Here is a 63,538-nt window from a genome sequence, read left to right on the forward strand (position 1 = left end):
GTGAACAGCAGCGAGGGCGGCCATGTGTCCCCGGCTCGGGGCGCGGGCGGCGCGTCGAGGAAGGTGCCCGGCAGTGCGGGCGGCCGTGCATCAGGCTGGCGGGGCGGGGTGGCTATGCGTCGAGCTGGAGAAGCATTGTGCTTGAGAAGCCGTGCAGAGCATCTGGATGAGGCCTGGGCATGGGCGAAGACTAAAATTGGGTGTGCCACTAGCCCCGCGGAAGCACGGAGCCCCTACGGGCGTCGTTGGTGGCACCGGGGATGCATAAGCGCCGGCCTCCGTGGAAGGGGGGAGGCGGGAGGCGGAGGCCGCAGGGACGGGCGTGGGCCGTCCGCGCGCCGGCGCGGGGCGGGGGCCGGCCGCCGGACGCGCTCCGTGGCACTGGGCGGTGGTGGCCTAGCCTGGAGTCGACGCGGATGGGAGCGGGGACCAGCAGCCGGGCGGCGGTGAGGGCCGGGGGCGGGGATTGGGGGCGCCGTCGAGGTGGGTGGCCGGGTGGGCGCTCGGTCCTCCGGGGTAGCCGGGGGCGGCGGGTAGGAATCGGGGATGGGGATGGGGATGGGGATGGGAGCGGGCGAGCGGCTCCGAGCGGTTTGGATATTAGGCCGTTCCCACACCATAAATCCCGTAAACATAAAACAAAAACATCACATCGAATTTTCGACACATGTATTGAGTACTAAATGAAATCTATTTACAAAACTTTTTTCATAGATGGGCTGTAAATCGCGAGACGAATCTAATGAGCCTACTTAATCCATGATTTGCAACAAAGATACTACAGTAACCATCCGCTAATTATTAATTAATCATGGATTAATTAGCATCATTAGATTCGTCTTGCGATTTACAATCCATCTGTGCAAAAAGTTTTGTAAATAAATTTCATTTAGTACTTCAAATTAGTAAGATTCTAACGCAAAAAAATTTTGCGCCGAAACTAAACACGGCCTTAGGATCTGTTTGGTTGTTCGACTAGATCTAGCCCGGCTAAAATTCTAAGTTTAGCTAGACCAAGTCTGGGCTAGGAGATGCAAGAGTCCATATTTGGTTGCATGACTTGAGTTAGCCTGATCAGGGTATGCGTATGTTTGATTGACTGAATATAGTTATAGAATCACCTTGGACTAAAGCGAAGGTGGAGTTACCGCACCTCTGCCGTATCTACTCCTATTCTCTCCGCTCATCAAATTCGTCAAGCGGCCATTGCTCGCAATTATCACCGCACACGTCTCATGAATTTCAGGCACGCAGTGATTCTAAAGCATATCAATTTCAGGATAACCAAAAAGAAGGAAAAAAGAAAATAGAACACCGATTCCCAATTCCACTAATCGAAAAATAGAGTGCAACCTCAGTTTCCACCAATCGAATTGCATCGATCCAAATAAGAACAGAGCAAAAAGGAGACAGCAGACTAGAGGAGGCAACGATGCAAGAAGCCAAATCGAATATCTGTGCAGCGGCCGTCGGCGGAGAGGGGAAGAGCCGAGAAGGAGCATGAAGATTATGGAGGGGACAGAGGGACTGCTGCGGTCTGTGGGGAGCTGCCCAGCCACGTGGGGGAGCCGCCCCTGGCTACGGGTGGCCTGAACTGTCCGGCCGTGCGGGAGTGCGCCGCAGCTCCGGCTGCCCGCGGGGGAGCACCGCCGCCCCGGCCGCACAGGGGAGCGTCGCCGCCCCGACCACGCGGGGTGGCACCGCCGGCCGCTGCTCCGGCAGCCCGCGGGGGAGCGCCGCTGCCCCGTCCGCGCGGGAGTGCGCCGCCGGCCCCTGCTCCGGCGGCCCGCAGGGGAGCGCCGCCGCCCGGGTCGCGCGGGAGTGCACTGCCGGCCCCTGCTCCGGCGGCCCGCTGGGGAGCGGTGCCGCCCCGGCTACGCGGGGTGGCTCCGCCGACTGCGGGAGTGCACCGCCGGCCTGTGGGGTGGCTGCTCGAACGTGAGGAAAGGAGGTGAGCGGTGGAAGGAGGGAGTGATTCGATACACAGTGTTGAGTAGGGACGGCTTGGCTAGCTCCGCGGAAGCGGCTAATTCTTGCGTTTCCACATAGCCAAGCCAGCGACCCATCGCTGCGCAGCCAGGGACAGGCTAGGGGGTCTATACAGGAATCCAAACGCGAGCTGGGTGGCCACCGCTAGCCTGGTTGGGATTTGGCCACCCAACCAAATAGCCCCTTAGGGTTTCTATTTGGGCCGGCTTGGGTTATTGGTCAGCTGGGCTAAATTTGGTATAAGCTCGGCTCTTCAGTTAATCAAGCAAAGAACTGAAATAACTGAGAAAAATTTGGTTCCTCAAAACGCAAAATTAAAGTAGAACCAAATTTTATAGCTTCTAGTTTTTTCGGTTTCAATTCTCTGTTACTTTGGTTAGATGTTCAACAGCAACAACACTTCAGACAGATGTTCCAGTCAATCTTCCTTCTCCCTCAGAAGGTAAGAAAATTTGAATCCTTTATGACTTCACTTTATCTGAATGCTATCATATTTTTGCCTCACAATCAAGATACCCCTGAACACCAATCCGAAGAAGAAGAAAATCTTCAAAACATACCTCCTCCTCCATCACCCAACATTCAGGTATGATTCTGTTTACTCAGTAAGTATCTAAATCTTTCCATAATTCTGAATCTGGTATTATTTCCTTTTGATTTCATCAGATATAGCATTCACCTCCAACTCCCAGGAAATCCAGGGCGGACTCTCCATTGATACAGGTACGATTTCAGAACTTGCTCATGAATATATTCTGTATATTTCTGACAATCATCCTTCAGCTTACCGACCATGCACTATCTGAATTACTTGGCCAGCCAAACACTGCAATCCCGAGCTCTTCATCGCAACCTCTCGTCCCTACTGGCTCTAATCTGGAAGAAATACACTTGAAGCAGGTAAACAACCTTTCTTTCTGTTGGCCGACCCCATTACTCTTTCATTTCCATCGGCCATCTTAACTTTATCTTCCTTTCAGGCACAGGAGTCCCCGGACAACCGTCTGTTCTCCTTTCAAATCGGAGCCACTTCTCAGGAAGAAGGAGAAGAAACATCATCGGCCGATTCAGCTGTATTATCAGATGAAATCAAGGCCAAACTCCAAGAATCCCTCCAATTCCTAAATCAAGACATCGGCCAACTGATCAAGAATGCACAGTCGATCCGCACCATTTTAGAACAACTGGAGGGCAAGCTTCCAGAATCAATTGAAGAAGCATTAACTCCTGCAGTCTTCATTGAGTGTCATCGTGCACAATTCAACAAGGCCCAGAAACAACTTGCCGATCGTCTTCAGCAGGAAAAAGTCATCAAACAAAGGGACGACTTCAAAGCTTTAGCAGAATCGGCTGTTGGTGAAATCAAATCCCTGAATGACACCCAGGCTAGCATCTTGAGGAACAAAGCTAAATTGGAAGCTGAACGTGATCGTCTTCTGCAAGAACTTAATTGGGTAAACCAAGCAATAGACATCGCAGATCACGATCTTTCTCAGATTCCACCGGCCATCGCCAAACTCCAAGAAGACAAGCAGAAATATGCTCGTCAAGCATATCAACTCCATAAGAGTCTGCAGCCGATTTCTAGCTCATCGGCGGATAATAATCAAGTGATCGCAAATATTGATCAAATTCGCCTGCGTGCGATAAAAGTAATCCGAGAAGATCTAGGATTACTGTAAAGGCACTCCATGTATTGTAATCTCCAGGAATTGCAAACCAATTTCAGAAACTCTGTCTTTGTGATTTATTGCTCTAAGGGTGACTCATATCGTGTCGGCCATATTACAACCGATGCATCCAACTTGCGAATCGGCTTTCATGTATTTTTTGCACTAAAGGCAATACTTCCTAGTATTGGCTATAACTTACAAAATCCGGCCGACACTACAATCGGCCATACCCCTCTTTGATCAAGACTCATCCGAAGAATATCCTGACTTCATCGATGTAACTTCATAATTAGCCATCCGAAAGAAATCCTTCTCACATGCTTGACCAGAAAGACAATTCATCCGATCATAACTCACTATATGGGCTTCAGCCGATGCCACGCTGAATGACGAATCGGCCTATACTATTTCAACAGTATCATCAACCCACTGAATCAAACATTGATGCATAGCAGATGGAATGCAACAATTGGCATGTATCCAATCCCGATCCAACAGCAAACTATATGAACCTTTGCCATTAATAACGAAGAAAGTGGTGGGAAGGGTTTTACTGCCAATGGTGAGATCGACGCATAATGCCCCCAAAGCAGGAGACACGACTCCTTCGAAATCCTTGAGCATCATATCAGTCTTCGTCAGATCATCTTGATTCTTCCGAAGTTTGCGAAGCATAACATAGGGCATTATATTCACAGTTGCACCTCCACCAACCAACATCTTTGTAACAGGCTTGCCATCAACGAATCCCTTCAGGAACAGTGCCTTAAGATGCTGCCTCTTATCATCTTCTGGCTTCTCAAACGTTGCTGGCAATGGTTCCAAATTTAACTGTGCCATGGCTTCCTCTAATTCTGGTTCGTGATCTTCATCACCTGGTGCCATAAACTCCTTTGGCATTATGAAAACCATATTAATTGTCACAGCCGATGATCCAGAATCTTAATCACTATCGGCCCTGGGCTTAGCACGCCAAACTTGTGACCTAATCCCTTTCTTGTTCAGAATCTATTGTTCTTCCTCAATGATCTCCTGCTGGCATAACCTCTGAACACGTCGCTTCTGAGACCTGGTCAAACCCCCTGGGCACCATTGAGATTGATACGTGCGATCAGGCTCACGTTCTGGATCTCTCCGCATCGGCTGATCATCTTGCACCCTGTCATCGGCCACCTGTTCTAGCCGATCGTGTACATGCACTCTTCTCCCAGCAGGATCGCGTAGCATTGTTCTGCCCCCAATCGATCATGCACTGATACCCTTTTTCCTAGCCGATCATGCACAGGAGTGCGCTCACGCCGATAGGGCTCATGACGTGACCTTTCATATGATCGGCGGCCTTGACCATTGCATTCGGGACAATCATATGCCGATGGCAATGTCAACCATCCTTCCCAGCAGCAGACAAAGAAAGGACACCTCCAATGATCTTGCTCACGTCGTTCCTCTTCTTCTCTACGCTGCCACCTTTCACGATCACGCTGAAACTTGTTCAACAGCATTTGAGACGTTACACGTCTACGTGGTGCCAATGAACATTCAACATCCTTCATCGGACCTTTTTCTTTGACCTCATCGGCCGCTATCTGCGCTTTAGGATCAACAGCTCTAGATTTCTTGGCCGATGATGATGTAAGAATCTTAGCTTGAGAAGAATCTTCATCTCTGGCCACATCAATCATGTTCGTGGCGAAAGGATGTCCGTCGATCTTCATCGTCTTCTTGGGAGCCTCAAATTTCAATCTCCCTTGTTCGAAAACTATCTGAATCTGCTTTTGGAAGGCCTTGCACTCATTTGTATCATGCGATGTGGCGTTGTGCCACTTGCAGTACTTCATATTCTTGAGCTCGTCCTCCGATGGAATCTTGTGGTATGGCTTCAACATGATCAATCCTTCCGACAATAACAAGTCAAAGATCTTGTCAGCTTTGGTGATGTCAAATGCATACGACTCGGGCCCTTTCTTTCCAAATGGACACGTCACCGGCTTCTTGCTGTTTTGTATCCACTCAGCCAATGTGACCGTTTCTTGCTCCTCTTCAGACTCATCATTAGCAGAATATTCCACATAGTTAATTTTCTTCTGAAAATACTTTTTGGACTCGTAGGATCGAGTCTCTCCTGTCATCCGACTCGCGATCTGGCTAATACTTTCAAACTCTTGCGATGCATCGGCCAACTGCTGATCAGACAGAACCAAACTGTAACATCGGTTCTTGACATCTCTGAACCTTTGGATAAACGCAGCAACCGATTCATTGTTTCTTTGTCTCAAGCTGATCAAATCAGTCAACTTTAACTATTCTTTGAACGAATATGCGTGTTTGAAAGAGAGAGAGAGTGTGTGTGAGAGAGAGAGAGTGTGTATGTATGTTAGAGGGGGAGAGAGAGAGAGTGTGTGTGTGTTTGTGTGTGAGTGGGACAGAGAAAGAGAGAGAGTTAGTGTGTGTGTGAGTCAGTGTGAGTGTGTATGAGTGAGTGTGTGTGTGTGTGTGAGTGTGTGTGTGTGTGTGTGTGTGTGTGTGTGTGTGTGTGTGCGTGTGTGTGAGCGAGAGACTGGGCATCGGTGAGGAGACAGCGAGAGAGCGTCGGGGACAAGGAGACAACGAGAGTTAGCGAGAGACCGATCGCTGTTAAGAAGTCGTTAAGAAGGAGAGAGCGTCGTGTCTGATTTCATAATTAAGAATGAAGAATTCATAATATATAAATACATGCATGAGTTACAGAAATACACGAGTTACATGATAAATACATGAGTTACATGATAAATACATGAGTTACAGAAATACACGAGTTACATGATAAATACATGAGTTACATGCACGATGCACGATGCAAGTATCGCGTGAGCGCAAGAATCGCTAAAATCAGAGTCAAAATGTGAAAGATATGGCTAAAACAAGATTCTAGGGACTTATTTGCAAGAAAAATCTAGAAAGGGCCTCTCTGGAATTTCTTTTGAACTAGAAAGGACTGCGGGTTAATTTTGAAGAAACTCAGGGTCTCTTTAGCAAAAGCACTGGGGCGGCTCTGGTTCGGCTCGGATCTAACAGATGCACGATGCAAGGATCGCGTGAGCGCAAGAATCGTTAAAATCGGAGTCAAAATGTGAAAGATATGGCTAAAACAAGATTCTAGGGACTTATTTGCAAGAAAAATCTATAAAGGGCCTCTCTGGAATTTCTTTTGAACTAGGAAGGACTGCGGGTTAATTTTGAAGAAACTCAGGGTCTCTTTAGCAAAAGCGCCAGGGCGGCTCTGGTTCGGCTCGGATCTAACAGATCCGATCCGTTGGATCTCGATGTAATGGCTGAAACAGGCTTGGTTCAGCTCGGATCTAACAGATTCTCTGATATCAGGTTTGTTGCTGATAAGTGGTAGTCTTTTGCTATATTTTTTGTTGTAACAATTGTTCGGAGTGGCCTCCTAACAAATTATAAGCATGTCATAACCTTTATATCTTTTCATATTAAATTGGTGTTATTTTATCGGATTGTAATATTAGCCCGTAGCAACGTACGTGCACGAATCTAGTAATTAAAAAAGCACTTTCGAATTGATCTCACCTCCTTGTCACCTTTGCGTGCTTCCAGCCTAGGTGCAAATCTGCAATGCAGCCCGAGTTTTTTTTCGAAAGGACGGCAAGAGTTTTGCCGAATTTTTATTAGAAGGAGAAAAAGACTTTACAATACAAAGACACCCAACTCACCATTATCGCACCCCACTCGAAACAGACTCCACGCGAAATAGACGCACCACACACCACTCAGAGAAAACAGCAAAAACTAAAGAAAAAGAAAACCACTAGGAGGTTGGGATGAATCCGTTGACTACTCCTACCGCCTGTTGAAACTGTTAGACGTCTTCCTTGATTAGATAAGTAATCTCTGTCACGGTCTTTTGTTCCTTCCAGAACGTTCGTCTGTTGCGCTCCTTCTAAATGTTCCACCAGAAATAAATAATGAATCCGTCAAAAAAGGGTTTACTCTCTTTCACGATCATCGCTCGACATTTCTTCCACCATCTGTAGATAGAACTCACCGAACCGCTGGTCGGTAGTTGGTGCAAATTTAGCCAATTAACCAGCTCAACCCAAACTGCACAAAGTGAAAGGGCAGTCTTTACAAAGATGTTTTGGTGTCTCTAGTGTTGTGTTGCAAAGTTTACACAAAGGGTCATGGGGCCATCCTCTTTTTTCCAAGTTGTTTGCTGTTAATATCTTTCTGTGCAGCAGAATCCATGCAAAGAATTTATATTTTGGTTCCGCCTTTGCCTTCCAAATTGGGGTAATGGATTGTCTTCTTGCATGCCCAACAAACTGGATGCGATATGCACTCTTAGTTGTATAATTCCCATCTGACGTCCATCTCCAAATAATCTCATCATCAATATCTAGATTGCGTTCAAGTAAACTGATTTGCTCCCACAGATTTTGCATACTCCCTAAACTCGGCACCCGTAGGTAAGGGGCATACCTGATCAATCCAAAAATTATTGTTCAAAGCTTGTTGAACAGTAAAAATTTTCCTCCTTGATTTTCTAAAAAGACTTGGTGCCAAATTTTTTGGCGCTGCTCCGTTGTAAGGATCGATGGACCAAGAGGGGGGTGAATTGGGCCTTTTTCAATTTCTAAAACAAAGTAAAGCAACCTTAACCTATGCAAAGCTAGTAGGGCACCAATTCACCAACCGGATAACTAAGCTACCTACACAAGCTAAGAGAGATAAAAACAAAGTAAAGCCTAGCAAGGTAGAGCTAAGTTATGATCTCTAAGTCAAGCACATGAGTAAATTGCAAGAAAGAAAATGCTTGAATAAAGAGAGTGAACAAGAGACGACCGGATTTTTTTCCCATGGTATCGATGTGTTGGCACACACCCCTAATCCACGTTGTGACACTCTCCAAGAGTCTTGTCACCTCCCAAGTCACCGAGACGAGGGCGCTCACTAAGAGTCTCCGTTCACCATCCCGGCGTGGTGGAGATCAAGCCACGTACAATCTTCTTCTCCGGGCTCCCACAATCCTTGGCAAGCTCCGCGAGAAAACACCTCGATCACCAAGATCGCCTAGGTGATGCCAATCACCAAGAGTAACAAGCTAAGGCCTTCACTTGAGCAAGAACCGATCACCAAGAACGGATGCACACTAGCTTCTCTCTACTCAAGTCCTTAATCTTGCTTCTTGATTGATTGAATGCACAAGTATGTGAATGATGAAGCTCAAGGTGGCTCTTGACTATAGTATGAGTGTATGGATGTTGCCTGGTGTCAAGAGTGGGCGAAATGACCCATTTGAGGGGTATATATAGGCAGCTCACACAAATAGAGCCGTTGGAGAAAAGCTGCCAGAAAACTGCGTAGCGCCGGTTAATCCGACGTCCCTCCATTTGTCATCGTCGGTTTAACCGGTGAATGTAAACTGCCTCTTCTGAAAACTAGCCGTTACAACTTGGGCAGATTGACCGACGTATCATCGGTTTAACCGGTGAGTGTAGTTGTCCACTGATCAACTGAAAAACCAAGTCTCTGGACAACTGCACCGACGTTAACTCAAACCTATCGTCGGTTTAACCGGTGAGTACAACTTTTGAAATCCACTGAAAAACCATCTCACTGGTCAATTGCATCGACGTCTTGATTCAAACAGCGTCGGTTAATCCGGTGAATAGAACTTGAATTGCCCTGGAAAAACCAACTCTGGACTAATGCACCGACGTTAAATTCAAACACGTCGGTTTAACCGGTGTATTGAATTTGTCCAGATTCTGCTGACTTCGTTTAACCGACGTATAGAAAATTGAGAGCGTCGGTTAAACCGGTGTATAGACTTTTTCTGATTTTGTCTTTTCTGATTTGAGTCTTGAATGAAATCCAAATATTCTTGAGATATAGTTTGAGAACCACTTATTTGAACTTCTAGAAACCTGAGTGACCATAGTGTGCATCCATTTTCAAATGACCATGTCCATGCTCAAGTTACTAAGCCTTAACCCCTCTTAATAGTGTGATCACTACAAAACTATAAAACCTATACTAACCTAAGTGTCCTTCTCAACCTTGTGACACTTAGGACTAGAAAGATCCTTAACTTTGACATATATAAGTTGAAAACCGAGATCGCCTTTTAGAATGACCGAAATTGAGGGGCCTCTTTTGACATATGACCAAATGAGCGATAATGATCTATTAAGCTGCACAAACTCATTAGTCACAATAATTGTTGTCATTAATCACCGAAACATACCTTGAGGGCCTAGATGCTTACAATCTCCCCCTTTTTGGTGATTGATGACAACACAACCAAAAATAACGAGAGAGCGAGAAAGATAAAGCAAGATAAACACAAGCGAACTCGAAAAGAAGGACCAAAGAGCTCAAAGGCTCAAACGAAATCCATAGATATGTCTCAAAGCACGGCACACTCAACCGACAAATGTACATATCCATGAACTAACACCAAATGTGATACAAAGAATCAAAGTCCTGATAACTACGAGTTCTCTCTAGCTCTACCCTCCCCCAAACTCTGACTCCCCCTAACTCTCTCCCCCTTTGGCGTCAAAGCACCAAAAATGTGAGCTATTGGTCCGGCTGTCGTGGTACTGCAAGGAAGCGGTCCGGGTCATCATCGTCGTCGGACGGTGTACCCTCGGTGACAGACGGGAGCTGCTGGTCAGAACTGCCTGCTGGATCTGAAGTGACTGGGGGTGTAGCTGTGGTAGAGGCTCGCTTGCTGGCACTGCCTAGAAGAGGGTCCGTAGAAGTAGTAACCGGCTCAGCAGAAGATGTGTCAACATCTGAAGTAGTGAGTGCTGAAGCTGCCGGCTGTGACGGCTGCTGAAGCAAGGAACCCTCTCCTCCTCCCCCTGAAGGTAGTGTCTGTGGTACGACAGGGAGGGCGACTGACTGGACTGCTGAAGGAGACTCCTGGAAGAGTGAAGTCGCTGGCAGTGGAGAGAACAGTGGACGACCGGCAGACCCAAGTAATGCGGACATCGAGAACGTGGTCTCCGGTGTCGCTGAGGTAGCTGGAGCTGCAGTAGGGGCTGGAGCTGGTGTAACGGCAAGCTGAGGTGCTCCAACACCCTGAAGGCCTGGCTGTCCTGGCTGCTGCGGGGCGAGTCCGGTGTGAGAGTAAAGCTGTGAGATCATCCCGAACATCGCCATCATCCCTTGCTACATCTGCTGAAACTGAGCGTCTGTCCTCTGTGAAACTCTGTCGATAAGCCCGACAAAACGCTCCTCGGTCGCAGCCCGCTCTCGGGCGGCCTCTCTCTGTATAGCAGCAAGCTGAGCCTCATGGGCTCTCCTGGCCTCCTCCTGTGCAAGCCTGTCCTCTCTCTGCTGAGTCACGAGCTGCTGTAGTAGTGAGGTGAGCTCGGACGGCTGAGTCACCTGAGACTCAGAGACTGTAGTAGCTGCTGAAGTTGGAGGAGCTGGCTCTCCTGAACCTCCTGCCTCGTGATCGTGACTGGCTGGGGCAGCTGAAGGAAAGTACTCAACGTCGTCGGAGGAGTCTGACTCAAGCTCAGACCAGTGAATCTCATCATCTCCCCCGGGAAGCTGTGCCTCTGCTGCTAGGAGTGCCTCATCCTCCTCTGCCACTCGTGCCTGAACCTCCGGTGACAGTTGAGCCATCGCTGCTCTATCTGCGTGTCTGCCCCTCCTCCTGTCCTGTGGAGCTGTGGGTCGGTAGACAGGGAACCTGGGAGCCTCGTCGTGACGGTAAGGGGTGCTGATGGGTGACTCTGCTGGCACTATCATAGAGCATATGTAACTGATCCAGTGCGCATAGGGAAACTGTCGCACCACACCCATCCCATCAGTGATCACATCCTCGATCTCAGCCAGAATAAAGTCAACTATATCAAATGGCTTGTGAGTGAGGATGTGTAGGAGCAAGAGCTGCTGCAAACCTGTGAACCCCTCTGGGTAGCCACTCCTCGGTAACAGAGTCCTCCGGAGTGCCATGTGAACAGCGTAAGCCTCTGGGGTCAGCAAGCTCGGCACTCTGGCGTAAGAGGCTGGGAACGGCTGACGGAAGCACTGAGTGATCGCCTCGTGGGAAGGAGCAATCCCGCCAACCATCGCCCTGCGGGGTGGATCTGAGTCCCCGTAAACCCTCTCGTGCAGCGAGACGTCGACCAGGTCAACTCCAAGTATACCAGCAATGGTCGCCCTCGATAAACCAAAGTCCTGCCCTCCAAACATGAAGTGCACGGCTCTGCGCTCGGGGGCTATCCAAGCTGTAGCGTAGAACACTCTGACCCAGTCCTCGATATAACGGTTCTGCTCCATCTCTAGCAGCCTGGGCAGTCCTCTGAAGTGAGCGAAGTGTGCTCTCACATCTGCTCCCCCTGCGGCTGTCCTCAGTGAGACCCAGTCAAGAACTCTGTGCTGAAAGATCCGGTGGCCCCTCCGCTGGAAAGTCTCGTAGAAGCTGGCCTGTAGCAGAGTCCAGAACCTCCTGTCAACTCTGCTGTCTCGGGTCACTGGGAACCAGACCTCCTCGTCAACACTCCACCTGAGCCTCTTGACCTTGGCCGCATTGGCTCGGGTCAAGTTCTGGAGCATCACACCTGGCTCCAGACGCACAACAGTGTCCATACGGAACACTGCGCGCTCGGCCTCTAGGGCCTCGGCTCTGCGAGCTGCTGCTGACCTGCGGGGCTCCTGTGGCTGGTGTCCTCCCCGAGTCCTCGGTCCAGTGCGATGCTCTGTCGCTGCCGGGGAACCTCTCTCAGACGACTGCTGTGGAGAACTCTGCCCCTCTGACTGTGCTGCCTCTGAGTCAGAGCCATCTGAATCTGTCGCTGCTGCTGCTGCTGTCGCGGCTCTGGTGGCCCTGGCACTTCTCACTCTGCCCATACCCCTGCCTCTGCCTCTGCCTCTGCCTCTGCCTCTGGGGTCCTCCCTGATCTGGAACGGACGAGCACGGCCTGATGCCTGCTCCTCGGCGGCCTTGGCCACCATCTCGGCCCTCTCGGCCTCCTTCTCTGCGCGAGTCCGCTTGCGAGCGGGCTTCTCGACCACAACTTCTTTTCCCTTTCTCTTCTCGCGACCCATCTCGAACAAGCAATTTGTCGAGCACTTAGCGAGCGCCTGGCGAGAGGATGCTGCGGATGCGGCTGCGGCGTGGAGCTGCTGCTGCGGCGTGGTGCTGCGGCTGCGGCGTGGAAGGCGTGGAGCACGGCGGCGCTTGGAGCACGGAGGCGCGCGCGACTGGCGTGATGGCGGCGCGGGCGCGGGTGAGGAGCGGCGCAGGGTGGGCGCACGGGCGGAGTGCGCGCAGCGGTGTCGTAGGCTGCGCGTGGGTTGGCGACGGCGGCGTGCAGGCGAGCGCGGGAGTGGCGGCGGCTGCGTAGGCAAGCGGCGGCGCGAGGTCGAGGGCAAGCGGCGGCGCGGAGGGAAGGCGGCGGCGTGATGTGATTGAGTCGGGCGGCGGCGGCGTGAAGGAAGAAGGAAAACAGGGGCCGGTCAGCGCGGGCAAGAGACATATATGACAGGTGGGCCCGCGATTTTTCTTAACGCCGGTCGATCCGACGCCTAGGGTTTGAGCGCCGGTTGATTGCGTCGGTGTAGTTCACCCGAGACTCTACCAGATCTGTTTTTGAACGCCGGTTGAACCGATGATGCCAAAAGTGAACTCGTCGGTTGATTGATCAAAACGCCGGTTGATTGCTTGATCTGATATGCATTTATGATCACCGGTTGATCCGATGCTCTGACTTTTGTATACGTCGGTTGAATGCCTGAAACTGCCTGAGCTGAGACCCAACTTTAGTAACGCCGGTTAAACCGATGGGTATTGATCCTTTGAACGTCGGTTTAACCGGTGAAGGCAAAAACCCCACACTCAGCTCACTCTTCTATGCTAAGTCCAATAAACTTATAAGATTCAAATAAACTCAAGTTAATGGACTTGCATAGGCGACTTTACCCCTCAAAATAGATAGGATAGCACACTTGCTTAAATAAATTTCTTTTTAAACACAAGGAAAAGCCGCAAGAGAGACAAAACGCCAAATAAAATGTATGAGCCATGTCATAGGAATATTGAAGATAGAAAACTTCAAACTCATCATGACATTGCTCACTAGGCAATAACGCACCTAATACTTTGCTCTTTTCACTTTTCATGAATTAAGATCTTGTATATGAAACAAGTCTCATTTTCATCAAGTGACCTCCTTTGTGACCCTTACGCATGCAATGATAATGCAAGCTACAACCACATGCGAAAGTAAAGTAAACATGAAGTGCACATCTATATGACAAGAAATGCATAACAAGAAATTAAGATCTACTTGTCAAGTTTGAACCCACGGGAAGCTTCTTCATGATGAGCCTTTCTACAAGCCTAGAGGAAAACAAGTGGACCACCACCTCTAGCTAAACCCTTGCTCATCACTATCTTACCATGGTTAGACAAGTGTCCTATATGTATGTATTTTTCTATATGACATGGCAACTTACATGACGTTTGCCGCATCTAACACATTAAGCTCATTCCTTAGCCTAACAAAGGTACTCTCGTCTAAAGGTTTTGTGAAGATATCCGCCAATTGCTCCTCGGATCTCACACCTTGAAGAGATATGTCTCCTTTGGCTTCGTGATCGCGCAAGAAGTGATGGCGAATATCAATGTGCTTTGTGCGAGAGTGTTGAACCGGATTCTTGGCAATTTTTACGGCACTTTCATTGTCACAAAGGAGTGGGATCCTATCTAGTTTCACACCAAAGTCCAAAAGGGTTTGCTTCATATATAGGATTTGGGCACAACATGCACCGGCCGCTATATATTCCGCTTCCGCGGTGGACAAAGCCACGGAATTTTGCTTCTTACTTGACCAAGAAACTAGAGAACGCCAAGCAAGTGGCAACCCCCGGAGGTACTCTTGCGATCCACACGGCTTCCGGCAAAATCCGAATCCGAGTATCCCAAGAGATCTAAACTAGCGCATTTGGGGTACCACAAGCCTATGCTAGGGGTGTGCTTGAGATACCGAAGGATCCTATTCACAGCCGAAAGGTGTGACTCCTTTGGGTTAGCTTGAAAGCGGGCACACAAGCACACACTAAACATTATATCGGGCCTAGATGCGGTAAGGTAAAGCAAAGACCCTATCATAGAACGATAGAGGGATTGATCAACCGGTTTACCGTCCACATCCAAGTCGAGATGCCCATTAGTTGCCATGGGTGTCTTGATTGGCTTGCACTCATCCATCTTGAACTTCTTCAAGATATCTTTAGTATACTTTTCTTGATGGATGAATGTCCCTTCCTTCATTTGTTTGACTTGAAAACCAAGGAAGAAGGTCAATTCGCCAATCATGGACATCTCGAATTCCCTAGACATCATGGTAGCAAACTCATGGCTTAGTAAATCATTAGTTGAGCCAAAGATAATATCGTCAACATAAATTTGACAAATGAAAAGATCCCCGTTGACGTCTTTTGTGAACAACGTGGTGTCCACCCTCCCGATCTTGAAGCCTTGCATGATTAGGAAGTCACGAAGCCTCTCATACCAAGCCCTTGGAGCTTGTTTGAGCCCATAGAGTGCCTTGTGCAACCTATAAACATGGTTAGGATTCCTCGGATCTTCAAACCCGGGAGGTTGCTCAACATAAACAAGTTCGTTAATAACGCCATTTAAGAAAGCACTTTTCACATCCATTTGATACAACTTAATGTTATGATGTGAAGAGTAAGCAAGAAGAATGCGGATAGCTTCAAGTCTTGCGACCGGAGCAAAGGTTTCACCAAAATCCAAACCTTCGACTTGAGAAAACCCTTTTGCCACAAGTCTTGCTTTGTTGCGTATCACCACCCCATGTTCATCTTGCTTGTTTCGAAAGATCCACTTGGTGCCGATGATGTTCTTGTCTTTCGGAGGAGCTTCGAGGACCCAAACTTCATTGCGGATGAAGTTGTTCAACTCATCTTGCATGGCCATCACCCAATCCGAGTCCTCAAGCGCTTCCTCTACGCTAGTGGGTTCAATACAAGAAACAAACGAGTGATATTCGCAAAATGAAGCATGTTTAGAGCGAGTTCTTACTCCCTTTGATGGACTACCAATGATTTGACCAATTGGATGATCCTTGGAGATGCGACCATGCTTCACTAACGGTACTTGCGTGGATGCTTGTTGGGGTGGATCATGGGTGACTTGTGCTTGTGGTGGAACACTTTGCTCTTCTTGTTCTTGAACTTGGGGTGTTGGCGTTGGCACATCTTCTTGAGGTTGTGTATCATCTTTTTCTTGATCTTCATCCACTCGGGGCGCCGTGGAGGTGCTTGGTGTAGATGAGGAAGGTCCTCCCCCTTGATCATTGCCTTCATGCACCTCTTCCGGCTTGATATCCCCAATGGACATATTCTTCAAAACTTCATCAATCTCCTCATCACCTACATTTTCATAGCCAACAACCTCCTCTTGGGAGCCATTAGATTCATCAAACTCCACATCACATGTTTCTTCAACTAACCCGGAGGTTTGATTGAATACTCTATATGCTTTGGAGTTTGATGCATAACCAAGAAAGAAACCTTCATCACATCTACTTTCAAACTTACCGAGCCTTTTCTTCTTGTAGATGAAGCATTTGCAACCAAAGACTCGAAAGTATGATATATTTGGTTTCTTCCCGGTGATGAGCTCATATGGAGTTTTCTTGAGGAGTCGGTGAGGATATACTCGGTTGGATGCATGACACGCCGTGTTGATTGCTTCCGCCCAAAACTTCTCGGACGTGCCATAATCATCCAACATTGCTCTAGCTAGGGTGATGAGTGTCTTGTTCTTTCTTTCCACCACTCCATTTTGTTGAGGCGTGTAGGTGGCGGAAAACTCATGCTTGATGCCCTCTTCATCGCACCATTCTTCAATCTTCATATTTTTGAACTCGGTGCCGTTGTCACTCCGGATCTTCACAATTGGGGAGTTGTACTCCCTTTGAGCTCTTCTTGCAAAGGTCTTGAAGATTTCCGGAGTTTCACCCTTATCGCCTAGAAACATAACCCAAGTGTAACGTGAAAAATCATCAACAATTACTAGGCAATAGAGGTTACCACCAATGCTCTTGTATGTAGTTGGACCAAAGAGATCCATGTGAAGTAGCTCGAGCGGCTTGGAGGTAGACAACATCGTCTTGATGGGATGATGTGTTGCAACTTGCTTCCCGGCTCGACATGCTTTACATAGCTTGTTCTTGTCAAACGTGACATCCTTCAAGCCGGTAATCATCCCTCTCTTGTGGGCTTTCTTGAGGTTGCTCATGCCAATATGAACAATTCTTCTATGCCAAAGCCACCCAAGAGAAGACTTGGTGAAGAGGCATGTCATGGTACTTGTTTGCTTTGAAGAGAAGTCCACTAAATAGATGTTGCCATGCCTAAACCCCGTGAATACCATTGACTTGTCTTCTTCAAGAGTTACTACAACACCATTCTTGTCAAAGGTACACGTTAGTCCAAGATCACACAATTGAGCAATAGAAATAAGATTAAAACTAAGTGCTTCTACAAACAAGACATTAGAAATGGATAAATCTTTAGAGATAGCTATTCTACCCAAACCTAAAACTTTTCCCCTTGAGTTATCACCATAGGTGACATGTTCATGATCGCCGGGGTCTTCAAGGGAGGTGAACATGCTATCATTGCCGGTCATATGTTGAGAGCAACCGCTATCTAGTACCCAATGTTTTCCACCGGCTTTGTAGTTCACCTACACACATGAGAATTCACTTTTGAGTTTTAGGAACCCAAACAAGCTTTGGGCCTTGCACATGTGTGACAAGAGCTTTTGAGACCCAAAGTTGCTTGGGGAGCTTTTTCTTTGACTCCTTAGTGAGTTTGCCAATGAATTTGGCCTTCACCTTGCCCTTCACTTTACTCAAGAGAAAATGGTTATTTTGAAACATTGAAGGATAATTCTTGGGTAATTTAGGAAGAGAACGTGATGGTAAAGTGCACTCCCTAGTGTGGTGCCCGGTGACTTGGCAATGTTGGCAATATGATCCAACTTCCTTGATGAAGCTAATCTTTATCTCCGGAGAAGGAGTAGTGGCTATGTTTGGCTCCGGAAATGAACCAAGACCTCTTTTGCCATAGTCACGGGCATTGTTGAAGAGAATCTCTTTGTGGATGTATTCTCCTCTTGAGAGCTTCTCCACACTACTCTTGAGGCTTGCAACTTGATCAATCAATTCCTTTTCCTTAGAAGGTGCAAGCTCGGGCAAAACATTAGTAGCATTTGCATTAATGAGTAGGTCATCACATGAAGTAGAAGCATTGACCTTCTCAATAGTTTCATGAGCAAAGTTCTCAAGACTTGGGTCAATTGCTTCATAGGCAAATTCAAGTTCTTGATACTTGTGAGCCAACTCCCTATGCTCTTGTTTAAGCTTTTTGTGGCTCTCTTCAACTTGCTTAGCAAGTACAAGTGACTCATTGTGCTTTTTAAGCAAGTCATTGTACTTGCCAAGCAAATCGGAGTGGACAAGCTCTAACTTGGCACGAGTGCTCTCAAGAACCTTGACTTTGCCCTTTTCCCTCTTGATAACGGATGTATACTCATTAATGAGGTTAGCAAACTCATTAGGGTCAAGCTCATCATCACTATCATCTTCACTCTCACATACCTTAGAGTTACCTTTGGCCATGAGGCACATTGGAGGTGGAGGTAGTGATGGTTCTTCTTTTGTGAGGGCGATGGTGACTATGTCTTCTTCATCACTTGACTCTTCGCTTGATGAGACATCGGTCACCCACTCTTGTTTTTCCACCAAGAAGCTTCTCTTGGTGTGCCCTTTCTTCTTTGGGAAGAGCTTGGTCTTCGTGTCATGGCTCTTTTTCTTCCCAAGTCTCTTGTTCTTGTTTTTCCTTTCTTCTTCTTCATCATCGCTTGAATCATGGCGATGCTTGCTCTTGTTGTCCTTGTTTCTTTTGTCCGGCTTGGGGCAATTTGGACGGATGTGACCTTTTTCTCCACAATTGTAGCAAATTTTGTTCTTGACATCCATTGGCCGGAACATTCCCCTTTTTGAGTCAAAGTTGAAACCCTCCTTGTTGATCTTGTCATTCAAGCGGGTGAACTTCCTCATCATGAGAGCAAGCTCTCCTTCATCTTCAACATCGGATGAGCTTTCATGATGATCATCTTCTTCATTGCTTGAGCTTGAATCTTGCTTGATCATTTTGAGCTTGCGGGCTTTGTTTGCCTTGGTCTTTAGAGCAATTGATTTGCTTGAAGTTGGCTCTTCGGACATACCAAGGATACTCATCTCATGAGCGCGAATTTCGCCCACAAGTTCTCCTACTTCCATTGTGTCAAGATTCTCCTTTTGAAGCATAGCATTGATGATGTTATACTTGGGCTTCGGGAGGAGCATGAGAATCTTGCGATTGATGGAGGCACTGTCAATTTTGGATATTTCAAGTGCATTAATGTCCTTGACAATGACATTCAAGCGAGAGTACATATCATTACAATTTTCATGAGCTAGCATTTTAAAAGAATCATACTTAGCTCTAAACAAGTGATATTTTTGCTCACGAACTTTAGTGGAGCCTTCATGAATTTCAATGAGCTCCTTCCAAATATCACTTGCTAAGTCCATGCCATTAACTCTAGCAAAGACTTCCTCACTAATGGCTTCGAAAATTGCATTTCTAGCCTTGGCATTCCATTTTAATTGTTCGGTGGTGGGAGTTCCGGTGAATCCGGTCTAAGTGGCCAACCACACTTCGGGGGCAATCGCATCAAGATATGCGGCCATGCGAACTTTCCAATAAGCAAAGTTCTTGCCCTCGAAGTGGGGCGGTGAACCACCCATCTTGGCCATAGCTCTAGGCGGTGAAGCCTAATGATCCAAATGAGCAACGAGGCTCTGATACCAATTGTAAGGATCGATGGACCAAGAGGGGGGTGAATTGGGCCTTTTTCAATTTCTAAAACAAAGTAAAGCAACCTTAACCTATGCAAAGCTAGTAGGGCACCAATTCACCAACCGGATAACTAAGCTACCTACACAAGCTAAGAGAGATAAAAACAAAGTAAAGCCTAGCAAGGTAGAGCTAAGTTATGATCTCTAAGTCAAGCACATGAGTAAATTGCAAGAAAGAAAAAGCTTGAATAAAGAGAGTGAACAAGAGACGACCGGATTTTTTTCCCGTGGTATCGATGTGTTGGCACACACCCCTAATCCACGTTGTGACACTCTCCAAGAGTCTTGTCACCTCCCAAGTCACCGAGACGAGGGCGCTCACTAAGAGTCTCCGTTCACCATCCCGGCGTGGTGGAGATCAAGCCACGTACAATCTTCTTCTCCGGGCTCCCACAATCCTTGGCAAGCTCCGCGAGAAAACACCTCGATCACCAAGATCGCCTAGGTGATGCCAATCACCAAGAGTAACAAGCTAAGGCCTTCACTTGAGCAAGAACCGATCACCAAGAACGGATGCACACTAGCTTCTCTCTACTCAAGTCCTTAATCTTGCTTCTTGATTGATTGAATGCACAAGTATGTGAATGATGAAGCTCAAGGTGGCTCTTGACTATAGTATGAGTGTATGGATGTTGCCTGGTGTCAAGAGTGGGCGAAATGACCCATTTGAGGGGTATATATAGGCAGCTCACACAAATAGAGCCGTTGGAGAAAAGCTGCCAGAAAACTGCGTAGCGCCGGTTAATCCGACGTCCCTCCATTTGTCATCGTCGGTTTAACCGGTGAATGTAAACTGCCTCTTCTGAAAACTAGCCGTTACAACTTGGGCAGATTGACCGACGTATCATCGGTTTAACCGGTGAGTGTAGTTGTCCACTGATCAACTGAAAAACCAAGTCTCTGGACAACTGCACCGACGTTAACTCAAACCTATCGTCGGTTTAACCGGTGAGTACAACTTTTGAAATCCACTGAAAAACCATCTCACTGGTCAATTGCACCGACGTCTTGATTCAAACAGCGTCGGTTAATCCGGTGAATAGAACTTGAATTGCCCTGGAAAAACTAACTCTGGACTAATGCACCGACGTTAAATTCAAACACGTCGGTTTAACCGGTGTATTGAATTTGTCCAGATTCTGCTGACTTCGTTTAACCGACGTATAGAAAATTGAGAGCGTCGGTTAAACCGGTGTATAGACTTTTTCTGATTTTGTCTTTTCTAATTTGAGTCTTGAATGAAATCCAAATATTCTTGAGATATAGTTTGAGAACCACTTATTTGAACTTCTAGAAACCTGAGTGACCATAGTGTGCATCCATTTTCAAATGACCATGTCCATGCTCAAGTTACTAAGCCTTAACCCCTCTTAATAGTGCGATCACTACAAAACTATAAAACCTATACTAACCTAAGTGTCCTTCTCAACCTTGTGACACTTAGGACTAGAAAGATCCTTAGCTTTGACATATATAAGTTGAAAACCGAGATCGCCTTTTAGAATGACCGAAATTGAGGGGCCTCTTTTGACATATGACCAAATGAGCGATAATGATCTATTAAGCTGCACAAACTCATTAGTCACAATAATGGTTGTCATTAATCACCGAAACATACCTTGAGGGCCTAGATGCTTACATCTGTTAACCCAACTTGAATGCCAAAAACTAGCCTTATTTCCTTTGCCCACTTTGACTATTGTTGATGCATTGAACAGGTTTCTATCCCTCTTATCACAAGGGATGTCAAGACCAACCCACGGTCTACTATCGTGCTTCCATCGGAACCAGCACCATCGAAGTCTAAGAGCTCTTCCTAGCCGCTCAAGATCGAGAATCCCCAGGCCTCCCATCTCCTTTGGAGTGCATACAGTTGGCCAATTTATCAAACAATGGCCACCACACACCTTCTCAGGTTCCTCTCCCTTCCAAAGGAAACTTCTCCTCATGCGGTCAATTTGCTTGATGTGCCACTTCTGAGTTGGAAAGACTGTGAGGTGGTATATAGGCTGCGAGGTTAAAACACATTTGACCAAGGTCTCCCGACCTGACGATGACAACATCTTCACTTTCCATCCCGCCAATCGCCCGCCGATTTTATCTAGCAAAGGCTGTACATCCACCCTTCTGAGTTTGCGTGTGTGAAGAGGGAGCCCTAGGTACTTTCCGGGGAAGCTGCAGACCTTTCCAGGGAAGTTGATTAGTGCTTCAGAAATTATATCGTCGCTTCATCTGATCGGGAAGATTTCAGTTTTGCTTAAGTTTACTTTGAGACCTGAGCATTTATTGAAGACGTGTAGGAGCTGGGTAATACTATGTAATTCAGATCGGTCCGGGTTTGCGAAAATGGCCGCATCGTCTGCGTAAAGTGAGCAGCGAAGCTTAGCTGCTTTGGGGAGGATCTGGTTTATGAGGCCCTTATGGGCTGCCAAGTCCATCAATTTGTGTAGTGGTTCAATTGCTAGGACGAACAACATGGGAGACAAAGGATCCCCCTGACGCAGACCTCTTGCATGCTTGAATTTTTTCCCGGGCGTTCCATTAAGCAAAACTCTAGATGAAGATGTGGCTAATAGAGTTGCTATCCAATCATGCCACTTTTGGCCAAAACCCAATGCTTGTAAAGTTTCTAACAGATAGACCCAGCTAATCGAGTCAGAAGCCTTGGAAATATCCAACTTAATAAACAACGCTGGCCTCTTTGCTTTATGTAGAGCCTTTATCACATTTTGCACGTAAATAAAGTTGTCATGTATGCATCGCTTTTTGATGAAGGCATTTTGGCTACCTGACACCAGATCATTTAGTTTTGGCGCTAATCTATCAGCTAAAATTTTTGTGATTAATTGGCTTTTTGGGCAGCAAAATGATATTGGCATCATTGACTAGCTCTAGTCTCCTCGTTTTGAGTGAATGGAAAGCTTGTAGGGCTGCAATTAGATCGCTACCAATGATCGACCAACATTTCTTATAAAACAATCCAATAAAACCGTCCGGCCCCGGGGACTTCTCGGCAGGCAAGTGCAGAACCGTGTTTTTTATTTCCTCATCCTCAAAGGGGTCTTCAAGCTCACTCAGGTTATGAGGCTGGTAACCTAAATTAGCCCAATTAAAGCTTAGAGATCTCTCTTGTGTCTTTCCCAGTAGATTGACAAAGTGATCAAAAATAATTTCTTCTTTCCGTTGGTGATTTGAGACAACTCCAGAGGCAGTGGCTAGGGAAGGGATAAAATGTTTCTTTCTTCTGTTATTAGCATGCAGCATAAAAAGCCTAGTGCAGGCATCTCCCTTTCGTATCCATGTTAGCCTAGAATGTTGTCTAGCACGTGATCTCTGAATGGCAGCGAGGTTAACTGATTTGGCTTTCAGGAATCTACGGAATTCCAACTCTTCTGGTGTGAGAATTCTTTGTTCTTGTGCCGCATCCAAAAGCTTCAGGATCTCCTTAACAATCTCCAACCTAAGTGACAAATTGCCCAGGTTCTGTCTTCTCCAAATCTTGAGGGCCTTAGCTGTCCGTAATAATTTGACATGCATGCGTAGGATGGCATCTTGCGTGTTGACTGGCTGCGCCCATGTATCCTCAATTACCTCTTTAAACCCAGGCATGTTAACCCAAATGGACTCAAATCGGAACCCCTTGTAATTTTGTTTAGCGATATCACCGGTAAGAAATAAAGGGCAATGGTCGGATCCCATTGTCGGTAGTGGCTGCCAATCAATGTTCGGAAACAAGAGATGCCACTCAGGTGTCCCAAACATGCGATCAATTCTCGTGAAAGTAGGGTTGTTTTGTTCATTACTCCAAGTAAACTTTCTGCCTCGGAGATCAATCTCCATGAGCCCACCTCATCAATGGTTTGTCTGAAATTGCTCATCATAAGCCTGTTTAATATGTCATTGCTTTTATCTTCTACTTTATATATCAGATTAAAATCACCTACTACTAGCCATTCAACTTTCACGATTTGTCGCAAGCCCTTAATCTCTTCTAAGAAAGCTAATTTATCACGATCCTCCTGTGGGCCATAAACGCCTGTGAGGGTCCAAGACGTATTGTCGGCCCTCAAAGTAATATCTGCTGACATTGTGTACTCAGATGTGCTGCAGTTGTGTAGTTTGAAAAACTTATCGTCCACAGCAATGAGGATGCCCCCTCGAGTACCACTAGCAGGGAGGGCCACGTAATTCCTAGCAAAACGTTGGCCTAGCGTATCCACTACCAGGTGAGTTGACCAATGTGCAATTTTTGTTTCCTGAAGGCATATGATAGTTGCACCTGACGAGGTAACGGTGTTGCGAACACTCGCTCGTCTTGCCACCGCATTAAGTCCACGGACGTTCCAGCACAACAAATTAACTTTTTTCTGTGACATAGAGAAACACCAAGCAACTTGACGAAATCTTGTTCACTTCTAACAGGAAGGGTCTATGCAGCTTCGCACCAGGTCCCGACACAAAGCCGAACCAACCCTATAGGGCAATTAGTGACGATGATGATAACTTGGCGTGTTTCATGAACGATGGTGCTAGGCGCCAGGCCCCATACAAAGCACCCATGAAGCCGCAGGGCCAAATTGCCGGCCCAATAGTGGTTACAAACAACAAGTTCTGAGGTCTCTTGCTTAACATATCTAAACACAAACACACTACTTGAAAGTTAACTGACAAAGACCACAAGTTCCTCCTGGAAATTAGGCCATATGTATCCCAACCTCCCCTGTAGGCAACGGGGCCACCTTACTCTTCTTCTTGCTCACTGCCTTATTTCCTTGTTCAACAAGGACTGTGAGGGCATCCATTGTCTTCTTGGTGACAGGCTGCTGGAAATGCTGCACCATAGAATTGAAATCCACATTAGCTTTTTGTTTCAAATTAGGTGACAGCTCTCCAAGTTTATTAATTAAAACTCTCTGAGCAAGATTCAAGCTGCCCTTGACTGGGTTAAGCTTAGCTTTGTCAGCTAGCCTGGTGCTTTTCCTCTGTGCCGTTGGTGTTTCTGTGCTGATATGTTGCACCCTGCTTGAGTGATCATCATCTGGTTGCAAATTATTAACACGTGGTGGTGTGTGCAGTACAGGAACGGGAGGGGCACACGAAATGTAGTTGATAAAAGAAGACATGTCATTAATCTCATTATCTTCAGGACTTGTTGTAACAATAGCACCATTAACTAATTCATTTTCTATTTCACTAACCTGCTGCACAACCTGAGTATTGCTGGGGAGGGGGTTGCTGGCTGCAAACGGAACTTCTTCCACTGTCTCCAATGCCACTTCTCTCCTCTGTATCTCACCCTCTTCCAGCACGTCTGCCTCAGCTTCCATTGGCTCTTCTTGAGCAGCAACAGGTGAAGCCTGCCAGCCACCTTGCAGTCCCTCTGCCTCGCTGAGCATCTCCAGGATCCTGGCCTCCTTGGTGGGATGTCCTACAAGAGCTGGGAGGATGAACAATTCATCCCGCATTGGGTCTGATCTGACCACTGAAAACGGTTGACATGTCTGAAGAAGCTGACAACTAAAATCTGTTAAACTGACAACTAAAGGTGTTTTCTCACCCATTGTCTGAACTAGAGGGCATGCAAAGGAGACCTTCTTGCTGGAGGAGCACTTCTTGGGCTTGTAGATGAACTTCCTTGTGTTGGTGAGGCGATGCAGACCGCTGTCCCAGGCATCACTCCCCCAGCCAGCAAGGGAGGGCCTGCTACAATGTGGGTAGACACCACCGCTGCGGTGTCCCAGGTGACGAGAGGTGGAGTAGCAGTCCTCCACCGCTCCCCGGCACCGCGACACCCTCTCCCAAGCATGACTGCTACGGTGGCGGCGAGTGCCGCGGTAGTAGTCGTCGTCGTCGTCCCTTCTTCTAGGGGTGGTGCCTCTGTCTTCCTGACGGCCTCTGGGTTGCTCCCTCTGCTCGCCAAGGGAATCTGGAACGCCATATTGCCAGTCGAAGACGCGACGTCTCTTCCTGTTTGGGTCCCCTCCCGGGCCCTGGATGAAGGAGAGGTCCTCCACCACATCCAGATGGATGAACAACTTGTAGGTGATGCCGAACTTGAAACCACTTGGTTCCTCGTAGTGCACCTCCACCTCCTGTCGCCTGCCGTCCATCTCCCTGTCAGGATCAGTCACCGTAAGCCATACCTCTTTGGCGATGTTGGATGGGTTGACACACCACGCCCAGAGGTCGTACGTTCTCGTACGCTCCCGGCGACGAGTCTTCCCCTCGACATAGTGGATGGCGCACTGGCTGCCAATGACCAGCGCTGCCACCCCCTCATTCCAGGCATGGACAGGAATCCCCTCGATCCGCAGCCGCACACGGAACTCCCAGCGCACCGCTAAGCCATGCCTCTGCTCAGACCATGGCGCAAAGCTGAAGCAGCGACCTCTGTTGTTGATGGTGGTTCGGTCCAGCACACGCTGCCTGTCGTGGTGGTTGGAGAACAGCACCAGGTACTGCTCCAGGAAGTGCTTCATCACATGAATGCTACCGCGGCTAAAGCCCATCTGCATCGCAAGGGCGTCGGAGACATGGTGTGGCTCTGTGTCGTGACTGTTGCCTGGGAGCAAGCACACTGCTGCCCGACTCACCAGATCATCTCTCTCGCGCCTGATCACCCCCGTCGCCGCCACGGCGCGAAGTACACGCCCCGGCCTCGCAAGCGGGTCACCAGGGTACGCCATGGGCGCCCCCCACACCCTTGACCACCTCGAGGTAGCTCCTCTTGCTGGTACGCTTGTCGGAAGTTTGGTCTTGGTTTCTAGGCGGATGAGGCTGGAATTGAGGAGGCTGGTAACGCTGCCTTGTGGTGGGAGTGGAGAGCTTTTTAAACCGTGGGCAGTCTATCGCTCTGTGTCCCTGATTGAGGCAACGCCAACATTTGGTGCGGTTTGTGCATGATGCCACTCTGTGGTTAGGTGAGAAGCAGTTAAGGCATTTACCCCTGGCATGACTGATGAATTTCCTCCTCCTCTCTGCATCCAGAGTCGTTTGGTGGCGGATTGGAGGATTTGAAGTTTCTGCTTGCTTTCTCCACCAGTATCGAGGGCGGACCGGTTCAAAACCATCTCCAATGCCATCTTCAGTATGTTCAGAAGCTGCATCTTGGGGCGTGCTTGCACCAGTACCAATTTTCAGCCTACTAGGCGAAGGCTTGAATTGATGGTCTGCCACCGGAGCTGAGGAGGTAGACGGTTGCTTGACTACTGGTGTCGAGGAGCAGTGATTGCTCACCGGGCTGAAGGTGCCTGAATTTGACTGGTCGAGAGCGTGAGCTGCAGCAAAGTTTGAATGCTTCTCCCTCTCCTTCCACTTTCCTTTCTCTGCGTAGCTGAATCTTGCTTGCCGGCTTGTTGAATTGACTTCAATGTCGAGGAGGAGTGGATCCACGCGAAAATCTTCAATTTGATGCAGCACGTTGCACGATGAAGCTTCTCCATGTGGGAAATCTTGAACGAGCAGATCTGAATGAGCTAGGCTCGGAACTTCCTTGCTAGGGGCCGCCATCAAAGGGCTAGGTATCAATAAGGACTGCAACTAATTCGCCAGACCCGGAAGCAGGACCTCCTCTCCATCCGCGCCGGCTGCCGTAGGCACGCGTACTTCTTCAGGCTGGAGCGCTTCAATGTCTTCTTGTCTTCTCTCTTTCGGCAGCTGCACACCCGTCGATGAAGGAGGTGGTGGCCGGCGCACCGCCGCAGCACCCACATTGAAGCCAAGCGACCCACCAAACGGTAGATCCAGAGGAGGGCAACTGGGATCTGTACTCGTAGCCGAGGGATTAAAGAAGATTTCAGGTGATTTTTGTGGAATTGAAGGAGGCGGCGGGTGGGAGGCGGAGGGGAGCGAGGAAGGCTCCAACGTCCCCATCCTCATTCGCACACCAATGCAGCCCGAGTGACCAATGCCGGAGAAAGACGAACTAACGGCACGACGCGAATCGCCGCTACGGGAAGTATGGGGCGGGCATGTCCGACGACGGCGAGGAGCGCAACGCCAGCTCGAAGGAGAATAATAAGGACGTTGATCGACGCTGGGGTGCCCGGCGGCCCCGTCGCGTGTCGATGACGACCAACTGCTCCAGCGGCGACTCTGGCGAGCAAGGAGCCTGAAGAGCCGGGCCTGGAGAAGCTCAAGATGATCCACATGCCGGAGATCGATATCGACCGCGAGCTGTGGCTACAAATGGAAACGGTAAGAAAATATAAAAGTGGATATCTGAAATATCTGAATCTATTTATATATAAATTTGATCTGTTTCCATTCTAAAAGTGAAAATTGAAAGAAAACGGAAAGACGGATATTCAATCCACGACGCACGCAACAGCATCTGCACCGTCGCCGCCGGCAGAAACACTGGAGTCGTGCCAGAGCGAGCAACGCAGCAGAGCTGAACGCCGCCAGCACCCAGCACGCAGGCCACGGGGCAAGGGGAAGGAGCTGCCGAGCTGGGCATTTAGGGGCCCACGTAGGACTACCAGTAGAACAGTACACGTTGGGGGCGCCGGGCCCACGACGACTCCAGCCCCTGCACTGCAACAGTGTCGTTCTACTTCCAAGCGGGCCCGGCCCTCGCCATGCTCCAGGAGTCTCGGCCGAATGGCCCAAACCCCCAACCCCAATCGCATGGCCCAACAACGAGAATTGGTTTTCTATTTTTCTATGTTGCCTTTTTTTACTAATATGTTTCTCCCCTGCCTTTTGCTTGTGACCGTTTATTCATTTATACCTATAACTTTTTCAAAACATTGTGTACACCCCTATCTTTCTATCGTGAAAATAATAATAAATAAATAAATAACTTTACTTGAGTAATATATATAGCATGATCTCCATCCGGGCACGGTTGTATATCACTGAATGCGATAGGATATCCCACCATCGCCTGAAGAAGCAGCTTCATGCGCGGTGGGCCGCTTTTCATCCCAAATAAACTTATCTGTTTGCACGCGGAGAGTGGAAGAACATGTGCGTGCATGCAGAAAAAAATAGAATAATAAAATCATCCACATGCAAACAAGTTTGAAATAAAAAAATCCATTAATTCCAGAGTGAATATCCAAATTCCGATTGCAACATTGTATTTCCTGCATCAAGATCTTCAAAATAAGACCATACTTAACTATATTTGGAGAATTTAGTTTTTCAAACTTTTGTTTTGATAAATTTTAAACATATGGACTACTGCAAATAAATGCATATCTCTTTGTGAACAAAATATTAAACTAGACGAACAAGTAACAGAACACTGTTGAACACATCACGAACAAAATTTTGGTTCACTCATGATGCCAGCTAAATAGAAGAGAGGTTCTGTGCATGCATATAAAAGAACACAATGGAGATGACATCATCTATATGCATGCAAATTTCAAAACAGAAAAGTTATAACTATTAAATCGTACATCTAAATTGAATTTGGATTGCGCCATTGTATTTCTGGTCATAAATTTGAATTGCACGATTATATTTCTATCATAAAATTTTCAAAACTAAATAATTAATTTCATAACTTGGGAACAAATAATAGTTTTTACAAAAAACTAAACATAACAAACACATAATAATGTACGATGAATAAAATATTACACGCAATGAATATTTGATTGCATAGGATAAGCAATAAAAAATAAATATCACGAACAAATAAGTTAACATCACGGAACAATTTAGTCTACAAAGAGAATAAATAATTTGACATTGCAAACAAATTTATTATATGTAGAAAAATAATTCTACTTGAAGATAAATGCATCTACATCATAAAAAAATATTACTTTTATAACCATACATCCACATTCTAAATAAATTAGCATATAAAAGGAAATAAGTCATTTCACACACCGGTTTATGAATCTACAACACAAAAACATTAGTATACATTGCGTATGACTCACTCTTAAATGTGAAGAAAAAATACGCAGTTTTATTTCTACATTAAAATAATTTTGTATAGACAGGCTTACAATAAAAATAGAAAAAATAGAAGAAAAAAATGAAGAAAAAAATAAAAAGAATAAAGAATAGTAACGTGATAGTTCAAGAAAAAATAAAGATAGAGAATCACTTGGAATCACGTGGAAGATTAGAAAAAACATAAATGAGAAAATGAATATAAAACAAAAGAAAATAAATATATATTATTAGATGGGGATGAGGGAAAAGCAAAAGGAATAAAAGGTAAAATAAAAAATAAATAGAAAAATAAGAGGCATGAAGTGTTTTAATCACAAAATCTATATTATAAAGAAAAGAGAAAACAACCCCATGGTGATGAACCTGATAGCAAAAAAAAAACACTAAGGATCTAACTTCTTAAATTTTGGATATACCTGATAAATTTATGACTTCTTAAATTGTAATGTCCCACACAATGAGTTGCAGGGATGATAACTATATTAGCGCAGTGAAGCAATCATTTTATTTACAAGGTAATAACAAACAACCCCATGGTGATGAACCTAATAGCAAAAAAAAAAACACTAAGGATCTAACTTCTATGTTGCCAGGTTCTCAGGTAAGCCAATTGACACCAAAGCTTGGGATCTGTATCATTTTCTTATTTGCAAAGGAATTATAATGTTGGTTATGAACCCATCCATCTTCAATTGATTCTCAGTTTTGATGTTTATTTGACCTTGGTTTGGTTAATAATGTCAACGTGATAGTACCAACTTTTTGTTGCAGTAATTTCTATCTTTGGTTAAATAATTTCTGCATGGTTCACCTACTTGGAATGCCAATATGTTGGTTAATTTCTTGTGCCCTTTTTCTCTGCGGGTAGCGATTTTGTTATATAGTTTGCTTGTGATTGTGTGAGGCATGGGGGAGTACTTGTGTCGAGAATCATTGAGCTGATATCTGAACTAGAAAACACTACTAGAGAATCGCACATCGATGACGAAACATTTTCGTCACAAATGATTCAGAATTCGTCATAAAATATGTTTTATGACGAACTTATGACAAATTTGGGTTCGTCGCAGACGGAGCGTCATATTTGACAAACGGTGACGAATCATCATTTTTCGTCACAAATGTCTAATTCTCCCATGACGATTCGTTGTTAGTCATATAACATGACTTTTTTCTTGACAAGAGCAAATCATCACTGTTTTCGTCATGAAACCAACCTGCCACGTGCCGTCGTCCATGCTGGCATATGACATGGCAAGCGATGACGTGGTAGCCACGTGGAATCATCTACGCTGGCAGATGACATGGCATGGACACATAGGCAGATGACATGGCATCGTCCATCAATGACATGAACATTAACATGGCATCTGACATGGCGGGTGACGTGGCGGCTGACATGGCAGGTGAAGTCCGCCTCACAGCACAGTTTTGAAAGGGCCCAATTCATAGTGGGCCTAATTTCAACCCAACAATAATTATTAGCTAACCAGATTCAGTCTTATACACAGCCCATATAGACAAAACAGCCCACCAGTTTTTCCATCCCACTTATTAAAATAAAAGTTCCATTCCAGAAATCACAATAAGCAATTACAACCCATTTTCAGAATTACAACACCAATTTTCACAAGATACAAGACTATGCAGTAGACATTTCATCATAAATTAGAAGGTAACAAAAATTAATGGATCAGCCCCTTAGTTGCCATCTTCAAATTTTTAATCTCTTGCAATGGCTTGTTTCCAAGCATCTCATTCTCTACCAATCTTTTCTAACACTTTGTTCCTTGCTGCATCTCATCCACAACCTAAAGAGAGCACATCGCCAAACAATTATCAGCACGCAATATTTGCAATGGGAATTATTGGCCAAATATCTACTGAAACTACAAGCATAAAATTCAGAGAAACATTAGAGCTATATTACTTTCACAACAAAAGTATTGATTGAAACATATTTGCATTTAAGTGTTAATGTATTAACTTTAACATTACTTTCAGAAAAAAGGCATTACTTTCATTATGATAGAGATGACAATATCTATCAAGAGAAAAGGCATTAAAGTTTTCATAGTTCCCAATATCTAGCAAGCCAAGTACTTATCTGATCTCGTGTAGCTACTCTCTAGTACTCCATACACGCACAAATGAACACTATTCAACTAACAAATGACAGAACAAAAGGCATTACAGTTTGATGTATTGACATTTAAGCAACCAAAGAGGAAAATCAGCTACTCTTCCTACTTAGACAGACGACCAGCCCCTGTTCAACATGAAGAGACACTGAAATTTACCAATTGACATGGACATGTGCTTAGAATTAACATAACAATCACCATTGACATGGACGCACAACATACAAACAGAGATAATATAATATCATTGTCAAGCTTACTCAAATATATACCCGCAAAAAAAGGTACTCAAATATAACAAAATATCATCACAAGCAAGGGCATGTGCTCAGATATAAGACTATATCATTCCCATCATTCTTATAATTAAACAAAAATAATATCATAGGCATGGGCAAATGCTCAGAACAAAAAGAAAGCACAGATCTGGGAAACCAACGGCATTGTATTGCATTCACTGTTAGATAGGTAAGAAAACAGCAACAAGTACAACTGGATATCATTGGAACCATGCAGAGGGGTTACAAGAAGGGGGGCACTCATGGTTAAGGATGGATTCGGATGTTTATTCGAATGTCAGATTTTTTGTCATTTTTCTTCGATTATGGACAAATAAGATATAGAATTTACTATGTAAATTCATAGCCTTGTATTTAACATTGATCTTGTAAAGATTCATAAAAAACTAAACCTCAAATTTATCATATATATTCTCAAATAATAGATATAAAAATTCGAATACGGATCGGATACGGATTCGAATCTTTTTTCACCTTTTTAATTGTAGGGAGCAAATAATACATAAAAAATCTATACAAAATTTTATTCTTATGTGTAATAATATGCTTGATAATATAAAAAAAATTAGCATAAAATTTTAAGCATATCTATTTTAAAATATTAAATTTGTTCTAAGAATTCGGATGTCTAGATCCATCCTTACTCATGGTTTTACCGCAGCAGCAGCAAGGAATCCGCCCAGCATAAGGGAAGCAAGTGAGGACAAGCAGATCCATCGATTCCTTCACAGATCAAATGAGAAAGTGAGGAATCTCACGAGATTTACATGTAATCCTATGGAATCAGATGCTGAAAAGGAAGAAATTGAGAGGGGGTATAGAAATTACTTGCATTTGCACCATCAGATCCGCGAAATTGATGCTACAAATCAAAAAACAGGAAAGGGGAAGGGGATTAGGGTCTGCACGAAATCAACGAGAACCAGACAAAGGAGAGGATCGCTTGAGGATTGACGCTGCAGGGCACCGCCGGCAAGCCACGTGCCCGCGCAGGCGAGGGAGCAAGGTGCTCAGTGCCCCAGGCCCTATCCCCTCGACCACCGCGGAGCACCTGCAGGGCTCCACGGTAACGGGGAAGAGGCATCGGCTAGACCACGCGCAGCAGCGGCCCGCCCGACGAGGCCATGCATGGTAGCAGCTCGAATCCGTCGACCGCGCCCCCGGATCCATCGATTGCGGCAGCAGCTCGGCGTGGTACCTGCTCCAAGCGGCACCCGCACGCTGCCTCCTCGCCGGGCTCGGATCTTCGTGGGGCAGGGGCGACGTCGCTGGAGTCGTGGAAGGGGGCGCCGCCGGTGGCTTGGGCCGGCCATGAAGACGAAGGGAGGTGAGGGGTCGGCACATCTGAGGTGAGGCGGGCAAGGGGAGGAGAAGAAGGGGAGGTGAGGGGGCGGCGGATCTGAGGTGAGGTTGGAGAGGGGAGGAGAAGAAGGGGAGGTAGGGTTTGGAGGTGGAGAAGGGGATATTTATTTGATGATTGATGCACCATAGGCGTTGGATCGGAGATGGACGATACAAAATGATTGGGCTATTTGGGCTGCAATAAGGCTTGTGTCATTTTTGTATGCTTAACGTTTTTCTTTTTTCTTTTTATTTTATTGCACAATTGTAAAGTAGCACATAAAAATAATTGGCTTATATACACCAACTAATTTTTTTATATTTATAGTAATGCATATAAATGGTACCATAGAAGTTTTAATAATTTTATAACTCATATACTATTTGTAATAGTTTAAATGAATTTCGGTGTGCTTATGGAAAAAAAATACAATTTGAACTACATGTGCCACCAGAATGATTCAAAAAAATTATAAAATTCATATTTAGCTGTATTTCATGTATTGTAGCCCATTTCCCCTGTAGATATGAAAAATTGTAACTTTCTTCTAGAGATAACTCAAACTTATATCCCCAAACCATTATTCAATAATTGTAGTAATATTTAAATTTGCTCAAAAAATTCTGAATTTTGGCATGGAACCATTTTATGGATAGAAAAGCTTAACCAAAAAGTTTCACATGATTTCATGACTTGTCGACACACATTGTTCACAAAAAGGATGTGTGTACACGATGTTTCATATCATAGTACATTTCCTTCTTCAGATACACTTCAATTTCCAATATAGCCTGTCCTTTTCTATACCAATGATATTTGTGCATTTACACTGCAACCTTATATGCAAAAAACTTATTTTTTCTATTAACATACAAACAAAAGTCACAAAAAGGATGCGTGTACACATAGCAATTAACATACAAACAAAAGTCACAAAATAAAAGATCCTGATTTTAGAAAAATTTAGAAAAAAGAATGATTAAATTTGGAGTTCTTATGAGGAATAAACACCAATTATAAAATTTAATTCCGGATTAAAAAGAAAAAGATGAACCATGCATCTGTTCTTCATAAGAGGGCCACTTTACGAAAGATTAGTATAAAAGTATTTATTAATCAGCACCATCACAAACCAAATGCTTGGTGTAGTGGTAGTGCGCAGCAGTCATATCTCCGTTACCCAGGTTCGAAGCCTCTGTTGCGGCTTATTTTTTTTCTCCGAATTCAAACACGGTATACATGAGTATAAAATTGATAATACCAGTTAAAACCACAAAAAATGGTGTTGCACAGTGGAAAGGTGGGTGCCTCATATCATTAGGAACAGGGATCGAATCCCTCCCTCTCCTCTGTTTCTTTTGCATATTTTTCCATTTGCTAGTTGCTACTCCAGGCGCTCAGGCACGTCAGTGTTTCACTCTTTTTTTTACCACAGGTGGGCCCGCTCGCCAGCGACGCAAGCAGCGTGGGCTCCAAGGGCTTGTTCCCTGGTTTTTCTTTTCACTTTTTCTTTTCAATAACGCTAAAAATATAAGCTATATGTTAAAAATGCTCAAACTTAGTGCAAAGAAGTAGGTAGTATAGTTGTAAAACTTTTGACTCGTTAAGGGAGTTAGAGGTTCAATTCCCGCACTTCATGATGTTTTCGTACAAAATATTCTCATGCAAAAAATATTATTGTGATTTGAGTATGATATTAAATCCGTAACGATTCCTACTTTCACTCTGTGACGTTTTGAGATGTTTGTCATAGAAACTAGGCCCAAATTAGAGCCCATATGAATTATTTGCAAATCTGTGACGAAAATTCATAAATTGTCATAGATCATATCTGTTTATGACGTTTTTCATAAACGTCACCCAAAATTCGTCATAGATTAAAGGATTTCTTGTAGTGAAGGTTGGGGGTTCAAAAATCACATTAGAGAGGAGGAGAAGCAGCATGCTTTGTGCTGGCACATTGAGAAGCCGGTTATTGCATGGAAGTATGCCACATAACCGTAATCTGTGATCTCACTGATCTTGTAAGTCCTTTCTACAGATTTTACTTGCTTGTGCCATTTGAAGGAAAAGAAAAATTTTATTATACCTCAAAGAAAAATTTTACTGGCTCGTCGCTGCAGATCCATCGCCGCTGCGACCCCGGCCTACTCGTTCGTTTCTCCCGCATCTAGCTGGAGCGGCGGCGACACGGCTCCCCGCGCCGCCATTGCTACGCGCACCCCCGCTCGCAACAGGGTCTCGATGATCACAACAGCCTGTATTATCCGAGCCCAGCGGGCGTGAGGCGCAAGAAGAATGGAGCGGCGAGCGACTTGCTGCCGCTTTTAGTTTTAGAAAGGCCCGGCGTGCGGCGGGACCGCGTGAGTGGAGGGGGCCCTACAGATCTGGCTCTGACGTAGCCCAAATGAAGACTGAATAGTAAATGTTTTTGTTTTAAAAAACGAAAACTGATTTGATGCTTTGGCAGCTTTGTCTTTGTTTCGTTCGACTCCTACTGTCAAGTCACTGTTTTCGTTATCCTCGGAGCAAAGCAAAAGGCTGTCGTATTAGTTGACTGCCCCCCTGATTGTCGTTTATGGGATTTGTTTTTACTAAATTAAACGCGGCTGCGAACCCGTGAGAAAAATCAGAATGGCATAGAAATTGAAGGGGGGGAAAATCAGACGGTAGGGACATGCCCGTGAGCAGCGTCGACAAACACGAACTTGATAATTCGATAGGAACAGAACACGACATACTTTCATAGATAGATTTGGTATGGAGCAACTGACAGGCGACACACTCGAGTACTCGACTCGAACAGCAATCCCTTTCTAGCATGACCTCACGCATGCAGCTCTCGCACTCACGACGACAGGACAAAAGGAAGAACATGCCAAAAGATCGACGAGGAAACGACGCGCACGGCGCACGGCTGGCTTATCGAACCACGCATAGCTGAGCACAGGACGCAGACATGGTCGCTCTCATGTATATATTCAGCTCAGCGAACGCAGCTGGGCAGCGCCGCAAGCCGCGGCGCGGTGGCCGAGACGGAGCGAGGCGGCCACCAGGATCACTCCGGCAAAGAAGGCCCCCGCCAGGGCCACGAAGTAGGCGTCCTTGTGGAGCCACGGCGGCGGCTCACTGACCACCAAGGTGATGGCGGAGGAGGCCATGGCCAGGCCGAGGAGGCGGCCATTCATTCCCTGCAAGGCCGTCTGCTGCTGCTTCTGCTGAAGCTCTGGCGCCGCGCGGGCATCGGCCGCCCGGACGGAGGCAAACACCAGGGCCACTCCTGCGAGGAAGGCCCCCGCGACGGCGACCAAGTAGGCGTCCCTGTGGAGCCATGGCGGGGGCTCGCTCACGGCCATGGTGACGGCCGCGGCGGCGATGGCCAGGCCGAGGAGGCCCTCTACTACGGCTTCGCGATAAAACTGTGGGGCCGCGGTGCTGCTCGGAGCCGCCATTGTTCCAAGTCGAGGCTTCTCGCCCTCGAAATCGAGAAATTAGAGAGGAGAAGAACGAGGATTAATTGCAAACGAAAACATGAGCGGTGAGACCGTGAGAGCCTGAGATGGGGTGCGAGATATATATAGGACGGATAACGATGAGAACTTTGACGCCGACCCGGCCGGCCGGTCGGCGAGGGGAGCGCGCGAGCGGCGGGCGGAGGTGCCGATGGCCGATGCAGGTTGAGGCGCTGCAGCGATTATTCCATGGCAGCCGGACCGGGCGGTACGGCTGATGTGTTGACGTAATTAGTTACAGGGGCAAACAGGGACACATTTGTGATTATTTTATTCGAAACGAGTATAAGAACATTGCTGCGAATAAACTGGATTTAAACGGAGAGCTAGTTCCATTCCGTCGTCCACCGTGGTAAACTGGTAATGGTAAACCATATGAAGCTAAGCGATAGGTTTAGGGCCCGTTTGTTGGTGCGGCCGTACGTGCCAAACGCCCTGCTCCGTGAAACGCTTGTGCGGGAGGTTTAGGGAGAGCAGGAGTCGCTTTCGTTAGCAGCTCTTGCCACATCAATCACTGCACGATCTCGATCTGCTGGCTGGTGTTGCTGCTACCTGGCTTGTCAGCCAGCTAGCCAGAATTGTTTTTTCTCACATTAAATCAACAGCAGTCAGTCAGCAATATTTTTTTCTTACAACACATCAACACCAGCTACTAACCACAGCCAGCTGAACAAAGTTCTGTGTGCCCAGGACTGCGAGAAGGGAAGTCAAAGCCAAACCCGCATAGAGGTTTTGCATCTACTTCCCTAGTACGCTACGAACATGCTCTCAATTATTTAGTTTTAGACACTTGCATTGTTCCTTTCCAAGTCACTTACAAGGTTCAAAATAATTTCCAAGAGGTTTGTTTGGGTGGTCGATGGGGCTTGGACTCTGTTGTTTTCTCCTACTAATAACCGACGGTGCTTTAATATGATTGGTCTGAAGGTTTTGCCGACCAGGCAAATCTGACGCGTGCCTAAAAAATGCAAAGATCCTATCGCCCACCTGTCAACTACTCTCAGCAACCATTTTTCTAAATCTTGCAGTGAGTGTGGCGGAGGAGCAGGTATCGTGCGCATCATGATAAGATAAGCATAGTCTTGCCGAGCACATTAAAGTAATCAAATATTTTGTTTCTGAAACAACTAGGCAGGAGATGAGCTTAAGTTTGGCTGAGATTTAGTGACACTGGTTATTTTGCACGAATCTTAAATATAGAGAAGCTTCTTATGTACCGGAAGATTGATAGGAAATCCGTTATGGTCCGCCACTCAAAATGGGCCACCAATAACGAACATTCGAAGACGCATGGCCCGTAAAGTGAAACGAGCATGGAAGGCTGTCAGGTGACCGGGCCGGGCCGCACTTCCACCTGACGCTATTATCACTAAACTCGACGCGTCGTGGTTTTCTTTTGTTTTATTTTCGTGAGGCAGGTTTTTGCTCTGGCGCGTGTTTAGAAGTACTAGTGGGGATGTGGTACGTGTCTAAAAATAACATGAGATTCAAAAATGATATAAGCAAAGTCTACTAAAACAATTAAATTCCGCTAAAACAACTAAATTATCATTTTTATTAAAAATGTAACAATCAACGCCATTCTAAATCTAATCTAATCTAGGTTCTCATAAAAAGTTTCTTCAGTTTTAATTTCTTGAAGATTCTCACATCTTATGTACTCGTACACATATTTCAATGCTGATTTATAGCCATTAGCACCCAAACATGGTACTTCATGGACCTTCTTTATCTCTTCAGCTCGAGTGACAACCGTATATTTGATGCCATCACGCAAAATAGGGTCTGTACATATGCCAACTCTGACATCTGTAATAGAAAACCAAAACTGTTGATGGCGTAAGAATTAGTAGCTAGCAATCATTTGAACTCAAATTTAAATTAACTGTAAAAGTAATCCATGGAAGCATAGATGACAAAGAATTAGTAGCTAGCAATCATTTGAACTCAAATTTAAATTAACTGTAAAAGCAATTGTTTCAACGATGGTTCTCGGTGTCACAGGACAAGGCAACGATGATATTTTAAACCTGAACATTAATCTAAGAACTCTAAACATAAATCAAATCGGTGCTTTGCCTTCTAATAAAAAACAGAATTTTAGTAATAGTCCCTAAAAACACAATTTATTAGTAACCTAACTTCTAACAAAAATATCATCAATTACCCAAGAAAATAAACCATTTTATATCATTTTAGCAGATATTAAAAAACATCCGGCCTTTCCTATTAAAAATACATGTTAATCGACCTTGTAACAGATAGAATATGGCTTGGTTATTATAAATGTAAATTAATAGAAATTAGAACTATAACGAAACATGCCAGATATATAAAGCATATGCTGGGCAATAATCAGTACTAATTCACATCTATTATGTAGGGGTCCTTTTTTATCAACTAACCTGGACCAAATGATCTAGTGCTTGACCCAAACTCAGCCATGTGTTCTGATCAAGTGAGAAAGCAGTGGATCCTGTAAACAGTAGAGCCTTTAGGAGTGGCAAGGGCACAACCTGATAGAAGCAGATCAACCGGTACATCGCTTGCCTGATATCCACCCTTGCCATTGGCTCCACCCTTGCCGACCTCTTCCTCCCAAGCACTGACCAAACAGTTGTGGTGCATGCCAGCTGCACAATTTATTTAACATAAGCAACGTAGACTAGAAGCAAAGTTCCCAACTGAAATTCACTGTAGTCATGAATCAAAAAATTTGGCATTGAAAATTACATGCTAACAAATTTGGCATTGAAAATTACATGCTAACAAATTACATGCTAACGTGTTGTCTAAATTAGAAGAATCAATGATGACGTCCAGCACGTGGGCAACACTGCAGCAAGCCGGCAAGGGTTAGTTCCACACAATCGAATCAACATTATCAGACGCACACAAAACAAAAATCATAAAACTTGCAGTTGACTCCTCACCATCAGCAATGTCACAATTGTAAACAAAAATTAATGAAACACAATTTGTCTCTCACACTCTGGGAAATTGACTTCGCGGAAACATGGACTTGAAATCGCAAAGACATGTCCTTGTTTGATTTCCAATTAATCTAGTACCTTTCATCCCTTGTCTACCTCAATTTTGCACAGGGAGGGAGGCTTGGGCTTGGACACGACATGTTAGCTTAGTGCAATGACAAATTTCAGAGCAAAAAGAAAACATCTTGCAGGCAGCATGCATAAATGTAAAGACTTGACTGGTGGCTCTTACCAAATAAACCTAGTTGATGACATCCGGAAGTTGGTCACATCAGGGTCATCCCCACTAAGGTCCGGGTGGCACACTTACATGCAACTGTAGTACAGGGTTGCCCTCAAAATCACCCAATGTCCAGAGCTTCCCGATCAGTGGCTCCGGGAGCTGCACGCTCACCACAAAGGTAAAGCAGCCAAGCACACCAGAATCAGGCTCAAATCTCAGCCAATAGCCAAAGAAACTATATGTATGGTGAAAATAATCAATGAGATTTTAGTGGTGGTTAAAAATAAACAAAATATATTATTCCAAATATCAAAAATACCAAGCTGATCACTAAGGAAATTACATCATTTCTCTCTTGAAGTCTGTTGATCTTCCAACTGCCAAGATATACATACCAATCAGTTTCCAGAGGAAAAATACCAGCTCACTGGTTGAGTTTGTATACCGTGCAAGTAAAAAAGAAACTTATATAGATGACTCGCTATAGTACACTGAGCAATGCTGCAATAATTACTTAAAGAATACCTCATAAAGAACCGAGCTGATGTTTCGATCACCCTGGGCTATGTGTTCCCTACCCTGCCTTACCAAGCATCTGAAATAAAGTAATAAAGATGGGATTAGCCTTCAATCATATTTTATTTGCAATCCTAAAGTTCCAGTAACGTAAAAACGCCAGACCAAACAGGAAGAAGGCAGGGAAAATAGATCAGGGACTTAACACAACTGAAACTTTGCATTAAGTGTAGTAATTTTCACAAATTAGCATGTTTATTTGTTATACTGCCCAGAAGTTCACCTAACAAGTAAAAACATATGTTTAGAAGCAGATTCTTTGCAGGTCAATATCACAGCTGTTAAAAATGCTTAGAACCATGCATTGCTTTGTTTCAGGTTATACCAGTTCAAAATAAACAAAACAAAAAATCCATTTTGAGAATAGAAGTCACATAACCAGTGTTCTCTTCCATTATACTATCTTAATTTGCCAGGTCTGCATTTATCAACCTATGCACACTGATACAGTTTTGACAAGCAAACTGATATATAAAAAAAATATGGCAGTGGCACTAACAGGTCAGAGAAGCAAAATTCAGAAATAACAAGGTGCTGCCAAACAGTGGCACCAACAGGTCAAAAAAATAATGACAATCTTTCATTTTGAAAGGTTATACTCACCAGCGAGCATGTGTTGTCGTCCACGATGTTGTCTCTCCAGTAAGCATCATTAAAAAAAGTCACTGTCCATGTAAAACTAAGGCAATATTATTGGTGGACATGTGATTTTCACCTCTGACGGTCTGACCAGTGACACATGAGCACAAGATATAGAAGCTTATAAATTATACAATGGAATCGGAAAAGTATGGTCCTATTTTTTGCGCCACTAACCTGAACCCAAGCTCAGGTTGTGCAACATGTACGCGTTTAGCTGCACCCCTCCTTGTGGGTAATGATCTCCTTCTGCGTCACCTGCACGGGACGGGGAGCAAGAGCAGAGAAGCGCCACATGGTCACCCACCTCCTGCTCGATGAAATGCCAAAACCATAATGAAGCAGAGCACTCACCACAAGGGGCTTGTCGGGCCTGGAGGGGTGGTAGGGTGCTGCGGCCTGGCCGACGGGGTGCCCTGCGGCCCACCACGCACGCCGTCGACTCGTGTTGGAGGTCGCCGTCCAGCGTCGCACAGCTCCGCCCCGCGCTGCATGCCTCCTCCGTGCATCGCGGCCCTGCGCCATACGCCGCCGCGCCGCCGACCGCCGTGGCATGCTGCAGGCCGCACCCCACCGTCCCACGCTAGGGTTTGATTTGGATTTGGGGGTGAGGGACTTACGGGCTTGTAGGAACCCATCCCGGCCTGATGATCCATCAGATCGATCCGCGAGTAGCCTTGCACGCGCCGCCGCTAGCTGCTCGTCTGCCGCCGCCGCCCATGCAGGAGGCCGCAGGCGGAGGAGGAGCACGATGTCCCAGCGCTCCTTCCCTTTCCTTCTCCTTCGCCCCCTACAGGCTTCCCCACAACCGCCTCCTCCACCTCCGCCGCGCATCACCAAGCCGGACCGGGATCTCCACCGGTCGATTGGCCGCCCGGAGCAGTCCCCCGCCGGAAGTCTGGCCGCTGGTCGAACTCCTCCCTCCGGCCGCCTCCCTGCCGGGCGTGTGCGCCACCAACCCAGCAGCACTGAGATCCGACTGGAGAGGCGGCGTCGCGTGGTGCCGCGGGGGCGGCGCGATGGCGGGGGAGGCGGCGCTACGGGCGGGGAGGCTGCATCGCGAGGAAAAAAAAAGGGAAACGCCCCCAAATGACGCGAAGCGGGTACAGGCGGGTGGGTAAAACAAGCGACGGTAACAAAAACAATTCATTTGAGGCAGAAATATTTTCCTTGATGCTATTTTGAGATTTGGTCAAACACTAAAATTTTCTATGTGGGATTAAGAGAGGTATTTTATGAGGGTGAGTGAGTTTGAGTGAGTAACAATTATTTTAATTTTTTTTTATTTTTTATAGTATAGATAGAAATGAGCATGGAAGGCTCTGCATGCAGATCAGGTGGCTGTGGTCGCGTAGCTATCGGCCCCACGAATAAACCCCACCCACCAGCTTTCTCTTTTCCCCGGTCCCCAATCCCCATGGAGAGGAAACCTCCGCAATTGCAAAAAGAGCCAATGAGCACTACAGACTACTACTGTCAATCCTGCACTCGAGTAAGGCCATTTTCAGTGGAAGTATTGGCTAATCCCAGTACAAGATTTCAATACACGATTACCAAAAATGATATATCATCAAAAGACTTTTGAAACTATGGATGAAATAGGGCTCCCAATACATAGTTTCATTTCACGATTTCATAGGTGAGCTATTACATTCAATTACTATGAACGTGATTGGGTGAAATCAGATGAGATGAACTTCTCTAGCCCCCAATACTAGTTTCACCAAGTTTCATAGTCTTGGAAATAGTGTAACCCAAGTTTTATCTACATGAAACCTATTTTTCTCTCTCTTCATAAATTTATTGTAATGTCATCATTTTTGCCTATGTGACATCTCATTTAATGTGCATGAAATTTCTATGAAACTTGCATAGTAGTGTCATGAGCATTAAATTTGCTGATATGGCAAAGTTTTTATGAAGAGGGAGGATGTGGAGTGTCATAGAACGTGAGAGGAGTGTCATGGTGTCATCACCATGACACTCCTCCGACTCGATTATCTAGTTTACGGTCTTGATAACTGTGTCGATGACACTCTCACTGAGACTGGCCTAATGAACAAATACAGTATCTAGTGCATGCTTAGGCCGTCTGGTGGCGAGAAAAAAAACCATCCCCCTCTTTTCCTCTCCAATATGCCCCCTTGGATCAAATGAACACAAGCAAGAGCTAGCTGAGAGTAGGCCGTCTGGAGGAGCTCCTTGTTGGTGTACTACTACTACGGTACTACCTATACCTAATCTAGGCGCTTTTTTATTTTTATATTTTTCAAAATCATTTTTAACAGAAATATATTTTCGGTTTTATAATTTACAGTTTTGTACCCCTACCGCCCGGCTGCGGGGCGGCCTGCCGGGCAGTAGGGACCTCAATGTAAATAAAATTTATATTTAATCGCATTTTGACCTCTGGGGGAGCCTCCCGCCCCCCTGCCGGGCGGCAGGTACCCGCCACCCACTAGCGGGGCGGTAGGCCAAGCTGCCGCCAAGCAGAGGGGCGGCAGGCTCCCCCCTCTATATAAAAGGGCTGAGCTCCCCCTCCCCCCTCATTTTCTTCCCACGACATCCAGAGATGGGGAGGGAGAGAGAAGGGGTGAGGGAGGAAGTTGCAGTGGCGAAGCCCGGCCGGATTTTGGATCCGAACCGCAGGTAATAAATATTTCTTAACTTTCTCATTCTAAATTTCTTATATGTTTAATTCTATAATTAGTGTATGCAGCAGTAATGATATTTTAGCGATTTAGGTAGTATTTTTATTATAATTTATGTAGAATTAGGATTAGTTTTTAGAATAACCATTTAGGTTTACCAACCATTTCTGTGATATTGATTAGTTGTTTAATGAGAGAAATTTTTTTGAAAAATGCTCAGAAATTGTAGAAAATGCTAGATAAGCATATGAAAAATTCAGATAAATTATAGAAAATGCAGATAAATTGTAGAAAATGTTAGAAAATTTTATTTATAAAAATTTATTGTACAAAAATTGTAGAAAATGCTAGAAAAGTTTATGGAAATTTCAGATAAATTTTAGAAAATGCAGAAAACTTATATTTTTTGTGTTAGGTATGGCCGAAGATACGCCAACTCTACTTGACCAAGTCATAGACTCGTCGCACTTGTCCTTCCTTGCAGTGGTTCAGCGCGTGAAACTTAACGTGCTGCGTCCACGTCCACCAGCGGAGTTGATTCCTATTGACCCACGATGGGTGCCCAGGTGATATGTCGTCGGATTATGTTTCTGAGAATACGTTTGTTTCGTATACGTTTCCTACATAATGTACTTACCTTTAATCGTTCTACTTTTTAGGTTGAGTGAGGCTGGTCTTCTTACTATAGGCCGTCTTGCTGAGAGTGGTTTGGCAAAGCTGGACATGTCCCTACTTACGGCTCTGGTTGATAGATGGAGGTCTGAGACACACACCTTCCACCTCCCTTGTGGGGAGATGTCACCGACCCTACAGGACGTTGCAATGCTGCTGGGTCTTCCTATCAGTGGGGATGCCGTAGGGCCTCGCGTTGTCCCGTCTACGTGGTTGGACGATCTAGAAGAGCGTTTTGCAAATATTGACATCGCGAATGATGTAGAGGAGCACCCAAAAGCAACAGGGCCTGCCAAGTCATGGATTCTGCAGTTCCAGGTACATACCTCATTTTGTTATGAGTAATGTTAGAGTTATGCTTTTGACTAGTGCAGTTATGGTTTTATTTTATAATTGATCTTGTACTCATAAATGTTCATCTTTTCTATGCAGTCCGACAATTTGGCAAATGTTGCTGATGAGGATAGCGTCACTCGATCCCTTGAGGCATACCTGTTGTTGTTGTTTGGATACATAATGTTCAACAACTCACACGGGGCCTATGTGGATAGGGTGCTTGTGCCTTACGCACAGGAGATCGCAGAGGCAGCTGTGGAGGAAATGCCTCAATACAGTTGGGGTTTAGCGGTACTTGCAGCCACGTACCGTGGCCTCTGCAAGGCATCGGTGCAAAATAAGCACAATGCAATTCTTACAGGATGTCCTATTCTGATACAGCTTTGGTCATACGAGAGGATAGCAATTGGTCGTCCGATTATCGACCACTCACTATATGAGCCGGATATGTACGGTGACACCGAGGATGATAGGCCGACCATGGGGACTCTCTGGTACGCTCGTCGGGTACGAAAATGACTACTACTCGTACTATTTTGTTGGCAATTCTGTTGCTTTGTTTGACCCTCTTTGTATTTCTTATTGGTATATATTATTAATTTCATGCAGAAGAGTTGGGCCCACGTATAGTCTCGGCGGTCCTATCCTGAGTTTGTAGCTGAGTTTGATCGGTTGACACCTGAAGACATTGTGTGGGAGTCCTACTTCCAGTTGGCTATAAACACTCGTGCACCGTTCGGGATATCTTCGGTTTGCTCTCAGGACTAGGGGCCTTTGGATGACAACTACAGCGCTGGTGTACGACGTTTACATTGAGGCCCACTGCCCGGACAGAGTCAGGAGGCAGTTCGGTCAAAGACAGTTGTATCCTGTGCTGTCAGCATTGGATCGGGTCCAACGTCATGACCACAGGTAACGATTCATATGTCATTTCAGTTATAATGCATTGCTGCTTTAACTAATTAATATTTAGTTTGTCGAGGGCTGGTCAACCCTTCTCGAACATGTGGGTGACAAGGGTGCAGCCTTGGGTCGATGGCTGGGACCAGGCAGAGGAGAACGTGACGCTTCCGACCCCTGCACACATGGAGGCTTCGTACAGGGCGTACCTGAGCTGGTACCAGCCTAAGACTCGTTGCCGCTTGATATATGCTGACATGCATCCACAGTCGCATGTTGCGACCCCACAGGATGGCTATGCACGACATAGGGATGAGGCATTAGCTGGGGCGGTGAGTCAAAGTTATCATCGCTTTTCAAATACTTTGGATTAGAGTGTTAATGTCTTTCTTTTTCTTGCATGCAGTTTGAAATGTGCAGGTTGATGGACATAGATTCCAAGACGAATTTGATGAGGATTCGAGCGGGGTCTATGATGGATAGGAATGAGCAAGAGTCGGCCTGGACCCGAACCCGAGTTTCACAAAGAGCCCATTCCATGCTTGAAGCCTTTGGTAGCCGGACATCGTATGAGGACTCCTACGGTTCGTCTCAAGCCCCTACCTCGTTTCCTTGTGGTCCCACACAGCAGCAGCCTTCCCCAGTACCTTATTGGTCTCAGCAGCATTATCCAGGTACGTGAGGATACTTACTGACTTACTACTTTGATAATAATAATTAATTCTCAGTCCATACAAGTGATGGACACCAACCTTATCAACCTCACGGAGGGACCAAATTTAGTACCATGGCACCAGCTTCAGGGATGCCATTTCAACCAACACAGACACCACCACGACATTTCGGCAAACATATAGTCCATATCTTAATTTTAATTAATTTTGGTATGAAGTCTAATTCCTTTTGCATTTACATATAGGATCACAACAGTTATATGATGCGGGACCTTCTTCATATTACCCTATGGCGACAGCAGAAGGAACGCAAGGTAAATACCTAATACGTAGCTCAAATTTATCATGTTCTTCTTATTTCTATGAATATTTTAAATAATTTGAACGGTTTACAGGATCGCACCACCAGCTTCCTGATATGGGTCCTTCTTCGTATCCACCACCACCAGGTACGTATGATGAATATATACCTAAATAGATGACTTATAAGACGATGATTAAGATATCTTAATTGCTACTACACAGGGGCCACACAGGATACCTTTGAGGCAAACTTCGAAGACTGGAGTCGGTTATTTTCTACACCTAACCAGCAGGCGATCCTACCTTCCAGACACCTGTGGCCACCGGACGTCCAGGTAGAGACGTAGGGCCTCCAGACCGACACACCTACCCTACAGACCACGTCCACGCACAGCGTAAAAGAGGTCGACATGGCCGGGGTGGTTATGAGGTGCTTCTAGTTATTTCTGTATTTTTGTTATGGACATGTCGTCATGTTATACTTATTTCGTTCTTATGCATCACCTATTTCGTTCTCAGTTGCGTATGTGTATGAATTGCTAAGTTATACTTTTCATATTCATCTATTTTACTAACGGTTTTTATTTCTATCCAAAATATCTAAAATCACATCTAATGCCGCACTGCACGTTCAAGGTTTAACTTGCGGTGAGGAGGGGTCTGCCGCCCGGGGGGCGGCCTGGCCTACCGCCCCGCCAGTGGGCGGTGGGTACCTGCCGCCCGGCAGGGGGGCGGCAGACTCCCTCCAAGAGCCAAAATGCGATTAAATGTAAATTTTATTTACATTGAGGTCGCTACCGCCCGGCAGGAGGGCGGCAGGGGGCCGGCCGCCCCGCAGTCGGGCGGTAGGGGTATAAGACTGTAAATTATAAAACCGAAAATATATTTCTGTAAAAAACAATTTTGAAAAATATAAAAATAAAAAAAACGCCCTAATCTAGCTCCTTCTTGAAGCTTCCTTTCCTTTTGCGTACACCTTCCTCCTTTTTATTTGTAATCACCTCGTGAACCAAGAATAATGTAAAACTTGTGGAGGCTGGAAACTAAGTTTCATTTTCTAAAAACAAATCTAACTCCTTGAAGAGAAGAGAGACTGATTCACTAGCTAGGTTTAGTAAAAAAAATTTCAAAAAATATATGTTTGTCTTATCTATGATGCATGCATGCATGGGTTACATTAATTAATTATATTCTGTTCGCCCCACAGCAGCACACGGGCGAGTACGGACCGCATGATATCTTCGTAATCAAGAAGTTCACCGACAAGGTCGTCCATCCTCGTGAAATTGTGCTCTGCAGGTGTTCATGCCCAACAATAATCATGAGTTAGCGATGAGAGATCGTGGCCGGCCGGCCCCCCGGTCGTTGCTGCGCATCAGTCTCCCATTGCCATTCCACATGTGACTTGTCTACATACTCTGATGATGTGGCGAGGACGACAAGAAACCTTCCATTTGCTGAGTGACACCCACCTCATCGGCTACGTACGGCAGAAGGATACGGTCGCATGATTTGGCAGAGAGAGAGAGAGAGAGAGAGGTCCTAGCAGGACAGCAGCTAAACTAGTGCTTGGAGATAGATGTATGCATGCATGCGACCTCTGGAGCTAGGGAGGCTTGAATTGGGTCGCAACGAAGCAGCATTCTCTTATGAGTTGATGACAGCGCCAGACGTAACTTAATTTGTGCGAGGAAGTACGCATATATAACATGTATCCATCCACCACTTTGATTTTCAGATCGATGCTACTAGACACTATGTCTATTATAGTAATAATTTTTTATATAGAGGTGGGAGATAACAAGTGCACACACCAAAATATTCTTGTCAGCCAACCAGCCAGCAGTACTATTCTCTAATACTAAATTAGCACCAGCCACCAGTTACCAGCCAGTCAGCAGTACTGTTCTCTCATAACAAATCAGCACCAGCCATCAGCCACAGACAAGCGAACACAACATTATCATTCTTTTTCCAATTTTTCTTCTTCTTTCTCTCTCGCCCTACCATCCCGGTGCTTTTGCAGTCGGTCTGGCTGCTGCCGCTACTAGCTACTTGATTAAACTGTGGTGGAGGAACAAGATCCTAGTGATTGCTCTTTTCTGAACAGGGGAGAAGATTAATGAAGAAGGAGAATCGATTAAAAAATTGGAAACAGGAGAGGAGCAGATCAGATATTGGTGCAGGCAACTTTGGAAATAGGCATGACCTCGAGGGAGAACATCAAAACAGACAGGAGCAGAAGCTATTGGCTTGTTGTGTTGCTGAATTCAGAGCGAGCTTGGTAGGAGCTCCGCCGCGTGCCAGCAAGCTTGGCGGAAGCTCCGCCGCGTACGTGCAGCTCCATCGCCGCGCAGGCCGGAGCTGCTGGGCTCCTTCCTCTTGACGACGAATCAAGGTCCGCTGCTATGGAATCAAAGATTCCACACAGCCAAATCGAGCTCTCCTCTGCCGACCTGGCGTGCACTCCGCAGCCCCCTGCTCCCTCCATGATGCCAGGGTCACCGTTTGCTGCAAAAAGAGGTTGCCGGGCTGCGTATGCCGTCACAGAGCGCCGGGTCGACGGCGAGCGTGTCAGAGCGTGTCCGAACGTGGACGGTGCACGAACGGGTGCGATGACCACAACATTTGGTGGTCGTCCATCCTGCGACCGCCTCCGTACACGGGGTTGTTGGTGTAGAGCTTCCGCTCCCGCATCGTGAGCCGCGCGCCGCCGCCACGGCGATGTACGCGCCGCGCACGACGTCGCGGTGGCGACGCTGGAACTTGAGCGTCAGGCACTGCTGCTGCCATCCGGTGCCGCCTCCCAGAGCCCCGAACCCGCCACGCGGGGCGCGCGGCGTCGCCGCCTCCGCGCTCCGCGGCGTCCACCGCACGCGGACGCCCCAGGACGCGGCGTGGTCGTCCAGGAGCGACGCGTGGCTACAGCAGCATCCCGGCGTACCCGATGAGCGGCTCGTCCGGCGCCTGGACGGAGAACCAGTCAGCGACGTCGTCCGGTGCGAAGCACGCCCGCGACTCCCGCCCGGCCTCGCACAACGCAGGCAACAGCAGCTGCTACCGCCGCCGCTTAGCCTGCCCGGCGGCGCGGCAGCCTGTCACACAGGTGGGGGACGGGGGTGGCCGGTGGGTGGGCAGGGAACAGGTGGAAGGGGGAGGAAGGGATCGGATGGATAGGACAAGATCTCAGGGTGGTCCACTAGCAGGTCAATCATCGTCACGGTAGCGTGCGTGTCAGAGTTCGATTCTCCCGTGTGCCGGCCACTACTCTCGCCCTGTTGCCCACTGGCCGCCACTAGCACGTGCACTACTCTCCTCCAACACATCCTGTTAGCTGGAAATAAAATAATTAATTAACATGGCTAGGTCATGCATGCATACATGCTAACCTCTTCCCCTCCTAATCTTTGCCTTCTAGCTTACGTCGCGCTCCCCCGCATGGACTACATATATGCACCATTCAAATAGTTCGATTACAACTTTACAATATAAGAAGTTGCAACCTATTATAAATAAAAAAAGAGAGTAAATTACACCTTGGGATTTTAAACTTATTCTGTTGTAGCAACTAGATCTCCGAGCTTCTAAAATACATTTTCGGATACTATAACTTAACTACGTAAAGGGGTATCTATCTAAGATCTAGATATGTATATGCAACCCTCCCACCACACACACCTCGAATTTTTTGTGCATGCATGCTTGTGACCTCATCACCTCGTCGAGGCCTCACGGCCCGGGATGCAGTCACGAGCCATATTGATATAGACGACGGCGTGCTCTCACCTCAAGCCTTCCGTCCCAAAGCCAAGAGCCCAAGACACACACTGTAGTCTCCAACCATGGCCGCCGTGCTCAGGGACCCCAATTGGGTTCGCCGCTTCATGCGGATAGCCGAGGACAACGTGCAGGAGCTGCTGGCCCAGGTTGGCGTTGCTACATGCTACTTGGTCGCGTTCGTGGTTGTCTCCCCCTCACCGCCGGCGGTCCAAAGAGCCCATCTCCTCGGTGACCCTTGCGGCGGCCTTCTTATTAATTAGGTGGGCTCGCCACCGTGTACGCCGGGGTCTGGGTGGGTGACGGCGGCCCCCGCCGCCGCCCCACCGGGCAGTTCATCCTCTGTCTTGCCATGGTGCCACTGGCAGTAGTCGTCACCTACGTGACCGGATACTACGATTTCGTCGTCGCCGTGGTCGCTCCGGGTTTGTACTCCGATCCCCATCAACTGCTTTGCAGTGCTTCCCTATTTCCTTTGGCAGCGCAGGTCGGCTGGTTCTTTCCCGAGATGGATGCTAGGTACGGACTACGTAGTACTTTTTCTAGCTTGGGTCGTGCCATGTCTATCCGCTGTCACGGCTTCCCCATCCCTCCCCTCCGAAGGGGACAGCATTATTTTGCTACTCCTGAGTCCTGTCTCTCGGTTCCCTGATGTTGCCTTTCATCTTGACGAAAAAGAACTGGATTCACATATATATATATACATATATATATACATATATATATATGCATTGCTAATAATGGTTTGTTTTGTTTCTCCTCAAGCGGAGGACTGCTTCTCATCTGGATGCCCAAATATGTGCAAATACAATAATTGCCATGTAGAGTATCAGTATTTTAATTTGTTTCAAGTTTGTTCATTATCAGGCTACAAACATGTCCACTTTGCAGAAGAAAGGGAATGATGAGGAGCTGACCTGAGGAGCGGAGGAAGAAATTAAAGGGAGTAGTTGTGAGGTCATGGATGTCCTTCTCTTTTCAAGCATCAGGGCGCGCCTTTCCTTCCAGTAGTGAATTAGTGTTACCTGTTACGAGTTATCACATGTAATTTAACTCTCTTGCTTGCGATATATATATATATATATAGAGGTGTTGTGCAGGATAATGGAATCGGTTAGATAACTAGTTTGAATACACTAGTCTATCAACCCGTACTCATTGTAGACACACGACAAATGACCGGATTCTGGTAGTGATACTAATCCAGCATTAGAATCCGTAGCTTCAACATTTGCAACTGCTCCCAACAACCTAACAAGACTCGCAAGTAGTGACTCCGGCACGTCCTCTTCCTCAGCTTTATTTCTTCAACCTCTCGCGTGCGCGTAGGCTTAATTTATGGTTTGCGGGGACACAACAATGAACGTGCCTGTGACACGGAGAGAGAGTCTTCCAGGAGCTAAAATTTAAACTCTATCACATCAAAAAGAATTTTAATATTTATTATTATTAAATAAAGTTTGGTTACAAAACTAACTGCAGAACCCTAGAGCTAAAATGCAAGACGAATCTAATGGGGTATATTAATCCATAATTAGTGGATGGTTAATGTAGCATCACTGTAGCAAATCATGGACCAAGTAATCTCATTAGATTCGTCTTGCAAATTTGCACCCATCTGTCAAAAAGATTTTATAAACAAATTTTATTTGATACTCCTAAATGATAAGATTCCTTTTGATGTGACAGGGACTAAAAAACCTGATGAAAACAAACAGGGTCTAAGATGCCAATCGACTGGTTTTGGGATCAACAAGAAAACGATGATGGTAGCTAGGGCCGTGTCAGCAAGCCGCATGATATGGGATCGGATCGGAGATGGGGCCGGTTTGTCCGGCCGGATCTCAATCTGAACCTATAAAACCAACTGGAAGCCCAAAACTTTTAGTATAGATGGTCAAACGTGCAGCCCGACCAGGCCCAAGACTAACACTATTCGGTACTGACACTATTCGGCACTACACTACTCAGCACTAAGTCTTAGTCCTGCCGTGCCGTGCTAGCACTGCGTGCTGGCCACTCGGTCCAGGCACTACACTATAGGCACTTAACCGTGTCGTGTCGTGCCGGCGGCACGGTTAGCACGATGTGATAGTGCCAATCCAGGCACTACCACCACAGAAAGGCTTAAAACACTCAAAATTCATATTCGGGGATGGATTCGAGGAGACCAGAGATGGGAGAGGAGGATGGGACTAGAAGGGAATGAAGTCCTACGGTAGTGCTGGGCCGGGCCGACGGTGGAGGCGCAAAGCAACTTCACCTGCCGGACCGGCTCCGATCTAGATCGGGCAACTTCATCCATGGCCTCGTCAGTCCATGAGCTGGTGCAACGTCGCTGGGACATCAGCGGCGCCCGCCTGAGTCGTCCGGCCTCGTCAGTCTCAGACGGCGTCGTAGTCGTAGTAGACGTGTAGAGGTGGATGGTTGATGCAGAGTCGGCGAGCTGGACGGAGTTGATGAAGTATCGCAGCAGCAGATCGTAGATGAATGGCGAGACATTAGCTTCCTCCATGTGATAGTGCATGCATGTACCCACTTGTGCATGGCACTGTAACTCTTGTTTTCTCATCAACACACGTAGATACACTTGCTAGCTTGTGGCAAGGCACGCATGAATTTACTCTTGTTTTCTCATCAACACACGTAGATACACTTGCTAGCTTGTGGCAGGGCACGCATGAATTTGCATGTGTACAAATGATCGTCAGGCGTATGGTCGGCAAACAAGCCTCCGGCTCGGCGCGGCTCCTCGACGTTGGCGTAGGCCGTGTGCAGCGTTGGACTCGCCGCGCGGCCACCTCGTGATGACGCCGTTGTCACTGGTTCAGCAGCCAGACCTCGATGCGTAGTGTGGTGTATGTCGTCGCCGGCCGTCTCAGTGTCCTCGCGGCGCCGTCGTCATTGGTCGGCAGCCGGGCTTGACGATGCGGTGTATTCGTCACCGGCCGTCTCACACTACTACAGAATAGGCCTTCGTTCCAAGCCATTTGTCCCGGCAGCCTTTGGGCCCGGGACAATAGGTGGCTTTTGTCCCGGGTCCAACGGCTAGCCGGGTCAGCGGGGGGCTAAGGCCTTTTGTCCCGGTTGGAGACACCAACCGGGACAAAATGGGGCCCTTTTGTCCCGGTTGGTGGATCCAACCGGAACAAATGGCCCGCGTACCCTTTTGTCCCGGTTGGAACCACCAACCGAGACAAAAGGCCCCCAATTTGTCCCGGTTGGTGTCTCCAACCAGGACAAAAGGCATTGGCCCCCCTTATCCCCTTCCCTCTCCCCCCGCCCGAGCCATTCAGCTCACTTGTTTCTTGCTGTTCTCGGCTCGGGAGGGAGTTCTTGCTCATTTCTTCACCACATTTGTGAAGATCTTTGATTCCCCGTCCATCCATCGGCGCTAAAAGGTTTGGGGCTTGTTTTTCTCTTCTTCCTTGGCTTGTATAGCTCATTTCATGCTTTAGAAATAGAGAAAATGTGTAGCTAGCTCATTTCTTGGACATTTAGCTAGATTGCATATGTATGTGTGATTTTCTTTTAGATTTAGATGAGTATGTGGATAGTAGAAATTTTTAGAATGAGTGTAGACACTTCATGTGATGTACTTGTATACATGACCATATTGTGGATAGTTGATTTTTGTATTCATGAATGAATTAATGAAATGAGTATATTAGAATTTTTTGTAATATGAATGGATTATTCTGATACTCTAGTGATGTATTTATTCAGGCTCACATTGAAACCATCTAGAAGCTAAAAAAATCTTTATTTCGAAACAAGTATACGTCGTTAATCTCCATCCAACGGTGATGGCACTACCTTTCGGGAATACACGATGCGCTATAAGCACGTCGCGAATCGGTTGGTCGCATCACCAGCACTTCCGATTGATAAGAAGACAGCATTTGACGCAGTCAGCATGGCCGTTATTGTACTGAGAGCATATCAACGAGCATGCTGCCTGTGCCAAGTGCTGTGCCTATTAATCGTAAATGTTGGTGTTGCGACTGGCCGATTGGTGACATCCTTGTACCGCACCGTGTCCCCCCGAAAGGCAGTGGCATCACCGCAGGGTTGAGGTTACTGACATATACATTTTCAGAAATAAAGGTTTATTTTTCTTCTAGAGGGTTTCTGGATATTGAAAAGAGTGTACTCCTGGAACTGAAGGGTGTCAAAGTAATTAGAAGTTATAGAGAATTCTTTCAATTAATTAGAGATTTCTTGAGGATTAATGATACATTTTGTCTTTTTTATATGATTTCATTGTTATTTGCAAGAGTTATTAATCTGATCATTGTAATTGTAATAGTAAATAATTTTTGCATTGTAATGGTAAGAATTTAATTTTTTGTTGAAAATAAAGGTATTTTTCAGTAAAATATGGCTTCAGCAGCTGGAGAGAGTGGCGCCGGTGGGGGTGATCGTTGTCCTTCTGGAGAGAAGGGCACAACTCGAGTAGGTCGTCGGTCCAAAAAACCTAGTGCTTTTCATAGGGCAGCGCTCCGTTATTTGGAAAAAGAATATAGAGAATGCATGGCAAGGGGCGAGGAACCTCCGTTTGATCTTGAGGATTTATTGCGGCGTTACGGTTCATCACCACCAAACTCGGAGGTTTCAGCTCCGCCATCTTCTTCTGCGCCAGCAAGAAATCTGTTAGAGCATTCTGCGTTCCAACACAAGGACGGTTGAAAACCTATGTGTTGTTGACCGAATTTTTAAATTTCATGTATAGTACTCCTTTGTTAAGTTCTGTAATGGATTAAGTATTCTTTTTAATTAATCAAGATGTATGATGGATATTGCATATCTTTTAATTATTCATGTTATGTTACATTTAGTTTAATTTAGGTTTGATATATTTTATTTATTCGATACGTGTAAAGAATTCAAATCGATTTATTTAAAATGCAGATGGACCGGCAATGGATGTACAATGCTGACCGACGTTCGAAAGAATTCATTGATGGCCTACATTATTTTTTGTCTGTGGCTGAGGCAAACAAGCAGAATGGTTTATGTGCTGCCCGTGTGTTCATTGCAACAATAACAAGGATTACTCATCTTCAAGAATCCTACACAGCCACATTTTCGCAAATGGTTTCATGGAGAAGTATGTTTGTTGGACGAAACACGGAAAACAGGGGGTTACCATGGAAGACAATGAAGAAGAAGATTTTGACGACCACTTTCCCGGGAATGCTGGAATCGGTGCATTCGATGACGATATTCCCATGGAAGAGCCCGAAGTAGATGTAGCAGAAAATGATCCCAGCGATGATCTGGGGCAGGCATTGCACAATGTGCAGGCAGACTGTGAGAGTGAAACGGAGAGGTTGAAGTTCCAGAAGTTGTTAGAGGACCACCATAAGTTGTTGTACCGAGATTGTCAAAATGGATTTAAGAAACTTGACACCACCTTGGAGTTGCTGCAATGGAAGGCGACAAATGGTGTATTCGACAAGGGATTTGGTGAATTACTCAAACTTGCTAAAAAAATGCTTCCTAAGGACAATGAATTGCCTGCCACAACGTATGAAGCCAAACAACTTGTTTGCCCTTTAGGACTGGAAGTGCAAAAGATACATGCATGCCCCAACGACTGCATCCTCTACCGAGGCGAGTACGAGAATTTGGATGCATGTCCCGTATGCAGTGCATTGCGTTACAAGATTAGAAAAGATGATCCTGGAGATGTCGAGGGGGAGCCTCCCTGGAAGAGAGTTCCTGTGAAGGTCATGTGGTATTCGCCTATAATACCACGTTTGAAGCGTCTGTTTAGAAATAAAGATAATACTAAATTGATGCGATGGCACAAAGAGGAACGCAAGAAAGACTCGATGTTGAGACACCCCGCTGATGGTTCGCAGTGGAGAAAAATAGATAGAACGTACCCTGAATTTGATTTGGATGCGAGAAACATAAGGTTCGGTTTGAGTACGGATGGCATGAATCCTTTTGGTGAGATGAGCAGTGGTCATATCACTTGGCCTGTGACTCTTTGTCTGTACAATCTTCCACCATGGCTCTGCATGAAACGAAAGTTCATCATGATGCCAGTGCTTATCCCGGGTCCAAAGCAGCCCGGAAATGACATTGATGTGTACCTAAGACCATTGGTCGAAGAACTCTTATTGCTCTGGGGCGATGAAGGTGTACGGATGTGGGATGAATACAAACAGGAAAACTTCAACCTACGAGCATTGCTGTTCGTAACGATCAATGACTAGCCTGCTCTTAGTAACTTGTCAGGACATTCGAACAAGGGATACAAAGCATGCACACACTGTTTAGTCGATACCAATAATATATGGTTGACTCACTGTAAGAAGGTTGTATACATGGGTCATCGTCGGTTTCTTCCCATCAGGCATGCGGTACGAAAGAAGGGCAAGTATTTCAAAGGCCAAGCGGACCACCGAACAAAACCGATGCACCGTAGTGGTAAAGACGTCTTCAACATGGTAAAAGATCTAGAAGTTATTTTTGGAAAGAGATCTGGTAGCCAACCTGTTCCGAACAAAAACGGAATGACGCCCATGTGGAAGAAGAAATCTATATTTTGGGAGCTACCATATTGGGAAGTCTTAGATGTTCGTCATGCAATTGATGTGATGCACCTCACGAAGAATTTTTGCGTCAACCTGATAGCATTCTTGGGAGTGTACGGAAAGACAAAAGATACAATAGAAGCACGTCAAGAATTGCAACGTATGGAAGAACGAGATGCCTTACATCCACAACAGCGAGATAATGGACGACAATACTTAAGTCCTGCCAGCTATACTCTTAGCAAGGAAGAGAAAGAAACCATGTTTGACTGCTTGAGCAGTATAAAGGTTCCATCTGGATACTCATCCAATAGAAAAGGAATCTTAAATTTGGCAGAGAAGAAATTTACAAATCTCAAGTCCCATGACTGCCATGTGCTTATGACCGAACTTCTTCCGGTTGTGTTGCGGGGGATTCTGCCTGATAACGTCCGGTTAACCATCGTGAAGATATGTGCCTTCCTCAACGCAGTTTCTCAGAAGATAATTGACCCGGAGATTTTGATAAAGCTGCAAAACGATGTGGTGCAATGTCTTGTTGGCTTTGAGTTGATATTTCCACCATCTTTCTTCAACATCATGACACATCTTCTAGTGCACCTTGTCAAAGAGATTGATATCCTCGGACCAGTATTTCTACACAACATGTTCTCATTCGAAAGATTCATGGGGGTACTCAAGAAATGTGTTCGTAATAGAGCTCGTCCAGAAGGAAGCATCGCCAGTGCCTACGGAACTGAGGAGGTCATTGACTTTTGTGTTGACTTTATTGATGACCTTAAACCGATTGGAGTCCCTGAATCGCGATATGAGGGGAGACTAACTGAAAAGGGTACATTAGGAAAGAAATCTTATGTCTGCACAGATGATTTCTCATTCAAGAAAGCGCATTATACGGTTCTTCAACAATCATCCTTGGTTGACCCATATATCGAGGAACACAAGAAAATTCTGCTCTCCAATTTCCCGGAAAAGTCTGAGGCATGGATTACACGTGAGCACATGAACACTTTCTGCAGCTGGTTGCGGAAGCATCTAATGCATAACATGGATATAAGTGAACAACTGTTTTTATTGGCTAGGGGACCATCTTGGAATATCTTAACATACCAAGGGTACGAGATAAATGGAAACACATTTTATACGATAGCCCAAGATAAAAAGAGTACCAACCAAAACAGCGGTGTTCGTATGGATGCCACGGACAATAATGGAAAAAAAGACACATATTATGGCTACATTGAAGAGATATTGGAGCTGGATTACGGTCTCAATTTCAAGGTGCCTCTATTTCGTTGCCAATGGGTTAAGCTATCTGGAGGAGGGGTAACAAAAGATGAGTATGGGATGACAATAGTTGATCTCAACAATCTTGGGTATAGAGACGAGCCATTTGTCCTAGCCCAGGATGTCGCTCAGGTTTTCTACATTAAGGACATGTCCAGCAAGCCAAAGAAGGGGATAAACAAGCAAAAGGATGAGCCTAAGTGACACATAGTTCTATCAGGAAAGAGAAACATCGTTGGAGTGGAGGACAAGACAAACTTTTCAGAAGAATATAATAATTTTGTTGCCATTCCACCTTTCGAAGTAAATGTTGATCCATGCATCCTGCTAGCCAATGATGATGTTCCATACTTGCGCCGTGATCATAATCAAGGGATATTTGTGAAGAGAAAGTCTGTTACCGCTAATCCTTCATGTACTTGAATCATTTTATATTATTGTATAAAAACATAATCGCAATTCGAATACTTTTATTATATATGTACTCTATAATTATACTTTATGTATTATATATATTATTTTATATATTTTTCACTTAATTACTAGACTCAATAATAATTTGCATTCAATAATGGATTACTCAACTAATTTTATTTATTTCATGAAATTACATTCACATTAACACACTATACTCTCTAACTAACACACACAATCTCACTAACACACACTATCTCTCAAACTCACACACTACTCATTAATATCATGAAATTGCTTAATTTTATCTAAAATTCACTTTTTAAACGTTAATATCGTGATAGAATCCACTTTCTGTCGAAAAGCAACAGTTTGAAAAAAAAATTCACCTAATATATTTTTGCATGGTCAAAATAACAAATATGATTTCAAAAAAGTTAGATATTTCATTGACCCTATCACTTGAATGAAAATTAATTATTTTTGTTGCGTTTATCAAGTTTATATAGAGATAAGAAATTTTGTTCCATAATTTTTGGAATCATAATTTTATTAACTGAATTAACAAATGAAAGCCAATTTTAAAAGAGAAGTAAAAAGAAACAAAAACAAACACAACATTAGGCGGGAACGAGGGAAAACGGGCCCCTTTTGTCCCGGGTGGTAGATCCACCCGGGACTAAAGGTGGGTCGCGGGCTGGGAATTTTCCCGGCCCGCCCAAAAACACATTTTGTCCCGGGTGAAGCCACCACCCGGGACAAAAGGGTCCTTTTGTCCAGGGTGGTGGCTTCACCCGGGACAAAAGGCCCCCCCATATATTTCCTTCCTCCCTCCTTCGCCCTTCCCCCAAACAGTTGTTTCTTTTGGTGCCGCCGCCGTCCCCTGCTCCCCCCACCGCGCGAGCCCAACGTCCCCGAGCACCACCGCCGTCGACGTCGCCGCCCAGAGCCCCGCCGCGCAAGCCCAACGTCACCGAGCGCCGTCGTCCCGGCCCCGGCCCCGTGCCACGTCGGCTTCGCCGCCCCCGCTGCACGCCGCCGCGCCGCCACCCTCTCCGCTGCGCGCCACCGCGCCGCCAGCTCCCCGCCTCGTCGTCCAGGGCCGTGCCGCGCCCCTAGGTTTCCCCGCCACCCTGTGTGAGTAGTGTGGCCGGCCGCATTTTCTTTTTTCTTTTCAAATTTTATGTTTATGTAGAATTCAATTATCATGTATGAGTAATGTTAATTTAATTTATTATATATTAAGTAGAATTCAATTATTAGAATTAGGTGCAAATTTTATGCAAATGTTATTAGAATTCAATTTTGGATATATTATTAGAATTCAATTATAGATATAATAGTAGAATTCAATTATGGAAATATTATTAGAATTCAATTTTGGAAATATTATTAGAATTTAATTAAGGAAATATTATTAGAATTCAATTTTGGATATATTATTAGAATTCAATTTTGGATATATTATTAGCAACAAATTATGGATATATTATTAGAGAGAATTTCGAGAGAAATAGAGAAGGAAATATAGAATTAGAGAGAATTTCTATTATGATGTATTCATTATTTAATTATGTCATTTAAAGACTTTAATTCATCATGTATTTATTATTTTTTATGTCATTCAAAGAGTTCAATTTATCATGTATTTATTCTTTAATTATGTCTCGAGCTCGCAAACTTGCGCTAACACACAAACCTTTCCGATAGTTTCCGATCGTTACCGATCCCGACCGAATCGTTTCCGATAGTTTCCGATCGTTACCGATCCCGACCGAATTGTTTCCGATAGTTTCCGATCGTTACCGATACCGACCGAATCATTTCCGATCGTTACCGATACCGATCGAATCGTTTCCGATAGTTTTCGATCGTTACCGATCTAAATATGTGGATTATTTAGATAATTTTTTTAAGGGTTTTATTTGTATTCATATTTTAGTTACGATGGACCCGCGACACACAGACGCGGAAGACGAACAGTTCCTGTTGAATATGATTGGCGAAGGTCAAGGAGATGTCGCTGAACAAACTGATGATGGCAGCAATACCGACATATATTTGAATATGTCCGGTGATGGAATTGAGGTACCATCTATTCAGGATGACGCTGCTGCTGAACAAAGTGCTAATGTACATATCACAACTATACTTATTTGTAGTGACAATCATATTTTCATCTGAATCTATATGAATACTATGAATGTTTTTTTATAGCCGTCTGGATCATCGTTGCAGCAGAAAAAGACGAAGCGAGGCCCAACAAAAAAACTGGAAGGGCGGTTCATTATAACGGAAGTTGGTCCAGATGGCGAATCGATTGCTCCAGAAGCTGCCACCAAAAAATTCATAAGACAATCCAGATGTATTGTCAGGGACCACATCCCGATCAGCTTCAGGCTCTGGAAAGCTTCCAATCCAAGCGAGGAACGGGATGCGGTACCCGAAAGAGAAAAAGAATGGTGCTGGCAGGAGCTTAAGAAAAACTTCACGGTTCCAGCTGAATCCGAAGAGATATGCAAGCACTGGACCCTGAGTAAGATGGCCGAACAGCTGCGATCATTCAAGAAAATTTTGACGAAGAAATATATCAAGACCGGGACCACACCCGTATTTACCAGCGAGCTCGAAAAGCTCAGGGGTCACTGGGATGCATTTGTGGAATACAAGTCTTCAGAGCTTGGGCTTCAGAAGGTGCAGAAGGCCAAAGACAATGCCTCAAAGAAAGTGTACCATCACACTCTAGGCCAAGGAGGCTACAAGCTTGCAGTACCCAAATGGGAGAAGATGGAGCAGGATCTGCTTGACAGAGGCATCCAACCTGCGACCATGAACTGGCCTGAAAGGTCAAGGACATGGTTTTATGGTCATGGGGGAAGCTTGGACCCATTGACTGGTGACTGCATCTATGGGCCAAACATCCAGCGAGCAGCCCAGAGACTACAGGAGGCCATACAAACAACGGCCGAGGGAACATTCCAGCTGGATAGAGAGAAGGACGAGATGACTTACGCCCTTGGGAATCCAGAGCATCCGGGCCGCACAAGAGGCAAATGCGTGGTTCCGTGGAAGTATGGGTTCAGGGATTACATTGATTCATATAGAAGCCGGCAAAGAAGAAAGAATGATGAGCGGGAGCACTTGCGAAGGCTAGAGGAACGGCTCATGTCACACGATCAAAGATTGGAGGAAGAGGTTCAACGCCAAGTGGCCGTAGCAATGAGCCAGCAACAGCAAGCGCAAACGGTGCCTCTAGAGCCTAGTGTCGCAGCCGATCACCTGTCTCAGCGGAAAAGCAGCTGCGCTTCCACAGACATCGCCGTCGCCGAGCCAACGGGGATCCAGGCCGCAGTTGAAGCGTCGGCCCCGCAGCGATTTCCAGTTGATGAGATCACCCACCGGACACCTTGTGACCTGCAGACTGCCGTTAAGAACTTAATGTTCACTGTTGCGTACGGTACCGCCATGCCAACCGAACCAGGCGACGTGTACCATGGGCAACAAATTCCGCCTAGATACACAAGAGTTGGCGTGGAGCAGGTGTGCCAGGGTTGGGAGACGCTCGAGCTTGATATTCCTGGGGGCGATGGGGAGAGGACACTAGTAGAAGCCATTCATGGCTACATCCTATGGGATAAGCGATACATTGTCCTAAATTCGGATGATCAAACACCAAGACCGGCATCTCAGCATGCCTCTCCAAGACCGGCATCTCCGCAAAACTCCCCAAGGGCAGCACTGTCTCGGCAAGGTTCACCGGCACATTCTCCATCACCATCATCTCATGCGCCGATGAACACTCAAGCGTCACCGTCGCCTCCATGGTCACCCCCTCCGCCGCCGGCAAAGAAGCAGAAACGGCCGCCAGCAAAGAAGGTAGCTGCACCAGCTAAGGAGCCTCCAAAGAAGAAGGAAAAGGAGAAGAAAACCAAGGAGGCTCATATTAAACCCTGGGACATGAGCCTTGAAGAATGCGATCGGATAACTCAAGAAAGAGTTAAAGAGCACTTCAAGCCGAAGCCGAAGCCGGAGCCCGAGAAAGTGATAAATCCGATAGATTTGAAATTTTTTAAGGGAATGTGCGAAGCAAATAAGAGAAAATTCATTCCGAGAGACCCCCCTTCAGACTACGAACGCACAATTATCAAAACTACTGAGAAAAAGAAGAGACAATCAAAGTCGTCGTCGTCCGACGTTCCACAGCTCGGAGCCCAAAAGAAACAATCAATAGAGCCTCTCGTAGTGGGACAGACGACGCAAGAACAAGACTTTGTTACATTTTTGAAAGAATCAAACTTGACGGCCGCTCCGATTGCAGGGGGAGAAGATATTCCAAAGGCCGATGTGGTCGTCAAATGGACGTTTGAGATCGGCAAAACTCTTGTACCCCCCGAAGTAGTGTCTGTGCTTCCAACGCAAATGTATAAGCTGCACCAGCACTACATGCGTGCGATGGCCGATTGCATCTTCATGCAGGGCGCAAAGATTAAAGATGACGATTTCTTACGGGTGGAGGCCATTATATGGATAAACTGGGAAGAAATTTACCAACTATTCCATCAGGAGGCCCTTGACATCTCTATGGTCGGCTTGTGGGTTCTGTAAGTATTTTACTCTCCTTATGTATTGTTTTGCATGATCTCAACATACTGATCTCTTGATTTATTCGGTATCATGTAGAATGGAGATACATACTTGCAGAAGAAAGGGAT

General features: G+C 45.8%; 2 protein-coding genes and 2 long non-coding RNA genes across 11 annotated transcripts in view; 2 read left to right on the top strand and 2 right to left on the bottom strand.

Moving 5' to 3' along the window:
* Positions 1 to 565, bottom strand: part of LOC120674344 — a 5,182-nt gene extending 4,617 nt beyond the window's left edge. The window contains exon 1 of the long non-coding RNA XR_005675057.1: positions 1 to 565. This exon is cut by the window's left edge and continues 42 nt beyond it. This is a non-coding gene — a long non-coding RNA (uncharacterized LOC120674344).
* A 37,762-nt stretch (positions 566 to 38,327) lies between these two features.
* On the bottom strand, positions 38,328 to 42,377 carry LOC120676022. 8 transcript variants are annotated; one of them, XR_005675595.1, is made up of 8 exons: positions 41,619 to 42,377; positions 41,442 to 41,522; positions 41,229 to 41,290; positions 40,575 to 40,644; positions 40,393 to 40,426; positions 39,611 to 40,208; positions 39,350 to 39,466; positions 38,328 to 38,642 (listed from the first exon to the last, which is right to left on the bottom strand). XR_005675595.1 is itself a non-coding variant. In XM_039957233.1 (8 exons), the coding sequence occupies exons 4-8, from the start codon at positions 40,079 to 40,081 to the stop codon at positions 38,428 to 38,430; spliced, it is 444 nt and encodes a 147-aa protein (XP_039813167.1). In that variant the 5' UTR covers positions 40,082 to 40,208; positions 40,393 to 40,426; positions 40,575 to 40,644; positions 41,229 to 41,435; the 3' UTR covers positions 38,328 to 38,427. The 8 variants fall into 8 exon arrangements, 3 of the variants coding, with proteins under 3 accessions (XP_039813167.1, XP_039813168.1, XP_039813169.1); XR_005675592.1 differs by having other exon boundaries at positions 38,328 to 38,661; positions 39,239 to 39,466; XR_005675593.1 differs by having other exon boundaries at positions 39,239 to 39,466; positions 40,059 to 40,208; positions 41,619 to 42,367.
* A 3,286-nt stretch (positions 42,378 to 45,663) lies between these two features.
* LOC120674501 lies at positions 45,664 to 46,564 on the top strand. The gene is made up of 4 exons (XM_039955673.1): positions 45,664 to 45,835; positions 45,897 to 46,155; positions 46,230 to 46,291; positions 46,552 to 46,564. Exons 1-4 carry the CDS (start codon positions 45,702 to 45,704, stop codon positions 46,562 to 46,564), a joined length of 468 nt encoding a protein of 155 aa, XP_039811607.1. The 5' UTR covers positions 45,664 to 45,701.
* A 116-nt stretch (positions 46,565 to 46,680) lies between these two features.
* On the top strand, positions 46,681 to 47,158 carry LOC120673438. The gene is made up of 3 exons (XR_005674653.1): positions 46,681 to 46,811; positions 46,893 to 46,946; positions 47,023 to 47,158. It is a non-coding gene; the product is annotated as an uncharacterized LOC120673438 (long non-coding RNA).
* Positions 47,159 to 63,538: the final 16,380 nt, after the last annotated feature.

This window comes from Panicum virgatum, chromosome 5N, assembly GCF_016808335.1.
Source record: "Panicum virgatum strain AP13 chromosome 5N, P.virgatum_v5, whole genome shotgun sequence".
Taxonomy (NCBI): Eukaryota; Viridiplantae; Streptophyta; class Magnoliopsida; order Poales; family Poaceae; genus Panicum; species Panicum virgatum.

What these genes read in the sequence shown, in the direction of transcription:
- LOC120676022 (XM_039957233.1), bottom strand. Translation starts at nt 40,081, where the DNA reads ATGTCATCAACTAGGTTTATTTG. An exon ending in TCATCAACTAGGTTTATTTG is followed by an intron (nt 39,670 to 40,058) that starts GTAAGAGCCACC and finishes GGCTTGCTGCAG; the next exon opens with TGTTGCCCACGTGCTGGACG. An exon ending in TTTAGACAACACGTTAGCAT is followed by an intron (nt 39,467 to 39,610) that starts GTAATTTGTTAG and finishes TAAATTGTGCAG; the next exon opens with CTGGCATGCACCACAACTGT.
- LOC120674501 (XM_039955673.1), top strand. Translation starts at nt 45,702, where the DNA reads ATGACAACTACAGCGCTGGTGTACGACGTTTACATTGAGGCCCACTGC. An exon ending in GTCCAACGTCATGACCACAG is followed by an intron (nt 45,836 to 45,896) that starts GTAACGATTCAT and finishes ATTAATATTTAG; the next exon opens with TTTGTCGAGGGCTGGTCAAC. An exon ending in ATGAGGCATTAGCTGGGGCG is followed by an intron (nt 46,156 to 46,229) that starts GTGAGTCAAAGT and finishes TCTTGCATGCAG; the next exon opens with TTTGAAATGTGCAGGTTGAT.